At 37.8% G+C, this 64,419-nt stretch overlaps 4 protein-coding genes, 3 long non-coding RNA genes and 1 pseudogene across 10 annotated transcripts in view; 2 read left to right on the top strand and 6 right to left on the bottom strand.

Moving 5' to 3' along the window:
• Positions 1-1,586, top strand: part of LOC126596061 (uncharacterized) — a 2,007-nt gene extending 421 nt beyond the window's left edge. For all 3 annotated transcript variants that reach the window (XR_007613816.1, XR_007613817.1, XR_007613815.1), the window contains 4 exons: positions 7-147; positions 225-385; positions 465-575; positions 660-1,586. This is a non-coding gene — a long non-coding RNA (uncharacterized LOC126596061). The remainder of the gene's footprint in view (positions 1-6; positions 148-224; positions 386-464; positions 576-659) is intronic.
• A 6,646-nt stretch (positions 1,587-8,232) lies between these two features.
• On the bottom strand, positions 8,233-11,813 carry LOC126596056 (potassium transporter 5-like). Its single transcript, XM_050262520.1, has 8 exons — positions 11,603-11,813; positions 11,259-11,481; positions 10,788-11,033; positions 10,605-10,643; positions 10,219-10,479; positions 10,059-10,111; positions 9,815-9,929; positions 8,233-9,600 (listed from the first exon to the last, which is right to left on the bottom strand). The coding sequence occupies exons 1-8, from the start codon at positions 11,711-11,713 to the stop codon at positions 8,462-8,464; spliced, it is 2,187 nt and encodes a 728-aa protein (XP_050118477.1). The 5' UTR covers positions 11,714-11,813; the 3' UTR covers positions 8,233-8,461.
• Positions 11,814-18,524: 6,711 nt separating this feature from the next.
• Positions 18,525-21,273, bottom strand: LOC126596059 (uncharacterized). Its single transcript, XR_007613813.1, has 5 exons — positions 20,858-21,273; positions 20,615-20,774; positions 20,441-20,509; positions 19,684-19,742; positions 18,525-18,642 (listed from the first exon to the last, which is right to left on the bottom strand). It is a non-coding gene; the product is annotated as an uncharacterized LOC126596059 (long non-coding RNA).
• Positions 21,274-21,766: 493 nt separating this feature from the next.
• Positions 21,767-22,469, top strand: LOC126596060 (uncharacterized). The gene is made up of 4 exons (XR_007613814.1): positions 21,767-21,833; positions 21,931-21,998; positions 22,157-22,262; positions 22,357-22,469. It is a non-coding gene; the product is annotated as an uncharacterized LOC126596060 (long non-coding RNA).
• Positions 22,470-34,364: 11,895 nt separating this feature from the next.
• LOC126595221 (isoleucine--tRNA ligase, cytoplasmic-like) lies at positions 34,365-37,714 on the bottom strand (annotated as a pseudogene).
• Positions 37,715-41,758: 4,044 nt separating this feature from the next.
• On the bottom strand, positions 41,759-46,482 carry LOC126596054 (U-box domain-containing protein 43-like). The gene is made up of 4 exons (XM_050262517.1): positions 46,190-46,482; positions 44,307-45,635; positions 43,918-44,215; positions 41,759-43,827 (listed from the first exon to the last, which is right to left on the bottom strand). The coding sequence occupies exons 2-4, from the start codon at positions 45,528-45,530 to the stop codon at positions 42,263-42,265; spliced, it is 3,087 nt and encodes a 1,028-aa protein (XP_050118474.1). The 5' UTR covers positions 45,531-45,635; positions 46,190-46,482; the 3' UTR covers positions 41,759-42,262.
• A 1,987-nt stretch (positions 46,483-48,469) lies between these two features.
• Positions 48,470-49,856, bottom strand: LOC126597151 (ethylene-responsive transcription factor LEP-like). The gene has a single exon (XM_050263917.1). The coding sequence runs from the start codon at positions 49,640-49,642 to the stop codon at positions 48,803-48,805; it is 840 nt and encodes a 279-aa protein (XP_050119874.1). The 5' UTR covers positions 49,643-49,856; the 3' UTR covers positions 48,470-48,802.
• Positions 49,857-58,932: 9,076 nt separating this feature from the next.
• LOC126597505 (nudix hydrolase 13, mitochondrial-like) lies at positions 58,933-62,989 on the bottom strand. Of its 2 annotated transcripts, none has more exons than XM_050264298.1 (5): positions 62,535-62,989; positions 60,262-60,361; positions 60,090-60,173; positions 59,602-59,751; positions 58,933-59,434 (listed from the first exon to the last, which is right to left on the bottom strand). In XM_050264298.1, the coding sequence occupies exons 1-5, from the start codon at positions 62,603-62,605 to the stop codon at positions 59,213-59,215; spliced, it is 627 nt and encodes a 208-aa protein (XP_050120255.1). In that variant the 5' UTR covers positions 62,606-62,989; the 3' UTR covers positions 58,933-59,212. The 2 variants fall into 2 exon arrangements, with proteins under 2 accessions (XP_050120255.1, XP_050120254.1); XM_050264297.1 differs by having other exon boundaries at positions 60,262-60,376; positions 62,535-62,987.
• Between the last annotated feature and the right edge of the window lie 1,430 nt (positions 62,990-64,419).

Raw genomic sequence — 64,419 nt, 5'->3', positions numbered from 1 at the left:
GCTAAGGTTGGAGAGTCTGCTTCTCAGGTCGGGCAAGGTTCTTTTTTCATTCTTTCAACCTCTTCTCCCTTAGTGGTGGCTCATACTTCCCAGTTTGACTCGTCAACTGGGGAGATGTCGCACTTTATGAAATAAGACAACAATCCGGTGAGTACTTCTATCTTGAATCTTTTTGTCTTAATAACTTTTTATTTATACTTATTTTCTGTTCTTATTTTCCCCAGCCATCTCCAGCACATGAGTCACAAAAACCAACATTAACAACATTTGGAGAGCTTATAGTCCTAAGATCCCCGTGGTCTTAGAGGTAATTAGCCCACAAGTTTCTCCTCATCTAGCAACCATTACAGAGGAGCTTCATCCTTCTACTCAAGACCCTGCTCAGGTATAGAAGTGTCTTCACTTCTATCTTCTTTTACATAACTTAGTTGCTGACATTTGCTCTTTATCCTTGATATTTATAGGCATTTGGTGAGGGTTCAGGCACAATTCCTCACTCTCCAGTTAGTGAGAGTGATCCCCCCCAGCAACCAGGAGTCACTACCTCTCATTTTAAGGCATCGGGCTCTATTCAGGTCTATTGACTTCTCTTATCTTAAATTCCTTCATTCTGAATTGTAGTCCCTCTCCTAACTTTGTTTTTCTTGGTTTTGCAATAGGGCCCTGGAGAAGACTTGAGCAATTCTCCTCCACGTCTAATGCGCAAGACATAACTTCCTCGACCTCTTTTAGTTTCTAGGGTCACAGGGATTCCTATCCCTAGGGCTAAGAAGAAGATTAAGACCACCATTGCTCCTACTTCTCGGGCTCCTTCCTCTGTTGAGACATCCTCTATTACTGCGCCCTCTGAAAAAGCTGGAGCACTGCCCTCTTCCCTGTCACCTATTTCCACAACTGTAGCTTTGCCCGAGCTTTTTAAAGAGTTCGGGTAACTAAAGACAAAGCTAAAATCATTAAGGCATCATTCTGAATCTTCTAGCTTTCAAGAGTAACGCCGAGTCTTTTAAGAGTGGGCGAAGAGGGACTTCTCAGCTTCCTTCAGCCTCAAAGCTCTTCACGACATAGAGAATGCCATAGGAGATTTGTTCAAGGATGATCAACTATCAAGAGTTTAGCATGAGTCATTCCTATCATATTTTGAGAACTTGAGGGCTTTTAGATATCAACATCAGAGTGCTGAGAGGCAATCCAATCGAGTGAGGTGCTTTAAGGAGAAACAATCTAGTACTTCCACCCATATTCAACAGTTGGTGGATGAAGGTTCAGTGACAAAGGAGAAGATCAAGGTGGTGACTTTTGAAATTTAGAAGTTAAAAGAGTAACTTACTGTGCTAAAGGCTGAACAGACGACTCTCCTTGGCACACTCAAACAACAGATTGAAGAAGTGAAAAAGGCAAATCTGGAACTGGAACATACTGAGTCTTAACTTGTTAATAGCCTCACTGTTTTGGCCAAGCCCACCATAATTTTTACAACTGTACAGACTTATTACTCTAGAATAATCACTCTGGGAGAAGATATAAATTTGTTAAGCTAGGGCCATTGTAACTTTCTTTTTATGAAATAAAATTATTCTTTGCCTTTTCTTGCTTCACTTTGCATTATATTGAAGTTCTTACTGCACCATCTAACTTTATTTCTCTTTGAAATAACTAACTCTCTTCACTATAATAATTTCTAACATCACAGAGAGTTGGATGATAATTTTTTTACAAACTTAGCATTAACTGGATGTATTTACAAGTTTTCCCCCAAATCTGTCAAGTAATATCCTTCCTTATCCAGTGCTTGGTGAATAACCAAAGGTATTTCCTAAGTAGGACTCTATTTCCCAAAGCCTCTAACTTGAGCTCCTAAAGGCAGAATTGATTTCCATACTAACTTTCCTTCCTTGAAAGTCTTTAATTTTACCTTCTTGTTGTATGCTCGGGCAACAACTTTCCATTTCCTGCTTTTCCTCTCTTTTCCATGCACCAACAGTCTGTTGATTAAGAACCTGACTGCAACGACTTAGTCATTTCTTTTTTGTTCTGACATAAGTGGTGTTGAGGATTTAGGACAATATGGGGTATAACCCATTCTTCGTTGGTGAGGAATAACCCTTGTTCTAGAAGCTTTTGGGCCGTCACCTTAGTCGGGCAACCGTTCTCGTCAGCTCCTAAGCACTGGAGAATCCTAATACTAGGATTATAAAAGCTGGCTTCTGCCACATTGGCAGTGGGGAGGAATGGCCGTGACTCAGCCTCCACCATCTCCCAAAATCCTGGTCTCATGGTAAACTGCTACTTGTTGATGCAAGGTGGAAGGCACAGAAAGACTCTAATAAATCCAATCTCAGCCTAGTAAAGCTTTATAGGTGGAAGTATTATCCACAACGAAGAAGGCTAACATGATTTGCTTGAAGCCCAAGTCAACCTCCATGGGCAATATCCCATGAGTTCTAGTGATGGTTCCAGAGAAACTGAAAACTGTTAGATCCATGGGGGATAAGATCCTCCTCACTTCTACACACCATTTTCATCTACTTATATGATAACACGTTGACCGCAACCCCTCCATCAATCAAAACCCACTTGAAGGGCACATCTTCAGATGAGCAGTTACATAAATAGGCTTGAGATGGTTGGCTAGGGTTAAACTCGGGCAATTGAAGACCATTATGTCTGAATACACTCTCTTGGGCTTTTTTTTTTTTTGAGCTCGGGCAAACCTATTATGCCCAACTCCTATTTTCTCGCTTCTTTAACACTAACATGTGCCATCATAGGTTCTATTGCCAAGTAATCACCCTCCATTATGGCAGGTTGATCATGCTTGGGACAAAACATGGCAGATAGAACAAATGTCATGTTTATATGGAAGTTGCTAGGTTCAGGTAAGTCCTCATTCTTGCCCCCAATGTGGTCCATGAATTCATTTAACCATGCTTGTGCTTTTTTTGGCAACATCAGCTCAGGCAACCTTTCTTCCTAAATTATGCCAATGTTTTGTGCCTGCACTAGGTTTTCACAGAGAGTGTCAACCAGCAACGATGGGGGCATTCCTATCTCAGGCGAGATAAATCCAAAACATATTGGCTCCGTGCTTCATCTTGGTGTTGGAATAATTACCATGTCCTCTTGAGCTCTTCTTAGGATTATGTACTTCCCAGGATAAGGGCTCTATGGCACATGATCTCATTCCCCCTCAGTATTGTTATTTGCTTTTTCTATATCCTTTTTGCTTTTCCACTAAAGTTGATTTCTTCTCCCATGAGGTACTTTCTCAAACTTCACATTTTCAGAGGTTTTCGAGGTAATGGGGACTTTTAATGAGTTCATGTGGGCTTTATGCTGCCTCTGAAGTCTCCTGATCATAAAGGCTCCCATTTCTTTAACAGGTTTTCCATCATTTACAACCACATACCATTTCCTCCCAAGTCGAGGCAGGATTCTTCTTCATGACTGGATTCACTATCCTTTCCTTTATTCTAACATCTCCACCAACATAGCTTGGCTGGGGTGGCCTCACATCCACCCATTTTGGTATTTTAGCTTCTTTGTCTTCTAGTTCTTCAGAGGCTTAATAATTTATGAATACCTCTGATAAGCCCTTTGGTTGAGAATCTCCTCCTAACCTTTGGAAAACATTTCTAGACGTCTTTTTCTCAACTACATGCATGATACTAATGCGGGCTTCTTGTTCCTCTTTCTCATTTCTTCTGATCAATTTTTGATCAATAATGGCTCATAATGCTGGTACTTCTAACTCACATTCGCTGTGGCACTTACTACATAACACCAGTCCTTTAATCATGGTTGCTTTGGGTTTCTCGGGTTGCTTGATAGTTCTTTCTGTTGGTTTGTCAACTTGCCTCTTTTTACTTTCCTTCCCAAGTAGCTTTCCTTTTCCCTTTTTTCTGCCCAAGTCAAGTTGATCATGTTTATTGGGGCTTCTGGGAAGGGATCCCTATCAATCATCATATTGGCTTGTGGTTTTTCCAACAGCAATTTTCCCTTCACTATAAAGTCTTGTATCTAATCCCTAAACTGGACACAGTTGGTTATGGAAGGATTGAAGGTATAGTGCAGCTTGCAATACTTCTTTCCTTTTAGCTATTCTGGCTTAGGCATCTTTTTGGTGCTATCGGGCATGATCACTCTTACCCACACCAACTCTTCATAGATCTCTGAGGCCTTGGTTAAATCAAAAGAATAACTCTAGTATTTAAGAGGTTTCATAGGGACAAATCCACCATCATTCATCACCACTTTCTGATCCTTGACTGGTTGGACTAACCCCTTCACTATTAAAGGTTTGAAGGGGGTAGTCATCTCTGCCGCACACATGTCCATCCCTTCTTTTCCATGGCCATCATTTGTTCTGGCTCAGCTCCTTTAAACTCCACTTGGTGAATTGCAACTTTATTTTTGTAAAAATGAGGAGCCTTAGATGAGTGTTTCGCTTATTGTTCTTCAAGCAACAACTTCTTATACTTTGTGGCAACAATCACCAACTCTTGCAACTCATTGAACTGTACATTATAAAAATTCTTCCTTAAAGGTAGCCTCAAGGCATTTTGAGCAATGGATATGAGTTAGGCATGATTGATAGAGAATTGGCACCTCATTCATGTCCTTCTGAACCTCATCATGAAGTTTTCTATAGACTCATGTTCATATTGCTTCACCTTTACTAAATCATTGATAGACATCTCGGGCTCCATCCTATAGAACTGCTCATGGAAATCCATCTCCATTTGCCCCCAATTAGCAATAGAATTGGGGGGCAACAGAGAATACCATTGAGATTCTAGGCCAACCAACGAGTTCCCAAACAATCTTAACTTATAATTAGGATTGTCTTCGAATGCCACACAATGGATGGAGAACTTGAAGATGTGATCTTTAAAGGATACACTGTCATCATCCTCACTGAAAGTGGGAAGCACGGGCATCTTGAAGTTGAGTGGAAAAGGATTATGCTTATCAATATACTCCGGGTATGGCTTTTGGTAGGTGATCGTGAACAATGGGCGAGCTTGAGGTTGAGCATTCTAGGCCACCATCTTTCTTAACTCAACTAACCCGTTTCTGATCTGCTGGTTAGCTGTATTGTTGTATAAGGTATGTGGGGTTCCCCATTTCGGGCTGCGATCATTGCTCGAGATGGTTTCATTTTTTGGGTCGGGCTGTCTCTACTTGGCATCCCCTCCCTTACTGCCCAATGGTGGGGGCCTATAAGGAGGAGGCTTGTCTGCCTTGGTAGGCTCGCCATTTCAACTGGATTCTTCGATTAACTAGGGCATCCCATACTTCTTTCTTTCTTGCTTGCTCTACCCCCTATTATCTAGTGAAAATAATAGAGGGTCAAGCAACTCCGCTTCTAGGATCTCCTTTAACACTGGCTGACTAGCTCCAGATCATTCCTTGTTTTTTTCCTTTATCCCTCTTTTCCTCAAGCAAAGGAAATAGGGGGATAACTAGTTCTTTATCAGGACTAGCCTTTCTTATCACTTCCTTGGCATAACCATTTTTTGGAGTATAGTACTCCAGATTTAATCTTCTTTGCAAATTTCCTGTTAAAGAATAGAGTCTGCTTAATTCTCATATGGTTTCCAAAGTGATATTCTTCATACTTTTTAGCATTTGTACCATGGTGGGTTGCAAATCTTCATTGGTTACCTTTCCCCCCTGACTTCTCGGATGAAGTCGAGCCTTCTAGAATAGTTGGTCTTTGCAGGGAAGGAAAATACTCTGGATGATTTGTCATTTGATCTTGGTATACACTGGGATGGCTCGTATTCTACATTCCGCCTAAAGGTTTTCTCCTTCATTCTCTTTCTTGGCATACAAGACTATATGGAGGTCCCACTGGGCATGCCAAAACTATGTTCGGGCGAAGATTTCTCTGGAGAATGATCATCGGACCTCAGCACAGCTCCCCAATGGATTGGCACTTTGGATGTGTAGTCGGGCTCTTGTATGTTTGAATGAAAGGAGTCCATATCCCCTTAAGTCAGTTGTTTGGTCCTAGATTGCTTTTAATGATAACATATCCATTAAACTAGCCGGATCCAGATTCAAATGAGACTCTTAAAGTGGGAAAATAGGTGGAAATAACTTGAATACATACTGGAGAATGCATTAAGTAATAGATCTACAAATTTAGAAAACAAACAAAGAGTGTCGGGCAAGATTTCACCTTGTCTGTCAAGGTTGAACCTTTTGCAATCACTTCTCTTTGAATTAACGGGGGTTTATATGCTAAAAAAGGATGAATGGTAAACAAGTTTACACAAGGGAATCGATACTATGCCACTAAGGGAGATAACATAGCTTTTAAACTAGACAAGAAATAGCTTGTTGCTAAAAATGGCTTAATCTGGTTTGATTTCAACTTTTGGATGCAAATCTGGCTTGAGAGCAGAGTTTGTATGTTTGTTTGTTTGATTGGTGAAGTGTCCTTGTTTCTGGGGCCTTTTCCTCCTTTTATAGGTCAATTAGCTCGACTGCTGTGATTGTGCTCTTACCCGAAAACATCTAAAAGGTTGTGAGTCGTTAGCTTTTTACTTGGAATGCCACTAGAAAATGTTCTTTGGTTGGTAGTAGGTTAGTGTTCATCACTTGTCACTTCAGTGGTAAGCACGTGGCTTGTATCTTAGCTGAGAATGATTCACTTTGCCTTTGTGCTTGGTGCTGGACTTCGGGCAAATCCCCTTTTAGTTGGCATCCTTGGGCTTTCCTTCATCTAGGTCCAATGTTCAAATATTAACCCAAACACTTATATTCCTCATTCTTTGAAAATGGAAAAATTAGTATCCGGTCCCTAATTTCTATTGTTCATTGACCAAGACTTTATCAATTTTTAGATTTTGATTAAAGTCCCTATCATTAACATATTAATAAATTACATGTAAGTTACATAATTTTTAGAATAAAAATTAGTAAATGATATAGAGTTTTAATACTCACACCCTTATTAAACTCCTAATTAATTTTCAATTCAAACATTTCAAAATATTAAAAATAAAAATAAAATAAGTTTGTACCCATTAAATTATATGTTCCCATTCTTAAAATATACCAATTTGTTATATGAAAAATATACCCTTTTTTCATATAAAATGTACCCATTCTTTATATAAAATTCGTTCAATCTTTTCTCTAATCCATTTTTTAAACTTATATGGGTACATTCTATTTCGTTGATTTGGGAATGTATCCATGTCCAATTTAACAGAAGAAATTTAATAATGTTATTAAGCCTAATATCTTTTTTTTTTTTTTGTGTTTTTGAAAAATGTACTCATGTTTTGGTACAATAATTTTTGGTGAGTTTGATGAACGTACCCATGTACATATAATATATATATATATATATATATATATATATATATTGGAGAGTATAATTCATCTTTAATATTTTTAATCCCATAAATTATGGGTTTTATTTAAAATCTCATTAATATAAATAACTACAAATTTCATTTTTAATTTAAAAATATAATAACCTACATAGAAATATATTATTACATTTATGTTAGGGACTTCGATTAAAAACTAAAAACCACCAAAGTTTTAGTCAAAGAACATTTGTGGTTAGGAACCACATCCAAAGTGTCCCTTTGAAAATTTATAAATGACGACTAGCTACTTTTTTTTTTGGGGCAAACGAAATGACGACTAGCTACTAGCTGGCTAGATGAAATTTAAAGTTGAGACTGACCTCCAAATTTTAGTTCTGAGTTTATTTTTTATGAATATTATTTCTATATGTAACTTCTAAGTTTATTTCTATATGTAACTTTTAAAAATGTGCCAATGAGACGGCAGGCAGAGACCTAGGCAAATTTTTTAATTTAATTTATTATATAACAATAACAACATCTAAATAAGTGTCTACAATTGATTGAATACATAAAATGAAATATGTAGTCAAAGTTATTTTACAAGAAAGAAAGTCTAGAGTTATTTTACAAGAAAATTATCTTCAAACCTTTAACCTAAAAAAAAAAAAAGAAAAAAAAAGGGAACCGCCTAGAGGCTTCACCGATTTTCTAAAGGCCTAACCTCTAATCGGGGTGTTCGGTCTTCGCCTAGCGCCTAGACACTGCCTATGAACCTTTTTGGAACAATGCTTACAAGTTAATTTCTTCTTGCACTCTATTACTTGTTATGTGTTTCTTTCAGGAAACACATCTATTAGTATTAAAAATATCGATGTGCTATAAATAGAAACACTTTTAATAATGAAAGCGCTTGGGAACAAAAGTAATATTTAAAAATGAGGGAACAAAACATTAAAAAAACTAGGGTTTCGATCGATACACTTACGTTAAATTTTATTGGGCGAAAAGTAAACTAATAGTTATAAGTTTTTATCTAGGGTGTACATATAAGCAAAAATTGAACGGGAAGTAGAAAGTGGCAGGTGAAGTGCGAAGGCCGGTAGCATTTAGAAACACGCCGAGTAGCTTAATTATATCTCATAGGTCATTCCAACCCTAACAAGCCTGGTCTTTGGAATTGCCATCAAGCTATCAGCTTGCCTAAAGTTTTTCTTCAAGAAATCGTACACGTAGTTGACAACAATCTTTTTGAACCAGGAAGATTTCTCTCCTGCCACCACTTGTGTCTCTCCCATCAGATACACAGTACTTTTGTCCATTGCCTCTTGCACAAACTCAATTTCCTCGTCGGCCGTTGCCCGAGTGTTCTGGCTATCCGTTGCAGCTTGATCTTCATCTAACATCTGTTGATTGCGAATGAAATCTTTCAAATTCTCAACCAGCTGCTTCTCAAACTCCACAGGATCCTCAACTATATCGTTGTAACCGTTGCGCACCACACAGCGGAAGATCCTGTACCCTCTGGGCTCCAACTGTCGAAACAAAAACCTCTCCTCCAACAACACTTTGCTCACCGGTAGGGGCTTAATCGTCACAACAACCACAACTGAATGCACTGAGGGTATATTGGCAACTAAATGAGCAAATATAGGAGGCATTCCTTGAACAAGTTCTGAATACAAAAGCCCTATTCCTGGGACGCGCTTAATGTCAGGGTTAGAGGCCAGTTTCTTCATGTACTCACTAGACACCTTGTTGTTGAGCTCATAAATGTAACTTTGTTTGTGCACATAATGCCAGATCGTCATAATCATCATTAGGAATGCGGCGAAGCACAACGGAAGGTAACCACCTTCGATGAACTTGAATAGAACCGAAGAAAAATAAACCCCTTCGATCAAAATGAACACCACGAAGAAAATAGCAATCAAGAATATGCTTGTCTTCCATATGACTAGCATGATTAAAGTGAGCATGCATGTTGTGATCAGCATCACACTAACTACCGCAATTCCATATGCATTGCCAATTTTCTCTGTGGTCTTGAAGGCCACAGTTATGATAACACAAAAAATCATAAGTATGTAGTTAATCTCGGGTATGTAGACTTGGCCCTCGTTCTTTGCTGAGGTGTGAACAATCTTTACTCGAGGGAAAGAACCCATACTTAGGGACTGGGAGATAATTGAAAATGTCCCCGTTATCAGAGCTTGACTGGCAATAATGGCAGCTAAAACGGCCACCACAAATGTTGGCCAGTAGATAGCGTCTGTATACACACGAATACACACGTATGTAAACATCGATATAGATATATATTATACACTAATTAACTGATTATTAAACACATAAGTATGTGTACTATGTGCGGTTCAGACAAATTATTTGTATCAAAATTACTAACCGAGTGGTTCGTTTAGTAAATGTGGTACAAACAACATTACTCGTATAAATTGCCTTAATGAGAAATCATGAGAACGCACGTGGAATTGAAGCGTAGAAGGTATCTGACACTTTGTCCGGGAACTTGGTGAGAAATGCTGCTTGCCCAAAATATGCAAAAAGTATTGCCGGAAATGTGCAGCAAGTGAAACTAAGCTACAAGAAGACATTAATATTTCCATTAGCAGCAGTACTAAACGATCGTTTAAAATTCAAGCAATGCTGATAAGGGTGATGCGTTTTTGAAGTATAAAAATTAATGCATGCATTTTCTTAAATTATTACTTGGATTGCTCGAACACTGAAGTGACCCAGATCAGCAAACATGGCCTCGGTCCCTAGTTAATTTATGTCACTACAATTAGCAATTTCTAATGGACATATATATAAACGATTCACAGGGAAATTTCATATGGTATTAAAATACAAACGTTGGTTAATTTACCAGTAATGCAGAGCACTACTCCCCCAAGGGAAATCCATGCCTTTTTTCCATTTCTATGGAAGTAGTAAATGAAGTAAGCTGGATTGAAAGCACGTAAGACAGTAACGTCATATACGATTAAGTTGTAAAGACCGATGCCACTGATGAAGGCGAACCACAACAAGATAATAGGAGCAAAGCTGAAGCCCACTTTATCAGTCCCAAATTGTTGAACAGCGAAGAGAACGATCAAGATTGCTACCGAAATCCCCACAACAGCATCTGGGTTCGATAAATTTTTCGTCAAATTTCAACGTTGACAAATAATGCTATATATGCATGGTCTTATCGTTATTAAGGTTTAATTAACTTGCAGCGTATGTAAGAAATAATTAAAACATGCGTACTTGCGCCTAGTGACTTGATCCCGCTCACTGCAGAAAGAACTGCACACAAATTTAACACTTTTGTTAAATCTTGAATAGCACACTAAATAAGGGTGTAGGAATTAATTATTTATTCCATAAATAGCACAGTAAATAATTCTAAGAGAATGCGTGCCACTGATTAAAGTAGTAATAGTTAGTTACCTGAAATGCATGGAGTAAGAACCCCATCTCCAATCACCATGGAAGTTCCCATAATGGTGATAAAGAAAAGTGTGTATTTAGCATATTTACTATTCTCAAGCTTCTTTTTTATCGCTTGGGACCTTTTTAACTCCGATGAAATTTCAAGTTTGTAGTTGGATAGCTCTCTGTCTTCTGGCTGCGTATTTGGAATTAAGCTCACCTTCGCATACCGGCATATCAACGAATACAACGCAAATGTTCCCCCTATAAATTAATATACATGATAATTAGTATGTTTACAATCCGAACTGTTAATAATTAAACCTTGTAGGCGAAGCGCCACTTAGTGCATATATGCGTGTGTACTGTGTATGTGTGAAAATACCTAAAACGATTTGATATTGATGGAATTAGGTTGCTAGAATCTAAGCTACAACCTAAAAGAACGAAAGAAGTAATTGAATTAACTTAATTAAATATCGCACGTACCTTCACCATTATCATTAGCCCACAAGACGATTAAGACATACTTAACCAAGGGTACGAGCAATATGGTATAGATGATGAGAGACAACACCCCCAGAATGTCATCCTTGTGGTCAATACCATTAGGAAAAGTGCTTGAGAATACATAGAGCGGAGATGTCCCGATGTCCCCATACACTATCCCTATGCTCTGGAATGCTAAACCGATCGTTGTCTTCCAACTCATCTGAAATGAAAAAAGAAACAAAAAGTTGACAGATTAAAACCTACATACGACGAAAAATAAATATCCAGTCTTTGTGACAATTAAAAAGAATTAGTGATTTAGGGTTGGAATATAAACGTACGTTTGAGCCATGATGATTAGGCATGGAAACTTTTCCAGCCTCCAAATTGAGTGAGTCTACCCGACGCATCGATATCCTCGGTTCATCGGTAGTCTCCGAATTCTCTCCCATCCTTTTCTTTTTCTCCTTAGTTTATCTTGTTTTCCTCCCTCTCAACTCAAAGATGACTGTATAAATGAGAAAAGAAACGCTTCTTAAATGACTATCTTCTACCTCGTATGTACCCTTGAGTTTTATAGGTGAAGACGCATGTAAGACTCAGAGAAACTAGTGCATGTATGTACGTATTTTTAGGCTTCCATTTCCTAGAATATGTTATATGTAAAGACGCGGAAGACTCTGGCAAACTAGTTACGCGTATAGTGTGTGTATGTACGTATTTTTAGGTTCCTATTTCCTAGGATATGTTCTTTTCTTTTCTTTTTCAAAAATAAAAGAAAAGAAAAAAAGAAACACTGCCTTGGATGGGAGTTAGTTTGATCAATGTAATTATGTAAATGGGTAGTAACAATAAGCTTTGTGTAATTAACTTAACTTGAACAATTGTTGAGCTGCATTTGTATTAAACATTTTCTTAGCAAATTAAACGCGAATTAGCCCCTAGTTTTTTTGAAGTGACGAAGTGTGTCTCCGATCCCTATATAGTTAAGTTTCGTCTGTCAACGTACGTAGCCTAGAGAAATTCATACTTCACGCGAAGCTAAGACTTTTCCTTAAGCCATCTGGTGATCTCAAAGGTTCATTTTGAGTCGTAAAAATAGTTTCTCTCAAAATAGGATTGTGGTCGTACGTGTACATCGTTTAATCTTGCCACATGTAAACCCTTTGGTTCACCACGTGGAACTAGTACGTGCATGACAAATGGACATAAAAACACATTTCCCACGCGTACAAAAGCATATCAAATAAGTCTATCAAAAAGTTTCTAACAATGGTCGACGTTAAAATTATATGATCTTTGATTAACACAACCCGACATGCAAACATAAATGATGCAATGCTCTGTACCAAAAATTTAGTTAGTTATTAGGTTTAATCCAACACACTAATTCATTACTTTTATTCCAACTAAGCAAATTTAATTTTTGGATAAATTACACTTTACCACTTTAGGTTTGGGGTCTATTACAATTGGATACAACATCTTCAAAACATTTCACTTTCATACCTAATCTACTATTTTATTTCAATATAGTATCTTTATTACATTTTCCATCCATAGACCCGTTAAGAGCTAACGTGGCTCCCACAGTTGTGCCATGTGGCAAAAAAATATATTTTTATTCATTAAAAATAATTAATTATAAAAAATTAAAAATAAAAAAAAAACCCAGAACCCATGTTCTTCCCCCACCCCCACCTCGCCCGCAACCCCCCAACCACACCCAAAACCCATCTTCTTCCCCACGTTTTTTATGATGGGCATGGTAGATTGGCACTGCTAGGTTCCTCGGTGGGCTTGAAGGGCATTGCACGGCGGAGCACCGGTGCTTCAACAATGGAGGGCACGGAAGGTGCTGGTAGTGGGAAAGCAGCGGCTGCAGGTTCGATGGGCTTGGGTCCGACTCATTCCAGTTGAAGGAGGTTAAGGCTCTCATGGAGACGTGAGTTATGGCCGCCATTGGAGAGGAGCAGAGAGAGAGAACTGCGGTGGGCTCACGGTGGAGAATCCAAGAGAGGAGCGGTGCAGCCTTGGACAGAGGAGGTTGCTGTTGCGGTTAGGGGATGAGGGGTTGCGGGGGAGGTGGGGGTGGGGTGGGATGGGGGGTTTAGGTTGCAGGGAGGGGGGGGGTCAGGGAAGAAGATGGGTTATCGGTTTGTTTTTTTTTTTTTTTTAACTTTTCTTTAATTAATTATTTTTAAGTGAATAATAAATTTTTTTTTTGCCATATGGCACAAATTTGGCAGCCGCTTCAGCTCTTAACGGATTAATGGATGAAAAATGTAATGGAGGTACTATATTGAAAAAAAATAGTAGGTGAGGTATGAAAATGAAATATTTTGAAGATGTTGTATGCGATTGTAATAGACCCCAAACCTAAGGTTGTAAAGTGTAATATATCCTTAATTTTTCAAATGATGAGTCGGCCTAATTATGTCCCTGAGTTGTTTAGGACTCCAAAATGATAATTATTTGTAACGGTGACACTTAATAGGTATGTCTATTTCAGTTTTTAATTTACCTCATATAACTTTTGATTGACATAAGCAACAAATCCAAACTCTCTAGCAGATGTTGAGCTAGTTTAGTATTAATGTGCTTTTAAAAAAAATAAAAAACTATTTTTGATGTGCTATGAGAATAAACATCTGTAAAATAAACTTGTTGAGTGTTTGATAAGTTTTTTTTTTCTTTTTGGTAAAAGTGCTTTTAAAAAAATAAAATAAAAACAGTGTTTGAGTGTTTAGTAAACTTTTGCATAAAACTGTTGTGAATATGTTAAATGACTAAAAATAATAGGGTATTGGATGTGATTTTATAATTACCAAAGAGAATAATGCAGGAGCAAAGATTATAATTTTGTAAAATATGCAGGGTATACTTATCATTTGAAAATTTCATTAAATTGGCACTATTCACTATGCTTTTGAAAGAAAGAATAACACTTTTTTTAGAAGCATAGTAGACACTGCTTCTGCTTTTGTACTGTCATTGACAATCGTTTTTTAATAAGCTGCCATTTTTAGAAGAACCACAGCTCCTAACCAGCACACGCATGACCAAACTTGCAACCTTTACTTGGGACCATGGTCCGAAATGCCGATAATATCGGCGAAATATCGCCGATATTATCGGTTTTTAAGGGAACCGATTTTTTTTTCAATATCCAAATGATTTTCGTCAAAATATCGCGATATTATCGATAATATCGATAATATCGCGATATTTCCGAAACTATCGCGATATTTTGGCCTGGTTTCGACGGAAAGAGGACGCCGGAGCTTACAAGCTCCGGTCAACCCCAAAACGTGACCAACACATGTCAAATAAACTACCAAACTGAAGCCCAAGGGAAGAGGAAGAGATCTATACCATTTTCAAGGCATGCCGTGGTCGGAGCTCGACGGAGTTTCACCTTGGAACCCACGGTCCACACCGGAAACTGGGTTTTGGTTCCTTGTCTGCACTAGCAGAGGGAGAAGAAGAACGAGGGAGATGAGGGAGTGCTGGTGTGTGTGTGTGTAAGTTCGGGGAAGAACCGAAGAACTAGAAGGAATGATGAGAGTTGCAGAGAGAGGGAGGAATGATGAGAGTTGCAGAGAGAGGGAGAGCATGGGAAAGTGGAGAGAAAGAGAGGACTGAGAGAGATGAGAGATGAGAGCCTCGGGACAAAAATAAGGGGGTGGACCCCTTGGCTCACTAATTAAGATCCAAAAACAATAATTTTTAAAAAAAATAAAAATAAAAACCTACAAAGTAAAATTATAAACTAAAGGGAAGGGTTTTACATTAAGGCCTTATTCGAAGATGTGACCCTTCTAAACTAGAAATATACCAACTGATGGATTGCTTTATGAAAAATTGGTAGAAAGAGACATAAAGATAAAGTCATCTAACTTGTAAGGCAACTTTCTTGACATAGTATTTTACGTCAATATATAATTTTGAACCTCATAGGAACTCTATGTGGTACTGAGTCACTAATATATCTTACCATGCAATGTATAAAGTGTAAAATATTGTACTAATTCATTATATATAAATGATTATGGTGTGTTTAGACTTCTTTCATTAATTACTACATATTTTCTACATTCACAATGTTTGTCAGCTCGCTATATAATCAACTTGATAATGTTAAATTCATCATGCAATGCATTTCCTTCCAATTTTTTGTGATAAACTAATAGATAATTGACTAAATAAACATCCTGCAAAGTTTCAATAAAAATTTCCAAGTTTTTCTTACAATTTCCGTGGTTTCCATGTAATTTTTATCGATATCGATATTATCCCGATATTTCCATCGATATTTCCGTGTTTTCGGACTACCGATATTTCCGATATTACCGATATTTAATACCTTGCTTGGGACTCATCATGTTTATTAACAAATCTGATGAACCTTATTTTAGGATAACAAATCTAATGAACCTACAACATGGGTTTATTAACACCAATAAGTTAAAAGGTTTACGAGGTGAAGATCAAAACAATAAACAAACGACTTAGTTGAAAGGTTTGTCACATCTACAAACGTGCAACCAAGGCAAATTAAAGGGGCTTAATCTACATCATAGATTTGGTAATACTTGCAATCCATCAGGTTTATTAACAAATCTAAGGACTCTTATTTTTAGGTTAACAAATCAAATGAACCCACAACATGGGTTTATTAACAACACTAAGTTACTAATCTACAACATAGGTTTATTTAGACTACTAACCTACAACACAGGTTGATTCATACACATTTACCTACACAATACGTTTATTTAATCTAAATAAACCTGCAATACAGATTGGGATAATGAACTCGAATCAAACAAAACCCCAGTTTACTTACTGAAGATGTTGACTATAATAAAAAAAAACATTTGATCTGTATGAAACTCCCCAAGCCTTTTGTCAAAACCAGCTGCTTCCAACAGCTTCCAATTAACTATGAAGGGGAGAGAGAGAGAGAGAGAGAGAGAGAGAGAGAGAGAGAGAGAGAGAGAGAGATGCCTTTCTTTGGAGAATGGCAGTGGGTGAAATTTCAAGCAACAAGGTAACCTAATAAATAATCCACATATGACATGTTTTAATGTAGTGGACCTCAATTATCATTATATAATTGTATATGGACTTCACCCATTATCACTGGACCAAATGGACCGCAATCGGTAATCCCCTTAATAAAATGGTCTTAGGCTATGAACCAAAAAAAATATGTGATTAGGTTTATAAGAATATAAGTAGGAGAAGTTCATAATCGGGTTTAAACCTCGAATTGGTTTAATTCACAAAATAGGTTAATTTTGATGACGGATGATAGTGGCGGATATTAGAAAAATCATGTCGGATAAAATATATCCGACACATCATTTAATTAGTGTCGGATATTAGAAAAATCTTGTCTGTTATATCTGACATAAAGTTCTGGCGGATATAAAAACAATCTTGTCAGTTATAACCGACAGTATTTTTGAATCTTTTTTTAAAAATATTTTTTGAAGATTATGGCGGTTTTTAAGTTCATGGTAGCGGTTATAACCGATAGAAATTGACTATTTTATTATTTTACTTTCTGACAGTTATTATTTTAGTATTCTGGTGGTTATAACCGACATAAATGAAAATTTTATTATTTTAATATGTTATATTGATTAAAAATAAAAAATAAACACATATTTTATTTTTTATTTTTTTCACTCATGACCCTAAAGTCTAATGAACCCAACTCCCACGAGCCATTAATTTTCTGAGAGAATAATAACAACATACTACAATCTGAAGCTCTATCATTTTTGTAATAAGGATTATGCTCCCTCACAGGCAAGCAACAAGATACAAAGAAATTCAAACAATTTTTTTCAATGCGTCACAAAACACATTGTCTGGCACATAAACACAAATGACATTTGGTGTACTCTATTATGTCTGATTTTATTATTTTAAAATGTTATATTGATTAAAAATAAATAAATAAACACATGGTTTAAATATTATTTTTTTTCACTCATGGCCCTATCGGATATAACCGATACGAACAAAGCAAAATTTTGGATGGCCGCCAGAATAATCTCTGAATGTTTTTTTTTTTTTGCGATTTTTTACACATGCTATTTTGGAGTATATACAAACATATCTGACGGTTGGATCGTTGAAACTAGTTTCGTAGAATGCATATCCTATCAAATTGATAGATTTAACAAACATTATCCACTATTGTAAATATTTTAAATTGAAGATCGAATTCACTCATTGCATTCTTATAGGGTCGAGGAGTGTAGTTGTAAAAAATCATCAAAATCAGAGCTAAAATAAACGTTCATTATGATTTTTCGTTTACAACCATCGAAAACTTTTGTTCTGTTACCTAATCTCTAAATGTTTGTTTTTTTTATTTTTTACGTATGTGATCTTGGAGTGTGTACAAACAAGTTTGACGGTTAGATCATTGAAAAAAGTTTCGTAGAATGTGTATCGCGTCAAAATGGTAGATTAAATAAACACTTAAGAGTTAATGTTATACCTCCATTAAGTATAAAATAAGATTTTGTGGTATCCACTTATGTAAATATTTTAAATTGAAGATCAAATTTATTCATTACATTCTTATAGGGTCGAGGAGTGTAGTTGTAAAAAATCATTAAAATCGAAGCTAAAATAACCGTTAAATTGTGATTTTTCGTTTATAACCGTCGAAACATTTATTCTATTACGTAATCTCTTAATGTTTGTTTTTTACAATTTTTTACGTATGCAATCTCGGAGTATGTACAAATAAGTTTAACGGTTGGATCGTTGAAAAAAGTTTCGTAGAATGCATATCGCGTCAAAATGGTAGATTAAACAAACACTTAGAGTTAATATTATACTTCCATCAAATATAAAGTAAGATTTGTGGTATCCACTAGTGTAAATATTTTAAATTGAAGATCAAATTTATTCATCGCATTCTTATAGGGTCGAGGAATGTAGCTGTAAAAAATCATTAAAATTGGAGCTAAAATAACTGTTAAATTGTGATTTTTCGTTCATAACCGTCGAGAACTTTTGTTCCGTTACGTAATCTTTGAATGTTTGTTTTTTACGATTTTTTACGTATGTGATCTTGTATTATCTACAAACAAGTGTGACAATTTGATCATTGAAACTAGTTTTGTAGAATGCATATCTCCGTTAAATTTGCCTAAATTTTAAGTGACACACCCCGTCCCGAAGGAGGGCATGCTGGCCGTCACGTGAGAGTGACGTAACCATTTGCACAGTACGGAAGCTTTAATTATACAATTTATAAGTTGATACACCCGAAGGTGAGTCCTAATTTTGTCCAATCTGTCAGAACACCGTCGAATTCCTCGTAGTCACCACACCTTTGTGATTCCTGAACCTGGAGGGGCGCAAAACCAAAATTGAGTGGGTCAGTAAAACAATTCTTTTCCAAATCCAAACATTTATCAAAACGTTGTAACCCCTCTCCGTAAAACCTGTATACTTTCCCAGAAATGTAAAATATAAATATACATATATATTCTCAAAACTTCATTTTTACTATCTCAACATTATCTCTTTATCAATCATGCCATGCCATGTCATCTCAACATTTCTCATATTAATTATGCCATGCCACATCATCTCAACAGTAATAAGGTATGAATGCATCAACATAATCATATCAGGTGCAAGAAAGTAATCAACCGTAGGCCCTCTAATAGCCCTATACGGTTGAACCTAGAGCTCAAAATCTATCATTATCACTCTACCGGAGTCACCTCTGTGACCCGTCCGGCCTTCTGCACACAAGTTACGCTCTAGTGCTTCTCATAAATCATCTGTGCACATAATCTAAGGTCACCCACCAGTCGGAATCTCACTAACACTCTCGCGACTGGTCTGTCGTACCCACTCCGCGTGGACTGTACGACTAGCATCTACTTGGATCCAAGGCGAGCGTGCGATGCGGTGAATACTATAAGCACTAAACCATGGTGCAGGATTTGAGCTCAATATATATCATCATCATCATAACAGTAATTAAATACTCATCTGTGCGTCCACCGCACCATTTCATACATATGCATCATAAATCAATTCTTACCTGTGCGTCCACCGCACCAATTCATACATATGCGTCATAAATCAATTCTTACCTGTGCGTCCACCGCACCAATTCATACATATGCATCATAAATCAATTCTTACATGTGCGTCCACCGCACCAATTCATACATATGCATCATATATTAATTCATGCATGGCATTTCAACTCACATTTCTATATACTTTTCATATCAATTCTATGCATGGTATTTCACTTCCCGTTTTTCCACATAACTCATATGCATTTCATTTTAAACATATTTTCATTTCAATTCAATTTCTGGGAAACGTCAAGTATATATATATACGGAAAACAAAACTGCCCACTCACCTGGAGTTCGTCCAACAACTCCCTAGCACCACACATCAAGGCGTCATGACGATCGCCGCCTAGAATAGTAATCAAATCCAGGCTCAGAATTCATATCGATAGAATACATAACTTATATAAAATACGTCACTACGTTGATCGATCCGGAAGATCTGCCACTCAGATTTTAAATCCATAACTTCCAGAGGTCCACACTATACCTCTAGGACAACATCCTAAAATTTCATTACCATCCAACGGTCGGATCTCCGTCAATTTCCAAAACTAAGTGACGGTTAACATTTTATATTATGGACTTACAATTCCAATTCCGGAAGATCCGTAACTCGGATTCCCAATCCGTAAGTTCCAATAATCCTCAAATATTACGTATTACAACGTATCAAATTTTGGTGACGATCCAACGGTCGGATCATCAATTCACATTTTCACCTAAATGTGAAAACTATAAAACGTTATTTGAACACCTAACCAACAATCCTCAATAACTTTCTCATACGGTGTTCAATTTAGGTATATGAATATACCACAGTGATCTACTCGACGTCACGGACGTCGACATATTTTTAAAATAATTTTATTTTTATTTTTTATTTTTACTGTAGCACCTTCTTCTTCCTTGGGTCGCCGGACTGGTTTTTCCGGCGGCCGTTTTCCGGGCAGTTTTTCAAATTGCCATAACTTTGTCATTTCTCAACGAAATCAAGTGATTCAAAAACGAAAGTTGTAGCCCTTGAAGAGAAAAAGAGAATGGTACCTTGAAAAACACCTAGTTCGTCGTGGTTTGGCCGGAAACTGCCTCGAAAGCCTCGGAGGTCGCCGGAAACTGGGTATTTTTCAAATGAGTATAACTTCTTCAATACTCAACGAAATTGAGTGAAACAAAAAGGAAAGTTGTAGTACTTAACGAGACGAAGAGATTGATACCTACCTCGACTCCTAACTCGCCGGGGATTCGCCGGAAAAAGCCTCGAAAGCTCCGGCCAAACTTTGAACTTGTCGATCTCCGTGTTCTTACGTCCAAAAACTTCCAACGAAGCACTCCGAGCTTCCTTGGGACCTCACTAAGCTCACTATGAGCTTGGATTGTCCTAAAAATCAACCAATTCAAAGCTCATGAACAGTACACTTTCATGGGGAGTTTAGAATCTAGGTTTTCCGAAGTAAAACTTACCTGAAATGGATACCAACGTGATCGTGAAGTCCTCAGGATTCCAATGGTGGTCTCAAACTTGACGTTGGTATAGATTTAGGGTGGTTTTGGTGGTGGTCCGTGTGAGTTCGAAGGAGAGAGACAGAGAGAGTGAGAAATCGTGAAGGAGGAGAGAGAAAGACAGTGAACGGGAAATGAGGAGGGTTTTGAGGGATGTGGGGATCCCACGTGGTCCTTATTCCAATCTCCAAACACCAAACTTTAACATTTTAACCTAAAAATCTAAGTTCCATCCTTATTAAATTCCATTTTATTTTCAAACTTAGGAACCTAGATAATTAGCAACCTGAGCTTCACAAATTTAGTATTTCTTAAGGGCAATTTCGTCCATTCACAGCCACGAATATAATAATTTGGAACGGGCTGTGACATTAAGTGGGAAAAGTAATTTGTGCTAAATTTTTATTTATGTTTTTCAAGTATTGATTAGACAATATTTAGTTTGTGTGATGACATTTTCATTGTACAATTATCTTTTTGTTTCTTTATTGCATATTTTACATGGATTATTATCTATTAAACCAAACAATTATTTATTTAATTTTTAAAAATGTATTCTATTTAAATGCATATTATTTATTTATTTATTAAACCAAACAATTATTATTTTATTTTTTTAAATCGTAACAAAATTTTGGGGGGAAATTAAAATTTTGAGAGGGAATGTTGGGCGAATTTTGCCGTCTTTTTTTTGCTGTCGGTTATAACCGACAGTAATGAAAATGTTTCTGTCAGCTTTATATTTTAAAAAATGTTTATGTCGGTTTTAACCGACAATAATGAAATTTTCCAGAATAAAACCCCTTCATCTCTTCCTTGCACCGGTGCCTTCTCCCTTCCCCCTTTTCTCCTCTCCTCATTTCCCTCTCATTCTCAGCTCCTCTCTTGCCAGATTTAATACACTTGTTCATGCAACTTGTTTTCCTGATGTTTCAAGGTAATTTTTAACTGAAAGTATCACAAGATTTACATATTTTTTTATATTCCTTTCCATTTTTATAACTTGAGCCTGACTATTTCATGGATGTCCTTAGTTCATCTGACACAGCATTAGCATATCTGAAGCTCATCCAACATCTAGCCGTTTATAAAGGATACAAAGGTTAGATAAAATGCTTGAGTACCTAAAAAGAATATATTTTTTTCATAGATGCTGCCATATTAATTTAGGGTTCGAATACTCTATCTCCCTCTCATGTTCATCGCATAAACAAATGCCGTTCATCCTTGATGACTTGCATTTTTTTTCTCCTTGTTTAGAGGCTTTTGCTGCTCTTAAAATAACTGCATAGAAGTTTTTATCCATCTCAAAATCAAGAATTTTGTTACTGAAACTTCAGCTGCTCCTTGAGCGTGCTTTACATAGGTAAGTTTACCATGTGCCTATTTCATGAATATCGTGATCATATACAGTAATTTTTGTGTCTATGTCGGTCATGATCTTGCCAAATATCATTTAGAGGACATTTGAAGTTTGCCCAACAAGTATGTGATGAGCTTGGAGTCCTGGCATCATCTGTCAATGGCGTGGATATGGAACTGAAGACGGAAGCAAGTCTCAGAAAAGCTCGTATTACTTGCCGCAAATCAGTTGTGAGGTTTGATATTTTCAATATATTTTTTTATTATTAATGCTTTTATTTATTCTTATTAATCAATTCTCTGTCGGATATATCCGACACAAGTTCTGTCGGTTTTGGTATTTTCTGTCGGTTTTAGTTGACATAAATGCTCTTATTTATTTATTATTAATATATTTTCTGTCGATTATATCCGACACAATTTTTGTCGGTTTTAAAGTATTTTTTGTCAGAAATTTCATTTCTTGACGCTTGCAATTCTGTCGCTTATTATATCTGCCATTGCATCCATTTTCTGTCGAATTTTGCTTAAAATCCGACAGTAATATATGTTTTTTGTCGGTTTTTGGACCGCCAGTTATAGATAATTTTGTAGTAATATGCTAATCAACAAAGTGATGGTGATGAAGTTTCCCTAACTATGAAGTTGGATATGGCGAAGACTTATGATCGAGTGGAGTGGAGTTTTTTGTTGGCAATGATGGGTGCTTTGGGCTTTCCTCCCAAGTATTGTCAGAGAATAGAGGAGTGTATTACTACTGTCACTTATAGTGTGCTAATCAATGGTGCATCCACTGGGTTCATTCAAACACAAAGAGGGTTGCGGCAAGGAAACCCTATGTCACCGTTTCTGTTCTTGATTTATGCCGAGGGGTTCTCGGCTTTGGTTCGACTTAGGGAGGAGCGGGGCGCATTGCAAGGAGTTCGAGTGGTACCTAGTGGGTTATCCGTATCTCATTTGTTCTTTGCCAATGATGTTGTAGTTTTCTGTCAGGCGGAGGAGACCGAGGTTTAGGAGGATATGGATGTATTATGGTGTTATGTAGAAGCCTCTGGGCAAGTGATTAATAGGGAGAATAGTTCCTTATATTTTGGGGCTAATTGTGGGCAGCAACGGCGGAAGAAAATTGCTCTTTGTACTAATATTAAGGGTCAAGATGACTTTGGTTCATCCAAGAAGGTGGTGTTTGAGGGTGTTCGAGATGTTAGAGTATGAGTGTGATTCTCACAGTTTAGTAATAATCATTGTTATTTCAGATTGGTATAAAGAGGTCTTAATGTGTTTATAAGAGTTAATTCAACTTTGGTTTGGATTGAAACTCTACTGTTGGCTCGAAAATAGAACTCATACTTATACAAGGATTTGGTCTTGTATTCCTTGTAGGATTGTAATAGGGCAATCTATGTTTAGTATAAAAACATAAGCCACTGCTCTCACAAAACATACGCTCAATATTGAACTAAGACCTACTGTTAGTTTGAGTACTTTTGGTTTTGCAAGAGAGGAGAAGGCGCACTGTTTAGAAGTCGGCTTTGAGTTCTTCTACTACTATGTTTAGAAGTCGGCTTTGAGTTCTTCTACTACTATTTTTACAGGTTAGTTTATCATTGTGTTTATCGAATTGTGATTTTAATACTTGTATAAATTTGTGGTTCTTGAGCTTAATCTCTTAACTTATATTTTTGATAAGGTTAGTCTTACACGGGAAGCATTGGAAGGGCGAATCAATGGGTGGGCCGAGCAGTTTATGTCATTATCAGGAAAAGACGTTCTAATAAAAGTGGTGGCTATGGCTTTACCAAACTATGCAATGTCGTGTTTTAAGCTTCCAATGAGCCTTTGTAAGGAATTAGAATCTGCTCTAGCTAAGTTTTGGTGGAGGGGGAATAAAGATAGAGGTGGTATGCATTGGATATCTTGGAAGAAAATGAAACGTCAAAAGAGGTATGGAGGACTTGATTTTAGAGACTTATTGGCTTTTAACATTGCTTATCTAGCAAAGAATGGGTGGAGACTTTTTCATAATCCGGATACTTTGTTGGGCAAAATTCTTAAAGAAAAATACTTTCCGGATAGATCGTTTATGGAGGCTACATTGGGGAGACGTTCCTCCTGGGGATGGAAAGGGATAATTTAGGGGAGAAGGATTTTGGAGAGAGGTATGCGTTGGCAGGTGGGTGGGTGATGGAAGGAGTATCCGTATAGCCCATAACCCTTGGCTAACAAGGCCACATACTTATAAAGTGAGATCGAAGCACATTGACATGCCCATAATGGTGAATGATTTGATTGAACCTGCAGGGGGAGCGTGGAAGGGTTAGTTAATTCAGAGCTATGATGCATGGACACGCGGGAAGACCAACGTATCTCGTATCTGACACGCGGGGATACAGATACGTGGGGGGATACGTACGGATACGTGATCGATATGTATCGAAGTCAATAGATACGTTGTTGACTGATAGGATACGTGTATCTTACTGTTGGGATACGAGTATCCTACGTTTCAAATACGTTTCAAACTATAATTAGAGGATAATCACACAAAAAAAATCAAGATAATTACACTTAATCCGCACATAATTATGTTAATTAACAGTTGATTGAGATTAGCTGGACCGAAATGATTCTTTGACCAAAAATCGAAACGATTTTGTGTATAAAATTCAGATCTACCTGTTTTTCCTCACTCAAACCTCAGAACCTTCATCGGCAACTGCTTCCGTTGTCTCCGTTTGCAAGTGCTGCATTGTATCTTATGAATCTGCTGGTGAGAACTGGTAACTGGGTTTCGAATTCTATACTTTCCTGAAGCCTTCTTTTTCTTTTTGTTAATAATGTTGATGGTTTTCTGCTCTGAATCCTCAACTTTACTAATTAGAGTCCCTTTTTGCTTTTCTGAAGCCAAACGAAAAGCTCTTTTTGCTTTTTCGTTTGCATATTATAATAATATTATTGTAGTGATCTAGAATAATTTAGATTATAATATATTTATATATGCTTTTATGTTGTTTTGTTGATCTCTTAGCATAAATTTGACTTGTGAGATTTTATGCGATTACTTTGGATTGATTCTTATGATATACATGTTGATAATTTAGGAAAATGAATCATCCTGATAGTCATACAAATGCTATGTTAACCGAGTTGAGAATGTTGAAAATGATCATGGTACAAGGTGGAAGTACGTCAAAAGATTTTTAGAGGATCCTACTCTAGGTCAAGTTTCATTTGTTAAAAATGTCTAGAAATGGGATAGTCTCTTGCAACAAGGTTACTAATGAAGACTAATTTAGTTGTTTAGTGAATTATCTATTTAAATGTTTGAAGTTTATCGAAATAAATTTGAACTTGAATAGTAAATTTGAATTCTTATTTTATAATATTTAGATATATTCATTTATTTATATTATTTTTAATTGCCGTATCGTGTCTTCGTTTTTAGAAATTTGACATATCCCCGTGTAATATCGTATCGTATCGTATCCGTGTATCCGTGTCCATGTTCATGCATCATAGATTCGGAGATGTTTGACGAGGAGGAGAGTAAGCTTATACTTGGGTTGCCTGTAAGTTTAGTGGGATGTGGGGATAGAGTAATATGGCATTATGCTAAGAATGGGGAATATACAGTGCGTACGGGATATGGAGTTGCCATGGAGATGCAGGAAAATGGCGAGTTTGGTAGGCAGGGGACGGGGGGGAGCAGTCACCGGGATATGGTTGATTGTTGCTGGAAGGACATATGGAGATTGGCGGTGCCGAATAAGTTGAAGTTCTTTATCTGGCGATGTTGTAGTGGTTCTTTAGTTGTGAGAGTTAATCTCATTCGGCGGCGAATGCAGGTGGATGGTAGGTGTATGATGTGTGGTGAAGCGGAGGAGAAGGAGCACCATTTGTTCTTCGATTGTGAGTTCAGTTGGGTGATGTGGTATTGCTGTTCACTGCAGCTTGACATTGTGGCTTTGAAAGGACGAGATTTTCGAGAGCACTAGATGAGACTGTGTGATTGGTTCCATGATAATGATAGGCAAGATGAGTTATTGCAGGAAGGTATTTATCTTATGTGGAGAATCTGGAAGTGCCGCAATGACATGGTCTTTAAAGGTGTGTCCGCAAATCCCATGAAGATGATTGATGTAGTCAGGCAGCAAGTAGTTGAACTTCGCGCATGCCACGACGTGAAGAAGGCTGTTACTGGTGGTGCTGCGGCTGGGGGGAATACAAGCTTTTGGGGTGTTAAAGATTAATTGTGATGCGGCTTGGTGTGGGAAGACATTCAAGGGTGGCTATGGGTAGGTACTGAGAGATTTTGCGAGGTTGTTGCAAGCGGTTGATGGGGAAGGTGGCCTGATCTTTAATACTCCGGTGATGGCAGAAGCAGTTGCAATTCGCGCGGCTTTACAAGTCTGTATTGAGTTAGGGTGCACGGAGGTGGAGGTTGAGTCAGACTCTCGTAGATGATTATTTGCATGGTTAATGGGGAGTATGTGATTGATGCTACTTTGGAATGTTTTCTTCATTATGTTAGGTTCTTGGGCATCTCAATTAGGAAGGGTGATGTTTGGATTTGTCAAACAACATGGAAATGCTGCTGCTCACGCTGTTGCATTGTTTGTAACCTCACATGGAGGTGTTTTCTGTTGGAATGTTATTGGTCCAAAATTTTTATTTAATATTTTGGCTGAAGATGTAAACATTACTGTTAGAATTTATTAAAGTTTACTCTTTGACAATAAAAAAACAAATTTATTGAACTAAATTTTAATGGTTGAGATTAAGCAAATTGATAATTGGATTTAAGAAGTACCGGTATCATGTGAATTTGAAAGGAGCCATCCCAAATCCAAGCATTTTTTACCCTTGTTTTCCACAATCCCCACGTAATCATCATTATTATGCCAAAGTCCACCACCTGTTCCTCTGCTAGTTGCGGAGTATCGGGAATTTTGCTGACCCGAAGTTCCACTGATAGGATTTTTAACGTCTATGCAAATAGGGTCAAAATCACATGAAATACTTGCAAGAATATAAGGATGTTATAGTATAGATGCTCATGCAAGGTCGTTTTCCTCAAGGACTATTTGGATAATTTATGTAGAAACAATTCCTAATTAAATACTTAGAATTAAAACTTGAGAAAAAAAGAGTTTGAGAGTGGGTAATATTAAAAAACGAATTTTAAACAAAAACTAAAATAATCGAAGAAAAAAGTTTTAAATACCAATTTATAAAGGCACTAAGGTTCCACCATCACCTAGTAATTCTATGTATTTTTACCAATTACTTATGATTTACACATGTCACTTCAAATGTTAGGTTTTCCTAATATATATTCTCCTCGTGATATTCAAGCAAGAACGTATATCTAACATGCAATCCGTTTGTGATATTCAGATCAAATATGAACATGCAAAACTCATTAAGTTTTATGAAAACCTTTTGAAGAACCATGCAACCCCTAAGAGCATGATATTCGCCTTAGATGAAATTACAATTATCAATCACAAGAAGCAATACTCAATCCTCCGATGATATTCCGACTGAATTGCATTCAATTACTTGTCTAAACATCCTAATGGTGGCCAACCATCAAGATAATTAGATAGTTTAAAACAGTGATCAATAATTCAAAGTGTGCATGCAATCAATCATAAGCAATTAAATAAAAATTACATATTCATGCTAAGGCTCAAGGTTTCGCCCTAGCAAAAGGAATTAGTTATGCATATTCATAATTGAAATCATAGAAAATATTATTAAGAATAAAAGGAATGAAAACACCTTAAAGTAGAAAATCTCCAAGAACCCTAGCCAAGTTCTTTGTATCTGAAATTGAATAATAATAAGCGTCCAGAAAAATTGTAGACGACCAAAGTAATATATTTGCTCAGCCCTTACAAACCCTAAGACCTAGGTTTCTTATTCCAACTAGGAAACTAAGAAAAATAATAAAATATCTTAGAAAACCCTAATTAAACTAGGAGAATCTGCCAAGTACTTGTCCAGCCACGTTTTAGCCTCAGAGCTCCTCCAAATCCGACCTAAGATAGGTTGTTTTAAAGATGACGTTCTGAACACATCTCCAGAATGCCACGAAACCATATGAGGTCATCTTGGGCTCCAAACACGCAATTTAAGCCCAGAAACGTCATTTTTCAACACCGCGCATCGCTCATTTATTTTATCGTCAGAAAATAACCACTTGGTGGAAAAATCCCAAATTTTGATACGATCAAGCTAATTGAATCACGAACGTATTCCAACTGGAATTACTCCAAAATTCGTCCATTTGTCCACGTTTTGCTCCAGAGGAAGTCGAGAGTCCTATATTAAAAATATAATTTAAAGTATCAAAATTCATCTAAAATATTAATCAAAATATACTTAAAAATAAACTTAAATATATAATATAAAATTCACTTATCATCCACCAACCAAATCTCGATATCTTTTCACCATCGTCTGGCCCACAATTAAAGAATTAAAAAAATTAATATTTTAATATTATTTCACCAGCGCCCCTCTCTTCTCTCTTCCCTCTCCCCGGCCGTCTTGGTCTGCAACACAGTTTTTTCTTTGATTTTCCTTTATAAAAAAAATCTATGCTCCGTTAAGTCGTGCAGATCGCCGGCTCCCAAGTAGGGTCTTTCTATGGCCTGCAGGGCGTTCGCGACGGAAGTAGAGTCGCTAGTTGTTGAGCACCAGGAAAAAGCTGCGCACAATAAAGGCACAAGGACATGGTGGGGCCGCACCCAGAGCGGTGATGGTTGTCGTGGGGAGCTGGGAGGAATCGGGGGGGGGGGGGGAATGTAAAGTGTCAAATGGGTGAGGATGGGCGGAGATCGAGAACTCCGGGACGAGAATCTGGGTCCGTTTTCTTATTAACTTCTTTTTTGTTTTTATTTAATTTATTTTCTGAAAATTTAGGATTAAATGGGTATATTGTTTGCAACCTGTCAAAAAGATGGTTGCGTGGTAAATAAAGGCTACGTGTCATGTGGCCATTTGTGGGGTATTGGGGTACCGGGTACTCAGAAAAATTTATCCTCCGACTTTGAGAGCGACATACCCAGTAGGGGTGGGCACCGAAAACCGAAATTGAAACACGAATCGAATCGGACCGCATCAAACGGTTTGGTTTTGCAATTTTGAAATGGTTGCGGTTTCGAAACCGAACCGCAACAAAGCATACGGTTTGGTTTCGATTTTGGGTTTTCAAAACCGCACCATATATTTTGAATGTTATGTTTTAACTTTTAATTTGTTCAACTTCAACTACACTATTCAAGTCACCATATTCATCTATCTTTCTCTCTCAAAACTCATCTTCATCTCTTAAAGTATCAATTTAAGTTCTAAATTAGTAATTTCCTTAGGCAATGCCTTGTGTGCTTGCCTAAATGTAACAAAAACCACGAATATATCATGATAATTGGAGTTCAACAAATTTGGTATTTATTAGAAGAAAAGCCTCTGATCATTGATGAAGCCAAATAACTGTAAAAAAAAACACTTGCAACAAAATTCCAGAGTCACGATAGAGGTACTCTCATAGGATTTTTGTTCATCAGAAGCATAGTTTGAGTTATGTAATTGAATTAGCAGAGTCATAGATAGAGACCACTTCTCAGGAATTAGCAAAGTCACAGATAGAGACTAGGAATTAGCAATTTTTCTGCAGTTTTTTTTTTTTTTTTTCAGTTTTTTGCTGCAATCTTGTTGCTGTTTTTGCTGCATTCTTGTTACTGTTTTTGCTGCATTCTTGTTACTGTTTTTGCTACATATTCATTAATTAATATATGAGGAAAATAAGACTGTCTTATGCGTAAATAGGTGTATATTTTAAATTGTACATTTTTTCTCAAAAACCGAACCGAAACCGTTTGAAACCGCACTGCATCGAACTAAACGGTTTGGTTTCATTTCAATTTTACCTTCAAAACCGCATCGCAAAAAGTTTCGGTTTCGGTTGTGGTTTCACTTGAAACCGCACCGCACCGCACCCACCCCTAACACCCAGTAACCTGAACGGAGGTGCAATATCAAGTTGCTTTAAGCGCTCTCACCAAATTTTTAAACCAAACTGACAAACAAAATGATGTGTCACTAATATAAAATAAGCATGTTAATTAACACTTAAATAATAATCTAATCTGTTGCATTTACTTTAAGTGATTTATATGAATCATTGATTTTTCTTTCGTGGAGTTTTTTCATTATTCATATTATTGTGTATTTTAAAAAATAGAAAAACCATTTAAGTGCAATAATCACGCCAAATGCTATTTTTACTCAAGGTTTTGCTACTTCGGCTCATTTAATTCTGTGCGGGGTTATGGGTGAATCCATCAACCATCTTATGCGGGAATGTTCCTACTCGAGATGCATGTGGTTGGCATCTCCACTTGGAATTCCCCCTCCAGCCCCGCGTTCACGCTCTTTTCTAGAAGTTTTATCGAAGTGGGCTACTAAGCCCATCTAGCACAACTTTGAGATTTGCCTTATGATTATGTGGGCTATATGGAGTGCTAGGAATGATCATATGTGGAATGACAAAATGGAGTCTCCAAACTTAGTGATGGCTCGATGTCTATGTTGGTGGCATGAGTTTAAGAAGGCTATTCTTCCCACTTATGGCACTACTCCTACCCTCATGCCTACTCAATGGGCTTGGCCAAGGGCCTTTTTCTGAAGATTAATGTCCATGGGGCGTTGAATGAACATCTTAAACAAGGGGAATTGGGATCATAATAAGAAACGATCAGGGCTCTTTTTTGGTGGCTGCTGCTATGAAGCTTGATCACATCTTCTCTCCCCTTTAGGCGGAGGCGATGGCAGCCAAAGATGGCGTAATGTTGGTGACGCAAAGGGGACTTCAAAACTTTATTTTAGAAAGTGATTTGCTCTAGATTGTTGTTACGCTTCGTGATCATTTTCCTAATATGTCCGTCATTGGGCATATTATTGAAGACACGAAACCTTTGTTGGCATCAGTCACTAAGGCTTACCTTACCCATGTTCGTTGCCAAGCTAATGGTGTTGCTCATCGCCAAGCGCGCGCTGCCCTTCTTCGTGGAATTAATTGTACTTAGGATGGGGCTCTACTGGGCCTCATTTCAGACCTTCTATTTGAGGAGGCTAATATGAAACTGTGTTGTTGTCCATTTGGACTTTTAATAAAATCTATTGATCTTTTCTCAAAAAAGTAATAATCTAATCGTCAAGGACCACATCATTTGGTTTGAAAATTTGGTTTGAAAATTTGGTTTCCCTATCATTACCCATAAAATTGAAGTTTCTCTTTACTCTTTAAAGTAAGCAAGTAAACTTTAATTTGAAAACCTTACTAATAGAAAGGGGAAATATGGGCTTAGCCTAATCCCTTTTTTGTAAGGCCCACATAAAAATATGCTATTGAAGTGAGTAAAGCTAAAGTACAACCTAAATAGGAAGATTACAACTCTGAGACATTCCAATAGAAAACCAAATTCCAGTCATTTATGCAACTATCAATGGATGATGCAAAAACCAGCAAGCTCGAATGTAAGAAACATCGTAAAAGAAGTTGTCCTAACAAACGGTTATTTCAAACCTACGTGGAAAGCTTTCAACTGAATTAGAAAGGGTTTCTTTTTCATTTTATCCTTTGTCTTTCAAAACTCATTTTCTATATGGGGTAAAATTGAAATTTCAAAATAAAAAGTTATAAGTCTTGTGTATAGGGAGAAAATTTGGGTACATAAAATTTTTCTAAACAAAAATGCAAGGACGACAATGGATCATGATCTCTAGACTTAAGTTGTGTGCATTTACCTGCATTTCGCTACATCTCAAATGACACGCCTAACCTTGATATTCCCTGAGCACCGGTGTAAGCATGTGTTGGCCGACACCCGAAGGTGACGAAGCCATAGTAGAATGCATGAGAATAAGAAATAAATAAGACTTATAAATTTAAATATAATTAATATGCAAATGAGGAACGTGTTCAGAGCATACAACTAATCTAGAACACTAAAAGAAATAATATAAGATTTAATGAATAAAGGAATGGGTCCTACACCGAGAGGACTCGAAAATGCCGATGCAGAAATGCCTTGATGCCGGGATTGTACGCCTCGAATCTAAGTCCTGAGGGGGCGCAAAACAAACATTAGTGGACCAAGTTGATATATATATAATACGGAAACAGTTATTCAATAACATACTAAACCCCAAAGTTTTATGGAAATTCAATAGTATCATATGAAATAGGTTTTTCCAAAAACCCTAGCATGCCATAAAACCTTTCATAAAACATATCTCGTATATAGTGTGCTAAATAGTGGTATCCAATAACAATATCTCCCTGCCCAATGTCAGCTAATATGTCTCTGCGCCCAAAGCCAGAGATTATTTCTCCCGGCCTAATGTCAGCTACATGTTTCTCGACCCAAAGCCAAAGATTATTTCTCCCAGCCCACAGCCAACAACCATATCCGTTGTCCGTAGGTGGAACAGTGACCACCAGATAGGCACAAAACCATTGAACATAGTCTTTCTAAACATAGGTACATATATCTCAAAACATCTTCATAGTATAAGTCATCCATCATCTATATTATAAAGAAGTGTGTAAAAGCATGTTCTAAATAGCATATAGTCATCCATCATATATACTACAAAGAACATAAGTTAGATAAAATATGATATTCCAAAATACTCGCAGTAAGCATAATTTCTCATAAAACGTTTCGTAAAATGTAATCTTTAAATATTGATTTTCATGTATGCATTTCTACTATTAAAACATGCATTTTAGAAGGGGTCCACTCACAAATACTCCGTCGTCGTAGAGCCGTATGAAATAGGAATAGCGGAATCGCCGCTAATAATTACACCTAAGCACATAAAGGGTACAATTAATAAAACTCTATTCATACGATTGAATTTGGGAAAACAAACGTCAAAAACGGATCCAGGACGTCGAAATTAGCCTAGGAGATGTCCCGGACGAAACCCCAAAAAAGTCAACATTGACCGTCGACTGGTCAAAGTCAAAGTCAACAGTCGGCGTTGACTGGGTCAACAGGTTCGAGTCGGGTCAAGTCAACCGGGTTAAAGGGTTTGGGTCAACCGAGTTGGGCCTAAAGGGTTTGGGTCCAATGGGTTTTAGGGTTTTGGGTTTTGGGCTTAGAGCTATCGAAGCGGAGGCCCAAGTGAATTGGCCCAAGGGAAAAGGGTTTTGGGTTCAACGGGCCAAGGGCCCTGGGTTGCAAATAAGGGGCTTGGGCTTGAAAGCCCGGCCTGGTGCCTTTGGGTTTTGGTTTTTTTTTTTAAATAAATAAAAATAAAAAGGGTTATTGGGTTTGGGCTTCAAATGGTTTACGAGCCTAGGGCTCGAGTTCCAACTGACCCGAAGACCTAAAGACAAGGGTTTGGGTTTGGGCTACCCTAAAGTTTTGGGCTTGGGGTTTAGGCCCAAATGCCTGGTTTTGTTTCTCGTCGGGGAAGGAGGTTAGAGCCTTCCGTGCTCCGGTCAATGGCAAACCAACACTATAGGGTACGATTTAACTATGAAATTGAAGGTGTGATAACCAAGGTGTCATGCACATTGCCTCCAATCCAGTATTCCATGAAAGGACCGAACATATTGAAGTTGACTGCCATTATATTCGTGCTCAAGTTCAATCCAAGGTGATAGACACCGTGTTCACACGCAGCCACGATCAACTTGCTGATTTATTCACAAAAGCACTAGACTCTACTCAGTTTCAGCGATTGTTGTGCAAGCTTGGATCAATCAATCCCCTTGATCTAGCTTAAGGGTGTGTATTGAAACCGGTTTGTATGGATGGGTTGTATGTATAAGTTGTCATCCTCACTTTAGCTAAGTCATAGGCTAAAGTTACTTTCCATAGCTTGTCATTCACCTTACATCAACCTTTCTTAGTTACTTGTAATTTGGTTTTTGCTTTTCCACTTGTTAAGGCAGATTTTAGGGATTGTGTTTGTATAGTTATCCTACAATCTATTGTAGCTTTCTTTTAGCTCTCTATAAGAGTTGCCTTCACTCTCTTGTAACATTCATAATGAAATATACAACAAATATTGAAATCAACACTCAACAGTCATCGATAACTTCCATTGGTGGAGCATAGTTTTTCAAATTCTTACTCATTTTTTTACCATCCTTAGCAAGGACAAGTCCATTGCAAATGAGGTTCCTAAAAGCAGGATTCCGAAATAACATCGTAGATAACGCCATAAGTGTATAACTATCCACGAGTCTAATCTAGCCCCTCAGCCACAAAATAGCCAGAGAAATTTTTCTCAAAAAGTCTTTCTCACAAAAAGGATAGTGGATATAAGCATAAGGCATGAACCCACTTTCAAACCAACAATCAAACAGAGTGTATATGTTGAAGAACACCATTTTCGGGACCTTGGCTTGAGGAAATCGTAATGTGATCAATATTGCGGCAATGCAAATCGAAAACCTTAACACCAGAAAGCTCTTCAAGCCTCCGAATAAAATCCATAACAACAATTTCTTCACCATCTTCACTAATCCACACTGGAAGTGGAGTGCCCCAAAATCTACTTCGACTAACAGCTCAATCTCATGCATTTTCCAGCCAATTATGAAAGCGCTTTTTCTTCACAAAATCAGGAACCCAACAAGTGTGCTTCTTGTTTTCTAACAATTTTTCTTTCAACAGCTCCACTCGGATAAACTAGCTTAGAACAGTTCTGTAAATAAGCGGAGCTTTTAGATCTCCAACATAAGGGATAAGAATGAGTAAACGTTTCAGACTTCACTAGCCTTCCTTTTGCCTTCACTGCTTCAATAATATCTTTATCTGCATCCTTGACATAGGCAGTTGCTGAAATCAGTAATTCTTTAGGTAAAGCATCCATCATCATCAACAACTACAATCAAGTTCTCTCCCTTGTTGATCACTTGATTTTCAAGGCAAACACGATAATCTTCTTCACCAAATGCAGGAGCACGATGCACAATACCAGTACCACTATCATCGGTAACATAGTTGTCTACAACAACTCTAAATGCCACATCAGAGAACTCCACAAAGTAGTCAAAGAGTGGTTCATACTTCTTTCCCACTAAAGAAGCACCAAAAAATTTCTCCACTACTTCATGTGCAGTGTCCATGGTTTCCTTTTTCCCACCCAAGGATCCCTTGGCATTTGAATTTAGCTTTTTGAATCACAAACAGATCCATTTGCTACATTTTCTTTTGGTTTCTCATTAGAAAGAGCTGACAACCGAGATTCGGCGACAACATACACTTTCCCGGTGTACTAGTTGCAAACCTTCACATAAGTAAAATTAACCTTCACGTAAGTAAAATTTGCATTGACACGTAGGGTCCACTGTACAACTTCTTGGTATTAACAAGCCATCGTATTATTTTCTTAAAATTTTTGCTTGTCTTTTATCTTTGTTTGTATAATACTTAGGGCCTTCGTATTTAAATCTCGTATAAATACTCGGGGACTCAAATGTAATTATGTAATAAATGGATGGGCAAATATGTAAAAATGGGAGCAGCCCTTATTCTATAAAAGGGCATCCTCACCCTCACAAACCTCAAGCCCTCTCACCCTCACAAAGCTCATCTATCTCAAGCTCTCATGCTCACAAACAGAGAGCCCTCTCAAGCTCTTTCTTTCTCTGGGGGACTCCCCCTCACCCTTGTAATCCATACATACAGTCAGAGAAATACAATCAGTGTGGACGTAGCCCAAATATTGGGGTGAACCACGATACATCTTGTATTATTTACATTTCTTGCAGATTCACGATCGGATTTACGTTGTTCCTAGACCCCTTCGATTTTGTGCATCAACATTTGGTGCCGTTTGTGGGAAACGATACGAAAAGTTATGTCGGTTCTATTTCGTTTTTCCACCTCCGCCGTGAATCTGCAGAAACCCAAAAACTCCCTCCTTGGGCTTTTCCAGAAAACCTCCACAAACATAAAACCACCAAATCCCATGATTTGCAATTTTTCGCTGGAAACGAAATTCCACACGCCCCACCTGTAAATCTCTCTTTGCTCTCCTCCTCCTTCTTTTGTGTTCATTTAGGGGCTTGGGCTGTTCTAAAAGTCACAGAAAACCATGACCAAGTCCAAGAATTTCCTCAACAATCTCTTTAAAACTTTTGGTTTCGCACCCATCAAAGATGGACAAAATGAAGAGGACTTTGAGAATATTGCTCAGCAGGGACAGAAGCATTTCCCATTTGAAACTCGGCGCCTGATTTCTGTCGTCACTCCCAGTAGCGATTGTGATTTTCTCCGCCACTGCGCGCTTCCACCATGACCCCTGCAACCACCGTCTATTCTCTCTCTCTGCATCTCACTCTCAGATCTCTATTTTCTTATGGGAAAAAGGGCGATTAATGGGAAAAAGGGCAAGTCAGACGGGCTGGGTCAAGGTCAAGGACCCGAAAGTGGGTCCAATACACACAACGATGGGGATCTGGTGAACTGGGGCTGTTCAAGCTCATGGGCTTGCTTGTTGCAGGCTGCAGCATGAAATCCACCAATGGTCTCATGTTCTCGTGGTCACTGTTGCTTCCATTGTTGAGCATTTTCTCTCTTTGGAGCACAGAAAGGGCCTTGCCCAGGGCAGGCATCAATTGATACTTGGGGGTTGGAGTTTCTTACGTGCTCTTTACTTACATGGCAACTCGCTATCCGGAACTCTCCCGTCGGCGATTCTCAACCTCATCAACCTTCAAATCCTCAACGTCACTCAAAATTTCCTCTCCGAAACAATCTCCGGCAACATTCAAGTGAACCTTCGGCACCTCGACCTTTCGTCGAACAAATTCTACGGGGAGATTCTGATGAACCTGCTCATCTGGAACCTGCAGCAAAGCCTGTTGCTGAGAATGTGCCTCGACATTTTGGTTTTTAAATCTTAGCCCCTGGGTTTTCAAAATTCGACAAATTTTGGTGCTGATGGTTTACACGGAGGCTCAGCCTGGTTTATTTCTCGGGCTTAACTCCCATCACAATACAACATCGTCGAATTCAGTCTAATCCAATAAAATCAAATCTGAATCGCCTTTTTACTTTTAATTAGGTATTCGAATCCTGGAAAGTGTTTGGATTTCGAGGTTTCCGATTCGGTGGAGCTCTAGTTCCGGCATGCCTCTGTTTCTGAGCATTCATTCAAATTTATCATCTTTTGGGTCTGAAGAAAGCTGAAAGAAAGCTTTTAGCTTGCTTGGTTGTTGGTTTAAGCTCTGGATTTGGGGTTTGGAGGTGAAGGAAGCTTTCAGCATTCATTCAAATATTCCGATCAGTGTCATTCTTTGGAGGTGAATGAAGCTTTGGGTTTGGGTTTTCCCTTATATCAAACTTGGGAGGCATTGATTCAGTACCAGTTGGTATCTGCTGCTGAGAAGTCGACATGGTCAATGGGCATTTGTTCCATTGTAGAAATAATTCATGGCCGCCTAAGGAGTATATCAGCAGAAACACTTTACATTTGAGCAAGAAAGGGCGACAGATGAGGGACAAGCTTTCAGCTGCCACACTGTGGAGGCATGGGAAAGATCAAGAAAAGCAAAAGATGACCTTACAATAGTGTTCTTTCAACCCATTCTCTGCGAGAGCACATGGGAAACCAAAAGCAACATCAGTTACCAGAAAAGCTCTCTCTTTTCTTTCACAGATTCACCAAAGTCTCTTTTCCTTTACAGAAAAGAAAAATGAGGAGTGAGAATGGATGGGCACGACCAGGCTGTCCAAGAAAAGCAAGTGGGTTTGCAAGCAAAAGATACCTTACAAAGCAACATGGGTGGACAGAGAAGGAGCGGGGAGATCAAGAAAAGCAGAAAGCAAAAGAAAATTTAAAAAAAAAAAAGTAGACATAATTGCGGTGGTGATGGCATGCAGAAAAGAGAATTATGGGCGTGACCCATTGAGTAGAGGGTCAGATTTATTTTTGAATGATGTAATTTATTTTCCTTATCTTTCAAAGACATCTGTGTAACCCCATCAGAGGGTAACAAAAAAAAAAAACGGCAAGCCTAAAATAATAGGCTGGAATGTTATGTGACGAGCGAAGACCCATATGCTCAAAAGAGCCTGGCCCTCTATTATCACCAACCAGGTGATCAAAAGTACGTCCAGTACTACAAAAAATTATTCGGCAGCTTGCCGTTATTATCACCAACCAGGTGATCAAAAGTACGCCTAGTACTTCAAAATTATTTGACACCTTGCCGCTATTATCACCAACCAGATAATCAAAAGTACACCCAGTACTCAAAATTGATTCGGCACCCTACCGCTATTATCACTAACCAGGTGATCAAAAGTACGTCCAGTTCTCCAAAATTATACATAAGCATCACTCATGTCAATCATACATAAACATTCATGAGCATCACTCATGTCAATTATACATAAACATTCATGACCATCATTCATGTCAACATTCATGAGCATCACTCATGTTAACATTCATGAGCATCACTCATGTCAACATTCATGAGCATCACTCATGTCAATCAACATAAACATTCATGAGCATCACTCATGTCAATCTAGCTTCGAAAGCTTCATTTATAGAACTCTAGCTTCGAAAGCTTCATTTATAGAGCTCTAGCTTCAAAAGCTTTATTTACAAAAGCTCTAGCTTCGAAAGCTTCATTTACAGAGCTCTAGCTTCAAAAGCTTCATTTACAGAGCTCTAGCTTCAAAAGCTTCATTTACAAAAGCTCTAGCTTCAAAAGCTTCATTTACAGAGCTCTAGCTTCAAAAGCTTCATTTACAGAGCTCTAGCTTCGAAAGCTTCATTTACAAAGCTCTAGCTTCAAAAGCTTCAATTACAAAAGCTCTAGCTTCAAAAGCTTCATTTATAGAGCTCTAGCTTCGAAAGCTTTATTTACAAAGCTTTAGCTTCAAAAGCTTTATTTACAGAGCTCCAGCTTCGAAAGCTTCATTTACAGAGCTCTAGCTTCAAAAGCTTCATTTACAAAAGCTCCAACTTCGAAAGCTTTATTTACAGAGCTGTAGCTTCAAAGCTTCACTTGCAAAGCTTCACCTACAAAGCTTTAGTGCAGGGTATACAAATACCGTCTCCAAACAACCGTCACTTCGGCCCATACATGGATTCAATTTGAAGTCTCCAACCAACAGACTCTATTGATCGAAGACTTGGGGGACTACATTATGTACCATATATTGGCCCTCAACTAGGCCTTATGAAAAATACTTGGGGGACTCTAGCCCATTATTTATGTATTGAGGAGCGAGCCCTTATTTTATAAAATGGACTCCTTCACCATCATTAGAGAGCATCAATTCTAGCCCATTATTCATGTATTGAGAAGCGAGCCCTTATTCTATAAAAGGGATTCCTTCACCATCATTAGAGAGCATCGCCGCCTACTGAGCAACCGCCTCGCCGCGAGCATCAACTCTAGCTCATATTTATGTATTGAGAAGCGAGCCCTTATTCTATAAAAGGGACTCCCTCACCTTTAAACGCCACAGGCCGAGCCAACCAAGGCAACATAAGCCACAAGCAGAGCAGCCTCGCAACATATGCTACTTTTAGTTGAGCATCATTTCAAATTGGGCACCGCCTCATATCGAGTATCAGTTCTAGACGACATCTAGTTACTTCGGCCGACACATGGACTGAATTTCAAGTCTCCAGCCAAAAGACTCTCTTGACTAGAGACTTGAGGGACTACTGTTTGTACCATACTTAGGGCCTCCATATTTAGACCTCGTATAAACAGTGGCGAAGCCAGGATTTCTCGGGGGGAGGGGCGAACTTAAAAGAATGCAAGGTTAAATTTGGAGATAGTGTCTACGAATTGCTTCACGATAATTAGGTGGATAATCAATAATTCGACGTCTATGTGCAGGGTCTGCAGGAAGATTAGCCAATATTTCATCCAAATCCAACTCAGTGGCTTCACTTTGTTGTGACCTACTTGGAATATTTGAAGGAGGATTTAAGCATTGTTTCTTATAGTATCGTTCCATTACGTAACTGTAAAATGGAAAGAAATAAAAATTCTTAGACTCTTAATCCTAAAGTAGACTATACTATTACTATAGTATGTATAATAACTAATCCAACCAACCAACAATTCAATTAATCAAAAGTACTAATAACCAATAACCATATTCGTATCAATTGGGTTAAATTTGTATCATAGAATCATAGAAGCATATCAAAAATTTGTATCAATAATTCGTATCAATTGGGTTAAATTTCTAATTCCCAATTCGTATCAATAATTTCATCCTAAAAAATAATTTCATAATTTCTTATCAATAATCATAAAAGCATATGATTCACATCAATAATCAATAACCAATAACCATATTAATGCATTAGCATATAATTTCATACCAATTCAAGGAAATTTGTATTGAATAATTAATTAGGTTAGGGATTATACATTTAAGAATTAAAAATTTTACCTTTAGATGGTGATTGGTGGAAGGCCCTGTGCTGTGTTGATTGGTGGCTTGTTAGCTTGTAAAGGGACGTTGGCACTGAGATGTTGGGGAGCAGAAATTAAAGCTCCTGTCCTGTGTTGATTGGTGAAGAACCGCAGAAGGAACAAAAGCAAAGGGAACAGAACGGGTTGGGACTGACTAGGGTTTTGGGCGACACGCGGAAGCGGTCCCCATTTGTATTTTTTTTTTAAATTCAAACATACAAAACGGCGCCGTTTTGTATAACAATTTTTAAATTTTTTTAACCAGGCCCAAAACGACGTCGTTTTGGCCTGGTTTAAAAAAAAAAAAATAAACTGCAATCTGCAGATTGCAGATTGCCCAGAAAAACAGAGGACTTGAACCAGCAATTTCCGGCGAGGCGCGCGCGAGGGGAGTGGCGAAGAGCTGGGTCCAGTGGTGTTTCCCGGCGAGGGGAGTGGCGGCCGCCACTCCTCGCCCTCACGTGGCTTCGCCACTGCGTATAAATACTCGGGGGACTCAAATGTAATTATGTAATAAATGGAGGGGCAAATATGTAAAAAGGGAAGGAGCCCTTATTCTATAAAAGGGCCTCCTCACCCTCACAAACCTCAAGCCCTCTCACCCTCACAAAGCTCATCTCTCTCAAGCTCTCATGCTCACAAACAGAAAGCCCTCTCAAACTCTCTCTTTCTCTGGGGACTCCCCCTCACCCTTGTAATTCATACATACAGTCAGAGAAATACAATCAGTGTGGACGTAGCCCAAACATTGGGGTGAATCACGATACATCTTGTGTTATTTACATTTCTTGCAGATTCACGGTCGGATTTATGTTGTTCCAAGACCCCTCGGTTTTGTGCATCAACAATCTTTAAATTGTGGCTTTTATATCTTTCTGTAAAATTACAGAAGAAAAGGAAAGGAAAAGAGATTAGAGTTTAAGTTTTCAAGCACAGAATGTAGGGTAATTCTGTTTGCATATTCGTGGTCCATTGGAGGTGAGATGGAGCCATGGCAGGGGAACAAGTGACAAAGTTTATGTCTATCATCTAGTAACCTGAACAGAGCATGTCACATATGTTTCTTTCACAACTCATGTGTTGTGGTGCAATTACAAAAATGGCAAATGGAACAAATACTACAAATATTATGCATCAGGTATCTGTTCCTAATTAAGGTCCCATTTGGTGACTCGGATTGAATTTGATTGGATATCTCATTAAATTCAAGGGAGATTGAAGGAAGAAGTAAAGGTCAACTTCCAAGCTTTTTCGAAGATAATGGTGGAAGATGAACTAGTTTGGAAAATAACTTATCCTCTCAACTTCCAAACTTTGTCGAAGTTAATGGTGGAAGATGGACTAGTCTGGAATATAACTTATCCTGAGTTTCCTTGATGACTAATCCATCTTCCACTTTTAGTCTTGACAAAATCTGGAAGTTGGCATCTGATCTTTCTTCAACGTACCTTGAATGTGGTGAGTTAACAAATCCAATCCATTCCTAAGCACCAAATGTGCCTTAAACACTTTTAGAAGTATGAGGACTGATCGGGGATGATTCCCATCTGCCTAAGTACCAAAGCTGCTTTTTTCTTTAGTTCATCATCCTGGAGAAGTTGGACAAGGATATTCTCAAACCTCTTCTTTAACGTCTCAGCGATAGTTGTATGTACCAAGATCTTCTGAAACAGGTCTAAGGCTTTGGTTTTTGCAGATGAGGATCCTTTGTCCAAGAGTTGCAGAATGGCAACCACACCCTGGTTGTCCACAATGGCAGCAGTTGCATCTGTTAGTGTGCTGTGGTCAATTAGCAATGTTTCAAGTGCCGTCAGAGCTGCCTCTGCCACACCAGACTCCGTCTCACTCAAAGTGCGCACAAGCGGCTTCACAGCATCTGCCTTAACCAGGCAGAAGGTATCTCTTGGTGAACAAGCAGCACCATGAACAGGACAGGAGTTTGCATTCTCTGATGATGCCGAAAAGCACAACATAATGGAAACATTCTTCATTAAATCAAAGAGGGGCACAGGGTGCTTGGTTTGCTTGATGGTTTCATTGGAGACTGACAGGCTGGCAGACTGGGAAAGTTGCGCAAGTGCAATGGCTGTTCTCTGCTTAGCTAGTGAGCTGCCACGGGTTAGAACACGAACTAGTGATGGGTACACTTCAAGCCTGCCCAATTGTTTCTGAAGTTCGGGTTTGTTGGGTTCTGTGTAGCGCAAAAGGGCTGCTAGAGCATTCTCCAGTAGAGATGTGCCTTGGTTGGATTGTGCTCTGCTCCCCCAATTTTCCTCATCCATGCTGCAAATTACCTCATGAATGGCTTTTAGTACTTCTGATTTTCGGAGTATCTCATCAATACTACTATCTTCCCTGGGAAGCTGGCTGATAATTCCTGCCGCAGTTGACCTTTCTTCAATATCCGGTGAATTAATGAAGATCATTGACAGGGTGTTAATGGCACTTTCTTTTGCAGGAGATGGTGGAAGGGGAACCCCATCTGGATGACCTTTGGATATGCAATATATAAGTTTCATTGCCCATCTTCTCACAGCAGGATGATCGCTATAAAGGGAAGAGAAAAGGTGAGCTGTTGCCTCCTGTTCAGATCGTATTATATCTCGAGCTATCTCTGATTTATAGCTTAGTTCAACCAGTAGGTGCAAGAATTGAATCTTGGTTTGATCTTCGGAGCTGGTTACAAGATGCAATAGTACACAGACATTGTACTTCGATTGCAGCTCCTCCAAGCCCTGATATTTTAGTTGTTCAAATTGTTGACTCGCTCCAATCATGTTAGCAAGAATCTCAGCTGCTTCTTGTTTCAAGTGTGGATCAGACTTGTTAAATGAGATGAGACCAAGCAAATGTGGTATAGTGGCAGGGTCTTTAAGAAGTTGTTTTACGATCCTGGGATATGCTACGAGTTTCTTAATGGATTTAAGGCAAGCTGATTTGCATGCTGGAGAGCTTGAAGACAGCATCTGAACCAAATTCTGTATAAATTGCGGCTCCTTTAAGTCTTCAACACTATTCTCCTTGAGTTGCATATTCACCAAGGCTGCAGCCATCAATGTTCTGGTCTCCTGTGGTGCTGTGAAAAGAGACCAAGGGAATATGATTACGTTGTGTAACAGTCGAAAGGTATGGCATTTACCTTCGTTATCAGGCATATCATTTTTACCTTCATTGAAGCGAGCAACGAAAGGTTGAAAGTGTCCTGCTTCAGCCATCTTGACAACAAAATGTGTGTTCAAGGAGAGGTTCTGCAATACCTTACGAGATTTCTGTGACACTTCAGTGTTATCTTTATGGAGTAAAGAAACCAGAAGAGGAATGCAATCTTTTGCATTGCCTATTTTCTCCCCAAGGGTTTCCTTTGCTGACAACTCCAACAAGACTGCAACGGCATCATGTTTGCTTCCGGCTTTGTAGATATGCTTCACAATTCTCCGAATGCCCCCTGCTTTGACAATGGTTTCCTGAAGGCAAGCAACAACACCACTTACATCCAGAATAAGATTACAAAGTTGAAATGTAATTGGGCTAAGCAAGCCATTCGTTTTCTTTTACCTTTTGTTCATCGTTGTGTTTAGCTAAGTAGTAGAGACATTTTAATGCTGCCACAGCATTTACCCCTTCATCTTTTAAGATTACCGCCAGCTTTGTTGCAAGTCCTTCCTCTGCAGCTTTGGTTACATATCTTGGCATTTTTAAAAGAACTTGCATGTCCTCTAAAGCTGTGTCCTGTCTCGAGTTGTCAATGGATTTGAGTCCATGAACTGCAGCTTGGAATTTCAGGTCCTGGTCTCTTTGATTCCATTCTTCTATAGAGTTTCGAAGCAAAAGGTTAGGTGTGAGCTCTAGAGATGAAAGCTCCTGTCTGCAGGTGGGGCAGTTCTTCTCTCCTCGTCTAAAGTGCTCCTGAATTGCCTTCCTCTCAAAGCTGTGACCGCAGATAATTGCTACGGGGTCTGTCATCATCTTTTTGCAAAGTTCGCATATGAACGAACCAATTGGGTACTGCTGGTGGTAAGTAGAGGTTCCCTCGTCATCTGGTCTAGAAACAACTTCTGTAGCATAGAGGAAGTCAATCAGTTGCGATAGCTGGAGTGCCTCTGCCTGCTTCTTTTGTGCTTCCATCTCTTCTTTCTCTTGCTTCAAAAGTTGCAGCTCATTTTGTACCAAGGATGAATTTGCCCTAGCACCAACGGCATCTGCAATCTTTTCCAAAAGCTTTTGAGCATTCTCCCTATTCGTAGCATTTTGTGACATCGAATTCTCCATCTCTGAAGCAATTGATTCTGTTGCAGCCGCTGACCTGAACTCCATTGACTCCAGATTGTTGATGATCTGGTTAGTCATCGAATTCAAGTGCAGCGCGATATCAAGATTGACCAGCTGAAATGAGGAGATGGTATTAGCAATATCTTTAGCTACTTCCTGCATCTGCAAGAGCATTGAGTGGGATTTAAGCAAGAGACGGAGGCGGCTTCCACATTTGTAATCCTTGATTATCTTGCTAGCTTTTTTCAACTGCCGGTTCAATGTGGTCAGTTTAGCCTTTGTGGACTCTAAACCCAGCGCGTTTTCAACCTTCCGGGCATTCAACTTGTCGAGGAGAATATTTAGCTCAGATATACTCCTGGAGAACTCCAGAAAGCTGTCCTTTTCAAACAACAGATCCTTCGTTTCGCTAACAAGCCCTGTGGCTTGAATTGCAACCTTATTCCATAATTCCTGCAGCACTGCCACTCCTACATCCTCGATTCCGATATTGAAATCCATTTTATTCATTTTTAGTTGTTGGTTACATTAAGATGGATGTTCCAAGTTTCGCTAGTTTCATATGATGTCAGTCAATTTCATAAAAAATCCACTCAACTCCATTAGCATCCAGACCTGAAATCCTCCAAACAGCAAACAATTTGAAATTAAGAATTCTGAGACTAAATCTCAGTACCATTATTTGTTCTTTCATAGTCTGTCTTTGCTCAAGCATGATGGATATCTCAATTGCTAATATGATCACTTTTTCTCAGTATGTCGTCGATATCTGATTTTCCATGTCATAAATTGAGATTTGATTTATGATCATTTTGGCCTATTTTTCGTTATAACAAAAGAAACGATGTTCTAACCAATATGAATACGCCTACATCTGTACTCAACTACGATGCTAAAGCAGAAATGCAGTACATTGTAATTTGCAAAGCAACTCTAAGATCAATCATGGCTGTTGGGCAAGACCCAAAATCTACCTAAACTCGGTTAAAAACCAGACTCACGAGAATCAAACTCTTCTGACAAATAATGTAAATGTTACTACAAGCAAAAGATAAAATTAACAAATTATGTCTTGAAAATAATTATCATTTAGCATTTATTTGAAATTAAACTTGATAAACCAAAGGAAACGAAATTAAAAGAAAAGAAGTTGCAAGTGAGTTCCTGACCTGTGGGAAAAGGAAGATGGAAGGTACAAGCTTCGAACTCTTAAGTTGCAGCATCCATGGAGGAGTTAAGTCAAGGAGCTGAGGTTTTTGCAGGAAGTTAGGAAGAAGAAGAGGATTGAAAGAGTGTAGGTGGGAAGGTCAAGCTGAAAGACATCTACAAAGTCCTCGTACCCTTCTTTTAGTACGTCGTTCGTATGTGTGGTAAAGGTTCCCGGTTGAACTTTTCTCACGCTGCTAACCGACTGAGAAAGCTCACACAGGACAGGAGAGCTAACTTTATTTTATTTTATAATTTGGTTTCAGTGTTGAGGTCAAATCTTGCTGTAAGACATAATATTAACGAGAATGATTTTGATGGCACGAATACAATTCGTATTATCTTACGTCATGAGAGTTCTTCTTTTCCACAAGGCACAAGGCACCAATTATAAAAATTAAATAAAAAAAATCTGAAAAGCTTATCTTGACGAAAAAATTATTTTTTTTAAATAAACATTTACATTACATCAATATCGTCAAGAAAACAATAAAATCCACACAAAGCGAGGAGGAAAAGATACAAACTAAACTATCACCAAATTCAAACTTTATCTCGAGCAGTTTGACCAAAAAAATATTGTCAAGAAAGCGATACAATTCACACAAGAAAGGAGAAAAGATACAAACTATCACCAAAACCAAATTTCATCTTGTGGAGTGTGACCAAAAAAATTTATCTCAAGGCAAGATCTCATACAAAAATATTGTTTTAAAATTCTCTGCATTAGACAGTTAGCTATTGTCCCGATTAATTCTTAAGCGTCTGAAATTAAGAAATTGCGTTTATACCTGCTTAGGCGCCCACGTGGCCGAGCAGGAGCCTAGGTCGCAAGTCTTACTTAGACATAAAGTAGATAACTTTCATTTTGTTCTTATGTTCTAATACTTTATAATCTATATGTCATTCTACTTTGTAACTTATGTATTTGAGTGGAATTATGTATTTTTTAAGTATAAGCATACACTTATTGAAACGATATCTAATAAATTTACTTAAATCCGCCTAGGGGTTAGGACCTAACCAACTGCTCAACTGGTTCCTAGCGTCTTTTAAAACCTTGCACAAAAGATAATTTAAACTCCAAATAAATCATCACCTAAAACAAATCTGCAGTTTAAACTCACTTCATCCAAACATATAAAAGACTCATTCTCTGTTATCAGCGTTATTTGTTTATAAGAGATAAATTACTAATTTAATATATGGAACCGAGTGTTTTAGCGATGAAAACGCAGCATAGGGTAAAAAGCATATGGGTTCAAGGCAAAACCGAAAGCTAAGAAGTTAATTAAACAGTGATCACAATTTATAAGAATACGTGAAAGCGTGTGTATTATAAAACTAAATAATGAAAGGTAAAAAACTGAAGACCGAAGACTGAAGACTGAAGACTTTAGACGGAGTCGCATTAAATGGTGGCCGGTGACTGGAAATTCCAACCGTGTTTGCGTCTCTTCCGTGGCAAAAAACTAAAGACTGGGACATGTTTCACAATCCGAATTCGTCATCGATTTCCTTTTGCGTGACAAACTGGCCGGCTTGGCCATATCATAGGAGACCAATGACATTGGATTAGGCATAGAAATAATTTTAAAGCAATTGGCACAAAACAATCAATTTCCAAATCTCAGTTATTGAAAATTATTTGATTTCAGTAATGCTGTTTATATTTGATCATCATATCGTCAATCTTTGATTACTATGTTGTCAGTATAGTTTTAATTTCTTCAACAATTGAGATTTAATTTATGATTATTTTGTTCAATTTCTCATAGTTTTTCCTTCAAAAATTACTTTTATTGGTTTTTCTTGTTTCTATTACTTGCCAGACTAGCCCGTTCCTCGGTGGTTTCCCATATTTTGGACCGCTTGTATTTACCTTTGGGAAAATATTAGCTGAGCGACATGACTTTTTTTTTGGAGTTCAAATCTTCAGACTTCTGCACCAAAAAGCCTCTGGCCTCTCTGTGCCCAATTTATTTGAATGACACATGTTTTTTTGACATATTTAATCTTTTTATTTTTATTTTTTTAAGTGAGGAAATAAGTTAAAGAGTTAGCATTGTTAAGTGGGGTTCAAATGAATAGTCAAGTGTCAACAAATAAAATAGATCACAGAGAAGCCATAGAAGATTTGAACTCCTTTTTTTAGAGTTAAACGTCTTATGCACGCTTAACTGCTCCATACAAGGGAGGTGGTCTTGTGTGTGTGATCGGCCACAAATATACTGCCTTCTTTCTGCATAGTGGGATCAGGGCAAGCTACAGTTTGAGAAAAAAAAATGGTTCCGTTTTGTTTGTGTGGCTGCACGGTCATGTGCTCTGTCAGTCCGTCGTGCACCAAAATTTCTCCATACAAAAAAATAATTCACCAGACTAACTAAACCATGTCAAACTATTTGAACATTTAAACTCTCGAAGAAGCTCAAATTCTTGCAATATAAAGAGCATAGCCATTACAATTTCATCAAGGCACCCTTACTTTTGGCCCATCACAAAACAAAACAAGTTGATCAAAAAAAAAGGAAAAAAAAAAACCACACTTTAAGATCAGATGGATTTACTAAACCAAGTCAGTAGAAATAGGCAGAGGATGAACCCAAATCAAACCCATCAATACCCGCATCCGAGACAGGTGGCATGCTCCCAAACAATGGGCTGTGCTGCACAAACTCGTTCGAGTCAAAGGCCACATAGGACCCACTCACCAATGAGTCCAGCCCATTGTTCGTCGTGGGCTGTGAAAACCCGTAAAAGCCCGACTCATTCCAAACTCCGTCCGAGCTCATAATGCCTTCAGGCTCATAACAAGTGGAGGAGGAGACACAAGGAGGCAAAGGAGGTAGCTCATGAGTGTGAGATTGAGACTGATACCCGGATTCATCAGCAACAACGCCGGAAGTGGGCCCATAAGACCCGCTTCCGAACTCTGTTGATGAACCCCCAGAGACTGTGTAGGCATCAAATGGGTCCTGATGAGTGAAGAAGGGCTCCTGGGTGTGTGTTTGAGACTGGGAGTGGGTTTGGGGAAGTGGGGTAGTGAAGAACGCTGACATGTCGCGTTGCGATTCGTCGGGTGAGATAATTGAGGTGACAGACGAGCCATGTGGCATGTCTGAATAGACAAAGTTGGTTCGAGCCTTGGAACCGCGCATGGAGCGAGCGGCTCGGTCGTAGGCCAAGGCGGCCTCCTCCGCCGTATCGAAGGTTCCGAGCCAATGCCTCTCTTTGGTCGAAGGGTCTCGTATCTCAGCCGCATATCTGCCCCACGGCCTTCTCCTCACTCCAAGAAACCTAGTCTCCTGCTGGGTTTGTGGTTGCTGGGTTTGTTGCTGTTGTTGCTTTCTTTTGGTTTTTGATGAAGATGATGGTGAGTTGTTTGATTTAGAAGGTGAGGCTGTGAAAAAGTCCATGGATTTTGTTTGAAAAACAAAACAAAAAAAAAAGAAAAAAGCGTTTCTATAAATTTCTCTGTGAGATAATGCTTTGGATAGAGATTGTCAGTGATGACTACTAGAATTTTTAGAGAAGGGAATGATTGTAGGCTTCTTGGGTTTTCGTCCGTTGCATGTTGGGGTGTTTAAATAAGGGAGATTATTATGTAATTAATTAATTAATATTGATAATATAGTTGCATGTTGGGGTGTTTAAATAAGGGAGATTATTATGTAATTAATTAATTAATATTGATAATATAGTTATGTTGTATTATAGTGATTTTTGGGTGTAACTGGAACATCGCCACATGATTTTGTAGTTTCGCTTAAATTATAACAGATAATGCTAGGGAGACTAAATTTTTTAAACTAAATTGCAAACTAAATGATGTGTTACTATTAAAAAACAAGCACGTTAATCGACACTTAATTAATAATTCACTCATCTACAACCACATCATTTGGTTTAAAAATTTTGGTGTTCCTAGCATTACTCAATTTTAACATATGTTTATTTTAAATACTCTGAAAGTGAAACATATTGAACAAGTCGTCCTCCTATGTTATAATACGTAAAATGATAACTCCACGTGACAATGTTTTCTTTAAACACAAAAATTTCTCCTTATATTAACAGAGTTGCCCATAAACCAAATAAGTTGTCAAATGATGAGCAATCTTAATTCTCACACTCACGCATGCTAATCATCATCAGAAATTTTGGGTCCATCTTTTTCATGACTGACATCATGTAATTTCTGCCACAAAGCACATCATCCATGGCTGAGGCCCGAGGGCACCCTGGAGAATGTTGTTCTCTCTGCTGCTGACAGCAACTTCATGAATCCGTTGCTAATTTATTTGTTAAAATCTAGTTTATTTAAACAAAACCCTAATTAAATCACCGCGGAACCTTTGCAATATATGCCTTAGATTTCCGATTGATTGAATAAGTACTTAATAATACATTTTCTATCTTGTTTATTTGGCATGCATGATTAGCAACTTATGGCCATTATTATCCTTGTGTGCTGATTCATCTAACTTGTTGCAAGTTTATGTTCTTAATAATTAGGAATATTTTTTCAATTGGATTAAATATTATAATGCAGTACTCCCAAAGTTCTTAATATCATATATAACCTAAAGTTTGCTCGCATGTGCCTTAGGAAGGAGGGAGGGAGGGAGAGAGAGAGAGTCTGACTTGAATGTATGATCAGCTACTAATCATGGACTCTATTGCAGTAATCAAATTACTTTGAATTATGAGCATGCACGCCTGAGAAGAAGTTTTATATATCCAAACCCAAAAGCATTGTAAAAGGAGTAACCTGCAACATATGATTGCTCAATACATCTCAAATCTCTAATTATCATTCCCATGATCATTCAATTGTCAGTACCCCATCATTGATCATCCCAATGCAATTAGCAAATCACCATTTTAATACCACCTTTATCTTTTCGAGCATGAGAAATGCTAAGGAGACTTTCTTACTCTCAAAGTATGAGACTCTTTATAGACTTTCTGCCACATTACAGTTTAATGTCAATTACCGTGTCTACATCATAAAACAATGTGCCAAAAAATTAAGGTGTCAGAGAGTCTATAAAAAGTCTCATTTTTCATAGCATCTCCTTAGCATTTCTCTTTCGAGCATATATACTAGATCATCCCCAAGATTTTCTCTTTCAGAGCATCTCCCATATTACAGTTTAAATTTATAGTCTAATGAAATGTTATTGCGCGACAAATTATATTATTGTCCTATACATACGTAGATAAGTATAAATCATTTTCACATGTTACTCTATACATTGCATATGGAGACTTTTACGTACATGCAACAACACAGGGAATATAATTATCTCAGCCACGTGCATCCAATTTGAGCTTATAATATAATGATATGTTCCACACCTTCTTTCCCAACTTTTCAAACCAAAGTTTTTGTTTTATAATTCGTTTAATTACATGGAAATGGCTTTTTCCTCTTATATTTTGGTGAGTTTTGGAGCATCCTTCGTTGCTCATGACTATGAACACGCAGATAGACCTCCATTGAAGGAAAGCCATGTTGGGTTGCATGTGAGAGGGACACAAAGGGCATAGCTTTTTGAAGAAAAACAATCACTAGGAAAGACCTACGTAATAGAAAAAGATCGAGAGAAAACTTGACCTATTGGGACCCATTTTCTTGGCCTTTCGGTACACGGTACATGCATATCTAATTACTTTAGATATTTAGGTTAACTAGTGCTTTGTTATTTTAACTGGAATCCGATTTAAGACCAATTTATTGGATTATGGATAACGAAAACTAGAAAGAAAAAGTACTAAGATGGCAATACCTTAATGAAGACATTAGTCAGCTTAATCTAAATTAATGATGGTGGCAGTTCAGATCCACATATCTTAGTCTTCTGTCTTATCCTTCCAAATATTTTTCTCTTACAAGTTCTTGTAACTTGTGCTAATTGTGAATTGGTAATTATCAACTTAATCCCAAATTGGTGCATGCCTCATGGTTGGCCATTGTGTAAAACCATATGCTAAGAAAAAATTTGTTGGAGATTTTGACTCGATGGAAGGAAAAAAGAGTGTTTCACACCAAAATTACAAAGTGTGACTTTCCTCTAAAAAGAGATCAACAATCAAATCCAGATTCTTCAAACCAAACAATCTTCTTTCTAACAATGAACCAAGTCACCCTGATCATATAGAAATTGTCTTTCATGGGAAATGCATAATATATTTGATACCCCTAGATCTCTTCATTCGTCGTTGATTGATTTTTTATGTGATATTTTAAAAATATTTTATCACAATACAGATTCACACTTTAAATTTTAATGTCAAACTCAACAGTCACATACGTGTTTGCACGTCACTCAATGGGATTTGGTAAACAATCTTTTGACGTTCACGTGTGCATGTTCACTCTCATGGGAATCATATTGCTACCCTATTGCAAAAGTGGAGCCTATATACTGTGTAAAAATTGGAGGGAGCCAAGGTCACAAATAGGTCAAACATTTGTATCCATTTTAAAAGAGGGACAACTAACTATAAACTTAGGGCAACAAGCATGCAAGTTGAAATAAAGATTGAGGTGGGTTCTTAACACGTTTGATTTTATCTTTGTCTCAAAAAAAAAAAACTAATGTAAATTTGGCTTTCCAATTTGTCATTGGGTTACACCGAAATATCATTATCAATGCCCAAGACAACCAAAATGGCCTTTCGAGTGACCATATAATCTAAAATGGCTAGTATATGATATGATATCTAGCATATAGTCCAATCTTCCTTCCAAATATTGGAAAATAAAGATTATACCTAATTAACTAATATCAAGAAAGTGGAAAGATAGCATCAAGTATAGGGATAAATCGGCCGTTTGTGATTCCTGGACACAGATTTCTGAATTTAGGCCAAACAAGGCTTTATGCCGATTGATCACCATTATTCTATAAGATGATATTCTTTTTAGACATTTGGCAATATTATTATGGTGCATTTTTTGACTGAGATATCGGTCTCTCTCTTTGACTCATGACTGACACAACACAACTATATATCATTCCTACTTCCTAGCTTCCATTTTAATTAAACAATTCTGAAAAAAATATAGAAAGAGAGATTCTCAAGAAGCACCTTCTCAATTCGAATCAATGGTTTTGTGATGACAAATTTTATAGGTTAGTCAGTATCTGCAATCATATGCTAAATGGTCTTAAATGAATAAAATACAGTGCATCGTTTTCTTAAGCATTTGAGTGGCATGGCCAACCCATGTGCTTCCTCTATACATAATATACTGTTGACAAGCAATTCTTGATCGCATATAAAGTGAATTGTGTGGAACTTATATCTTATATGGTTAAGAGTATTTATTTTGTTTAAAACGTAGTGTTCGAACAAATATAAATTTGATAAAATTAAAAAAAAAATTGTTTTATTCTAAACAACTTATAAAATCTGATGAAAAAAAAATATTTTGTTCTAAAAACAACGAATAAAATCTGACATTTTTTACATTATGCATGGGTAGATTGTGAATCTGTTGAGTATATACTTTCAACTTCAAGTGAGAATAAAATAACCAACTAGGGTTAGAGTGACCAAAGTGTGTGAGTGCAATTTTAATAAATCTCTAACTTAATTAACTTCTTGGTATAAGAAAACAGAAAAAAGAAAACAAGAAGGTTTACATAATGGTGGGTGGCGTTAAGAACTAATTAGTAGGTGAATAGTGGTTTCCTGGGGGAAGAAAATTAAGTGTCAAAAGTCAAAAAAACTCGAATAAAGGCCAAGGTGGATTTGTGAATCCCATGAATCTCCAATTTCAAGGCACAAATAAAACAGATATATGTGAGTGAAAAGATGTGTTGGAAAGAAAGGTGTAGAGAGTCAAAGGAACCCTCCCCGTGTTACATGGAAGAAAAGTGTAAATCAAATTAAGGGTTTGATAAAGGTGGCAGTTTAACAATCCAGACAACTAGGACAAAGTTGAGTTAGGCACACAAACAAGGTCCCTTGATCTTTTCCCATTTGGCCATATTCATATAATTCTTCAACTCGTTTTGTGAGATTTTTATGTGTTATGGCTACATCGTCATCTGATGTTATTAATATGATTGTCTTAACATACGTATTAGGTCGCTAATATGTGTATATTATCAACTTTGGTATCTATTCATATTTAATAAGATTAATAACTATGTTAAGATACGACAGTCAAGAAATATCATTTGATCACTTGTTACTTTCTCACCTTCATATATATTTTTATGTTTGTTTCAAGAAATTTTTCAGTGTTAATATCACAATGCCACATGTTATTACTAATTCTCTCATGTTAAAACACTTACGTACAAAGTCCTTAAATAAGACTATTATAAAAATGTGACGGTCAAACTAAAAACTTCTAATTGCAAATTGCTCTCTAGCTAAGTTAAAGTCATCTACGGTGAAGCAGAAGGTCTCTGTCAATGCACGAGTTCACATAGTCGTCTCAGAAAATTGAGATACCGAAAGGGAAAAGTACAAAGTTGATCAAACCCCACGGCCTTTGGAATTAAACTTAAACTAACCAGGAAGATTAATTAAGGTATTTTTCTTTGAAGGGTGAATGTTTTTGTATTGTGCTCTAGCATTTTTGCAAGGATTCAGGGTTTCGAGGGAGCGTTTGGATGTTTGAATTTTTCTTGTCGTGTTTGAAGATCATTCCGGACTTTGAGATATTTTTGGCTCTTTTCTGTTTTGCTCGTTTTATTCATTGTGAGATTGTGATGAGATAAAACTGTTATTTGGGTTAATATTTGAATATTGGGTTTAAGTGAAAAAAAGTCCAAGGATACCAATTGAAAGGGGAATTGCCCAAAGGCCAGCATTAAGCCTAGAAGCAAATTGAGGCTTTCTCAGCCAAGAGTCATAAGCCACGTGTCTATAAGTGAAGTGACAAGTGATGGAGATTAACCTACTATCCGCCAAATAACACTTTTCAGTGGCATTACAAGTAAGAAAGCTGATAACTCACTACCCTCCAAATGTTTTCGGGCAAGAGCAAAAGTTACAGCAGTCGGGCTAGTTTGCCTATAAAAGGAAGAAGAAACCCCAAAGACAAACACACTCAACCAATCAAACAAACAAACATACAAACTCTGCTCTCAAGCTAGATTTGCATCCAAAAGCTGAACTTACCTCAGATTCAATCATTTTAAGGATAGTTCCCTACAAAAGACATCTTTTGTTTAGTCTAAAAGCTCTGCTACCTTCCTTAGTGGCGTAGTATCGATTCCCTTGTGTAAACTTGTTTACCATCCATCCCTTTTTAAGCATACAACTCTTGTAAACTCAAAGAAAAGTGACTGGAAAAAGTTCAACCTTGCCAAACAAGGTGAAATCTTGCCTAAAGCACTTTGTTTATTTTCTAAATTAGTAGATTTATTACTTAATGCATTCTCCAGTATGTATTCAAGTTACTTCCACCTGTTTTTCTATTTTAAGAGGTCCATTTGCATCTGGATCTGGTTCGCTTAAATGAATATGCTTTCATTAGATATAATCTAGAACCAAACAAGTGACTTAAGGCGATCTAGACTCCCTTCATTTCGAGCATACAACACTAAGAAAAGAAAAAGAACTTAATGTAGACTTAACCTATCCACGACAATCCTTTGATAACAAGAAGTTTGAAGTAACTTGGGGTGCAAATAATCGACTTAAAATACACTTGTTCTACATCTACTATATTGTGATAGCAGTTGACACACCTCGTCCCGAAGGAGGGCATGCTGGCCATCACATGAGAGTGACGTAACCATTTACACAGTTCAGAAGCTTTAAAGATACAATTACTAAGATGTAAAACCCGATGGTGAGTCCTACTTTTGTGAATTCTGTCAAAACACCGTTGGATTTCTCGTGGCCACCAAAGCTCTGCTATCTTGAACCTGGAGGGGCGCAAAACAAAGTTGAGTGGGTCAGTAAAACAAAGTTTTTCGAAAATATTTCATTTAATAACATTTCTAACCCCTCACTGTAAAACCTGTATACTTTCCCAGAAAATAACATAATATGCATATAATTCTTCAAATATCTCAAATCATCAATCTTTATCAAAAACCAGAAAGTATGCCATGCTATAAGCGTCAATAACAGAATAAGGGTGCAACATTTAACAGGTGAAATAAGGAATCAACCGGAGACCCTGCAGTTGGTCATGTACGGTTAATTCAATAGCTCAATATCCAACCAACCGGAGTCACCACAGTGACCTGTACGACGCTACTCTGCACATACATCAGAACTACTTGAAGTAGTCTGTACGATAAGAAAGGTGTAAGAATATGCTCTAATGCTTCTCTCATCAACAACTGTATAATAATCTAAAATCACCTACAAGTCGGAACCACCTCTAATGGTCTGTATGACATGTCGGAACCACCTCTCATGGTCTGTACGACATGCACCTACTTGGATCCAAGGTGAGCGTGTGGTGCGGGGTGAATAATATAAGCACTAACACCAAGGGTGCAGGTTATGAGCTCTCAACGCAATTCACATCATCAATAAACCATATGAATAACATAAAACTCACCTGATACTTACCTGTGCGTCCACAGCACCAATTCACATATATGCATCAAATACTAATTCATATATTTCATATAATATGCATGCATGGCATTTTAAAACATACTTTCATTTATTTTCAATTTCTGAGAAAAATCAATAGTATATAAGTAAATACAGAAAATACTGCCCACTCACCTGGAGTTCGCCCTACAACTCCCTAGCACAACACATCAAGGTGTCATGACCATCGGTGCCTAGAATAATCATCAAGACAAACCTCAGACATCATATCGATAGAATATATAACTTATATAAAACACGTCACTACGTAGTTCGATCCGGAAGATTTGCAACTCAGATTTCCAATCCATAACTTCTGGAGGTTCACAATATATCTCTAGAACAACATCCTAAAATTTCCTTACCATCCAACGGTCGGATCTTTGTCAATTGTCAAAACCAAGTGACGGTTAACATTATATTTTATGAACTTACAACTCCAATTCCGGAAGATCCGTAAATCGGATTCCCAATCCGTAAGTTCCTAAAATCCTCAAATATTACTTATTACAACGTATCAAAGTTTAGTGACGATCCAACGGTTGGATCGTCAATTCACATTTTCACCTAACCACGAATCGTAACGAACTTAGGTTCAATTACTCAATTTACGTCAATCAATTATCAAAACTGAACCTAGAACATTAAACACATGCTAAGAATGACATTAGCGGGCCACTGGCCACGCGCCGCCGCACAAGCCACCGCGGGTGGTGGTCGGCCGCCCCGACTCGCCGAAAAATCCAACTATCTCCAAAAATTACCAAAATTTACAGAAATGAAGATCTCAATGAGTAGAGTAAACGTTATACCTGAGGGCCAAGGCCAATTTGGCCTGGAAAGGCTCCAATTTGCTCAAACCCGTGCGAAACCCTAGAATTAGGTGAGTTCCAATTCGTCCTCAAATCAACTCCGATGCTCCAACTAATGCTTGGGCTTTGTTCTAGGCCTCAAGAGAATGCTATGGGTGGTGACAATTGAAAGAAATTGCTTCGGGATTGGGTGATTCGAAGCCAAAGCCGCCACACCCCTCCTTGCGTGTTCCTCTATTTTCAAAGCCAAATCTCTCCAATTTTGAGATGGAATGGATAGAGGAAGGCTCCTAGAGTGTTTCCCATGAGGTTTCTTGAAGCAATTCGCCGGAAAAATGGGCCAAAACTCGTCGGAAATGGCAAGAACACCGACCGGGTCGGTTTGCCAATCCGCGGGTCGTGATTCCCCGTTTCTCCCTTCCCTCCTTTCTCCTTCTTTCTTCTCTTCCTGATTGGTCAGATTCTCCTTCTCTCTTCTCCTGATTCGTCCCCTCCTTCTTCTTTCAGATTGGGCAGTTTTGCCCAATCCCATTTTTCTTTTCTTCTTCCTTCCCGACTGCCCTCTTTCATTTTCCATTTCTAATAACAACTAATAAAAATAATAACACACACACACATATATATATATATATATATTAACCAAAGTAAAAGTACTTCTCAGGTTAGAGTTCCGTAAAACTTTAACCGTAACTTCAAATCACGAATCGTCTGCGCCCACACTTCCGTAGCGACGAGTACTACGATGATATGTCAAGAAAACAAATCTTAAATGACACGACACAATGATTAACCTTGAATAATGCGCGTGCCTCAAAGGGCATTTTTGTAAAATCCTTTATTAAAACTTTAAAAACTCTTAAAATCAGGGACAGGCTGTGACAGCAGTGGCATGCCTAGCACTTAGTTTTGATTGCGAATCTCAAGGCCTACACCTAAGGCCCCACAAAGGCACTTTTCAGAACTAACTTTGTTCTCTTCTTGTAGCACATCAACAAGTAAGAGCCTGACTACACATTCAAAATGCAAATCCCTTGGGGAGCTGTGCTGAGATCCGAGGATTCTTCTCCAGAGAAATCTTTGCCCGAACAACTGTGTATGTTCAAGTATTTAATGTCAAGATTTCAGAGAGATGGCTACCAGAAGCACTACTAATTACACTAGAATTGTTCTTTTAACTTGTAGTTTATCACTTACACAGCAGGACAGTTATGGAAGTTTTATTCTAAAAAGCTTCTGTGTTATGAGAATTAGAACTACACAATATACGTCGCATAAAATATTTGCCGATTCTCTAACATAGAAGTTTTGCATTCTCCAAACATTAAACAGTATTTCTTGTAAACAAAATTTCAAGTACATAATTTAAGGGTTCTCAACTGTGCATTCCACCAAATCTTGATTTGATTACAGGCTTGTACAAATGAGGAAATCTAAACAGACTTAGTTAAAAAATAAACATAATTACTAGAAAAAATACAACAATTTAAGACTAGAGAAAATTGCTACAGACGGGAAATTTCAGTACAAGGGATTTTTATATGACTTGTGATCATTGATCAACCCTTTACAGTTCATTTACTGCATGAATTTTTAAGCTGCAAGCTGCTGTATGCTGGGATGATTAGCAAAGGACGTTGACGATGATGACATTGGATGTTCTGATCCAATTTCTGAGATTGGCCTCAAAGGAAGTTCATCCAGTTCTTTCCTTGTGTCATTTTCCCTGGTCTCCGAGAGAGGTGTTGTAAATTTTCGTAGCGCTTCTCGCATCCAGTCATAACGACAGGATCTGAATGCTTCTTCTATTGTGAGCTGAAAAATGGTTACAACCAACAAATTATATCAAGTCATCACTTAAGGTCGCGCCAAAGGGCTGAGTTTGAAAGCTAAGATGGTTACGAATTTATAGTGCTTGTTTCAACTAGTTGCCAGCATTTTATCTGCTGGCCCAAAAGTTTGCAACAGGGTACAGAACTCACCCATTTCCTTCCATAGTTAGCCTGCTCGGGCCAGGAATCAAGTTCCTCAGTCACCTCCATTGCAAACATGAAACCTTTACAACCTCCTTGCAGACTGCAGCTCTTCTGTTTGCTCTTGCTTCTATACTCCCAAGCTCCCAGTGGATTGTCCTGAAGCAAAAATGAAATTTATTTATTTACTTGAGTTTCATAGTCTGAATTGAGTTAGTCATCTTTTATGTATTGAAGCATGACCAGTCTCAGTGTTATGCATGAGGCACTGTAATCACATTAAACATGTACCAACGAAAATCGGGTAAAACCACGAAAACAGATTTCCAAAACTATTGACACATGAAGTGAGAATCCATTACAACAATAGGTTACATGAGAGAATATGTGAGGCAGAAAACTCCTAAATTAGATGTCCAGGTACAAATTCTGTTGCATTTAAAAATTAAAGTGCCAAGGTGGCCGTGCCTGTTACCAAGCAGGAAAGGGAAACCTACACCAAGAACTCCTTTCACTCCGGCTTCCTCTAAGGCCTCGCGACAGGCAGCTTCGCTCATGGTTTCGTCATCCTCCCATCCACCCTGATCATGAAAGAAGGTGTTGCTATGCTTAATGTTTGACCAAAGTAGAGCCTTTATGTATTGAACAAATAAAGCAAGAAGATAATACCTTTGGAAACACAAGATCGTCCCGACTTGGAGAAGAAATCATGAGAACAAGCAATTTTTGCTCTATACTGCCATTGCAACTGCCATCACTCTTTTCAAACCTATAAGGAATACACCTATTTTTTACACCACATAGAAAGTTAAAACCAGGAAAGTTGAAACCAGAACTCCCTCAAAACCAAAAACTTCCAGATTAATGTGAGACGATGTAGCTGGTTGAAAAGGAAATACAGAAGGGAAATGTTATAGAAGTTCTCGATAAACCCCTCACAGAGACAGAGACAGAGAGGGCGCCTCTCGCGGGGGGGGGGCGTGGGGGGTGGGGTGTGGATGGGGGATGTGCTCAGGGAAGAACATCATCGATAGATAATAACAGATAGGATACCCTACACAGAAAGGATTAGGGCCAATCCAAAGAACCAACGCGTTATTATGACATGTTATACATACTGAACCATAATTGCCATATTATGAACCTTCCATGATTTGCCTACATTACAAACAATAAGGTTTGATCTTAGGAGTCCAATCTCCCGCACACTCTTCTAGCTAAGTAGCTTAAGTTCAGGCTAATCAGTAAGAGGGTGGTATCCATTTAAGCAGATTCAAATAATATGAGAGAATATATTTGGTTGAAAGAGAAATGCAGAATGAGGAAAAAAACCCCCATAAAACCTAGAGAGTGAGAAGGAGTAGTTCTGAATGAAGAACAATATCAACCACGTACAGAAAGGATATCCAACGCAAAATAAGCGATAGGACCAACACAAAGAATAAACTAGTTATGATGACATGATGTACCTACTGAACCGTATTATATGAAGATTCCATGATTTAACTACATTTTCACAAACAAAATGTTTTGATCATGAAATTAGACTCTACCTACCTAAGTACTTATTTCCCGGTAATCAGCAAGAGGAGGGTATCAATGTAAAGATTTACAACATTTTCCTGCATTATTCATGACGACTCTTAAGTTTACTCGTGTTATGGTTTCTACCAGATCAGTTGTGCTGCAAGCGGAACATTGTAAATTTTTGTAGCATTTTCCTGCATTATTATTCATGAAGACTAATCTAATAGTTGACGATCATATTTATAAGCATAAGTTTTGTTCTTAATACGTAATACGTAATTATGATAGTCTCGAGGAGAGACTAAATCCTCCTCCTAAGAGGAGATAAACAGTTACCAGTCTGAGTTATGCAATATTGCAAGCATAATATTGTCAATCACGGATATCAAAACAAGAGAACCGTACAAAACATTAGTTAGAAAGCTTTTCAGTTTTACACTTGCTATAATGTCAACTCAAGATGAAGTGAAAGCCTGCTAAAGTTCGACTCATGACTCAACTGATACAAACAAACAATTAAGATGCAAAGATAGCTAAGAGACATAGACATACATACAAAGACGATAAAGTTCTTAAATTGCTACGTCTTCCTTAGCCATTAGGTAAGATATCGACAATTGATATGTGTCTAAGCCTTATAGGTCTTTTCCGACGATTAAGATAGAAAATGTTATTTAAAGTCTTGATTAGAAAATAACTTTACTATGAATGTGATATGCTTATTAACTCACATTAGAGAACACTACAACTGCGCAATGACTAAAAGGGAAATTACCAATAGTTGGTGTGAAGTGTGAACATAAGTGAATGGACCCATGAGCTATCAAAAGGCAATTTTTAGGCCCAGCTTTAGCAACTCAACCCTTGGCCATTAGCAATTTTGGACCCTTTGGCAACTTGTTAAAACAAAACATTGGGACCCAGAGATAAGCTCTTGTCACCTCAATTCTACCTATTGCGCAAGTTTTTTTTTATCAGAGGCAGATTGTCTGCTCTTCCAGTATCATACTCTTTTCATCTCTTCTTATTTATGTGGTTACGGTTAAACCACGTTAATATTTTATATTTCTATTACTTTTTGTCTTATTATCTCTATAAAAAAATCAATATAAAATATTGACGTAATTTAACCATGACCATACAATACGAGAGGGGATGAGAAGGGTATGATAAAAGACGGGCAGACAATCTGCCTCCTTTTTTATCACACACAAAGATAAAATCATTTGAGACATAATTAACACATGATGCTAAAACATCAAGAAATTATCATAAAACGAGTGCTAGCAAGGCTTCAATTCTCCGATGTGGGATTCATACTCTCAGTAAACAGTAAAACACTTGCTTCCTTCGATAAAAAGAGAACGAAGGAAACAATCTATGACCAAAAACAAAGAGGTGATAGAAGTGCTCACCCCGAAACAAGCCTCAAATGACCGTCGTAGCGCTGCCTCTGCCGCCCTGTTCTTGCCGTTAGATAAGACATGATAGTAACCTGCAGACCGAGAAAACAACCCTAACAATATCTACAATTGGGGGACTTGTTCATCCGGGTTTGCTGGAGTTTCCGAGTGTGTATGATTCACATATGTAGAGCATACGAAGAACACCGAAAAACTAAGGCCCCGGAGAAAAAATGAGAGAGCAGGATGACCCTCATAGCTCTTTAAATTTAAATGGATTAGAGGAGAGAGAGAGAGAGAGAGAGAGAGAGAGAGAGAGAGAGGAAGAAAAAATGGAGAGTCAATAAGGGCGACGGTGACGCTGAATCTAGTAACAAATTGTATGTTGTTTGAACAGATGAAATTTGGCTTACTCTGTTTGCTGCTCCTTCACAGAAATTGCTGCTTACACAATATTTTCTGCAGGAGAGAGAGAGAGAGAGAGAGAGAGAGAGAAAGAGAGAGCCATATATAAATGTTTACGCGGGAAGACCAAATCAACGCTAATCACTTGAATATGTAAACGTCAAACTCATAGCGTGACATGGGGTCTTGAACTTTCGTGAAAAGACGATATTCTAGACTATTTGAGTTTTGCAAAAAAGGACTCATACTCGAGTGTTAGAGAGCTGGAATCTTACGCTAATCAACTAGCCTAATCCCGATCAACGGAAGTATAATTCAATCAATAAACAGAGATGGAAGTCTAGTGTTTCACATTTGCAGGCCTAGAATTATAGTTGAACATATTATTTGTTTCATACTTTGTGTTTGTTTTCCTACAATGTCGGCAGTATCGATGACAGGCCTTGCTGTTTTCAACAAAAAAAAAATCAAAACAAAAAAAGAAGCATGGGGGAAACTCAGTCCCTGAAGATTCAGGTATTTTCAATTAAAATTTAATATTAGGGTTGGGATGGAGCCCCACCAATAATTGGCCGACCAAATTGCACATCACTGTCGTGCACCGGTATCATCTCCTAATTCAGATTTACACGAGAAATGTTGAAAATTATCCAAAAGAACCAAACCCAAGCTCACGTTCCGTAAAATCGTTTGAGCACGCTTTGAACTTAAGATTTGAAATCATTGCTTATGTACATGTGTTATCCATCAAATATTTGTCAACATCAATAAGGAAGTATTAAACTAAACATGATAAATATCAATATTAAACTAAACATGGTAAATATCAAAAATATACATGACAATATTTGGAAATTTCTTATATATTCATTAATCTCCAAAGTAGAGTATATATAGGAGTTACAATTGGTATTACATATGTATTTCACCAATGTAGGACAATAAACTACTATTTACACTTTAACTATTATATAACTCGCAACAAGAAGTGCCTTTTAAAATGATTGAAAACGATTTTAATGAAAATATTTTTGAAGCTAATCCTTAAAAAAATGCAAGTAAATTCTTGAAAAACGCTTCCAATTCTTTTAGAAACCCAATTTTCTTTTTCTAAAAGTGATTTTAATCATTTAAAAACATCTCAAACGAATACTGTAATATTCTATATTACGAGGGACTAGAAATTTTTCTTTGTGACTTGTTTATTGGGAATGATTGCAAGATAGAAATTAGCGGGGCCTCTAGAAGTAATTAGTAGCATGAATTATTGGGAGAAAAGTGTCACAACATTACAGAGGAAAAGCCAAAACCGTTTACTTGGGGTCAACGCTCTCACCATCGAACACCGTCATATATTCTAAACCTGCTAAAAACTAATGCGAGAGATAAGAACGTTGATGATAGACAAACGTGGCGTCAGTCGTCCATCCACACATTCGAAAAACACGACCGTTCATGAAACACGACCGTTCATGACACACGACCGTCAACT

This window comes from Malus sylvestris, chromosome 13 (genome assembly GCF_916048215.2).
Source record: "Malus sylvestris chromosome 13, drMalSylv7.2, whole genome shotgun sequence".
Lineage (NCBI taxonomy): Eukaryota > Viridiplantae > Streptophyta > Magnoliopsida > Rosales > Rosaceae > Malus > Malus sylvestris.
Note: the sequence above shows the minus strand (reverse complement) of the source record. Positions and strands in the feature narration are given on the sequence as shown.

Coding starts and splice junctions, on each gene's coding strand:
- LOC126596056 (XM_050262520.1), bottom strand. CDS start 11,713: ATGGGAGAGAATTCGGAGACTACCGATGAACCGAGGATATCGATGCGT. Junction 10,480..10,604: donor GATCAAGTCACTAGGCGCAA/GTACGCATGTTT, acceptor TATCGAACCCAG/ATGCTGTTGTGGGGATTTCG. Junction 9,930..10,058: donor TCAGTGTTCGAGCAATCCAA/GTAATAATTTAA, acceptor GTCTTCTTGTAG/CTTAGTTTCACTTGCTGCAC.
- LOC126597151 (XM_050263917.1), bottom strand. CDS start 49,642: ATGGACTTTTTCACAGCCTCACCTTCTAAATCAAACAACTCACCATCA.
- LOC126596054 (XM_050262517.1), bottom strand. CDS start 45,530: ATGAATAAAATGGATTTCAATATCGGAATCGAGGATGTAGGAGTGGCA. Junction 44,216..44,306: donor AACACAACGATGAACAAAAG/GTAAAAGAAAAC, acceptor GCTTGCCTTCAG/GAAACCATTGTCAAAGCAGG. Junction 43,828..43,917: donor CGTTGCTCGCTTCAATGAAG/GTAAAAATGATA, acceptor CTCTTTTCACAG/CACCACAGGAGACCAGAACA.
- LOC126597505 (XM_050264297.1), bottom strand. CDS start 62,605: ATGTCTTATCTAACGGCAAGAACAGGGCGGCAGAGGCAGCGCTACGAC. Junction 60,377..62,534: donor CATTTGAGGCTTGTTTCGGG/GTGAGCACTTCT, acceptor TGTAAAAAATAG/GTGTATTCCTTATAGGTTTG. Junction 59,752..60,089: donor GAGTGAAAGGAGTTCTTGGT/GTAGGTTTCCCT, acceptor TTTTTGCTTCAG/GACAATCCACTGGGAGCTTG.